This window comes from Haemaphysalis longicornis, unplaced genomic scaffold, assembly GCF_048455015.1.
Source record: "Haemaphysalis longicornis isolate Haplotype H1 unplaced genomic scaffold, Haemaphysalis longicornis Haplotype H1 scaffold_5, whole genome shotgun sequence".
NCBI classification, from domain to species: domain Eukaryota; kingdom Metazoa; phylum Arthropoda; class Arachnida; order Ixodida; family Ixodidae; genus Haemaphysalis; species Haemaphysalis longicornis.
The window spans coordinates 176183398-176242118 of NW_027526385.1; the positions used below are offsets into that span (position 1 = coordinate 176183398).

The 58721-nt window shown below is 44.6% G+C and overlaps 1 protein-coding gene across 2 annotated transcripts; it reads right to left on the reverse strand.

The window, feature by feature from the left end:
- Positions 1 to 339: 339 nt before the first annotated feature.
- LOC144138830 (glucoside xylosyltransferase 1-like) lies at positions 340 to 52246 on the reverse strand. Of its 2 annotated transcripts, none has more exons than XM_077671316.1 (8): positions 51965 to 52246; positions 29070 to 29280; positions 28165 to 28309; positions 22199 to 22330; positions 17778 to 17970; positions 14037 to 14350; positions 2241 to 2412; positions 340 to 1763 (listed from the first exon to the last, which is right to left on the reverse strand). In XM_077671316.1, the coding sequence occupies exons 2-8, from the start codon at positions 29258 to 29260 to the stop codon at positions 1750 to 1752; spliced, it is 1161 nt and encodes a 386-aa protein (XP_077527442.1). In that variant the 5' UTR covers positions 29261 to 29280; positions 51965 to 52246; the 3' UTR covers positions 340 to 1749. The 2 variants fall into 2 exon arrangements, with proteins under 2 accessions (XP_077527442.1, XP_077527440.1); XM_077671314.1 differs by having other exon boundaries at positions 28165 to 28312.
- Positions 52247 to 58721: the final 6475 nt, after the last annotated feature.

The window sequence follows — 58721 nt, forward strand, 5'->3', positions numbered from 1 at the left end:
CCACCCACCCCAGCGAGGGGTTATGTGGTAGCACAACTCAGCGAAGCTTTACGGCGGAGTAGCTAGTGTGGCACAGTTCGTGAATCGGGCACGATACACATTTGTCTCCGCTCAGCGGATCGGCTAGGCTAGAGCGTGACTGCGCAATGGATGCGGGCGTGCATTCGAAAATTTTTTGGCGTCTAACATAATCGTCTCAAAAGCGCATATGTTCCGTTTACAGTTTAGAAATTTTACAGGTAAATCGTTAAATTTATTTGGGGCAGCTTCGTTGCTGCCAGTGCCACTGAAGCGTGCAGCAGATGTGACGGCAGCGCGCCGTCGACGTCAGAGATGTCAGAGGCCCCGAAGGCCACGCCCCCGTGGGAAAGTAGACGAAACGGAATAGCGCCGCCCATGTACGGCTCGGCCACAGCTACCGTCTTCCAATTACTTCTGACGACACCTGAGCGCCCTGTCCAAGCGGACGTGGCTTGCCGCGTCCGCTTGGTTTTGGAGCTCAGGATCTTCTCTCTGTCTTCAAAAATTGTAGAGATTGTCGACTTGAACAGATCGTCCTTCCAACTAGATTGCAGTTTTTCGCTCCCCTGCACAAGATCGTTCACCACCATATCCTTAGAGAAGAACCGATGACACGTGGGTGGCACTCGCCACTTTTACGTTCATGGCACCTGTTTCACGTTGCTTCCTGTTTTCTCTTCACTTTTCTCTTGGCCGAACTGGAGATGAAGCTCCTGTGAGCATGAACGGGGACTGAAGAAATTTATTTCTAGCTAATTTTGTGGCCCCTACGAATCCCGTTCGGCCAATTTGTCTGCCCGCCAACAGGCATGACAGGATTAGCGCATGTGCCTCGCCGGTGTTGGCACAGTGCGAACGCCAACGTTCTGCAAGTTGTTTATTAATTTTATTATTTATTTATTTACAAATACTGCCCGACAGAGTTCAAAGCAGGAGAGGGAAAGGTAATACAGTTATCATACGCAACATTTCAATACATCAACAAAAGAAGGAAGAACATGAAAGGCGGAAAGCATAACAATTTTTATACAAAAGAAACGAAAGGGAAGAGTGGGGAGAAAAACGCGGAACAATTGCAATAGTTAGAAAAACAATTTCAAATATCCGCGTAAATAAGCTCAGAAGCGAGTAAATTGCTTGCAGGTGAACCGCTCCAGTCCTCAGTGGTACGAGTAAAAAAAGAAAATTCCAACAAGTTAGTACGAGCAAAATACGGTGTTAAAGAAAGTGCATGTGAATGCCGGGCCTGACGTGTTCTTAGTGGTGTGAGGTAGGGGTCAGGGTTCAGAGCAAGCTTTCTGTTTAAAAGAAGGCACAAAAATTTTAGGCAAAAGAATCTGCGTCTTGACTGCAATGTTGGGAAACCATTTGAATTCATAACATTAGTGACAGAACTACCAGGCTTACAGTTCGCCAACGTCTCCCCTATCCTATTCTCCACCTCTTCCGTAGTGTGCTCCCTCCGTCCACCTGCAGACGAAGTTGGAGAAAGGGGGGCGGGAGGAAGGGGTGCACCAAGGAATCTGCGACAACGTCCTTTTTTGTTCACATTTTCTTTCCCTCTGGTTTTCTTTTGCAGGCTGCAATCAGTTTTGTTCGAAAACGGTGAACCACACGCAGTTCATTTGACATTTTTTGTTCCTATAAAACCGATCAAGGGGCGACTACGAACGCCAGGCGCCGTCGGTGATGGTCGATCGTTCGCTGTACACAAGTTGCACCCTCGCATCAGCCCGTTATATCTGCAACAAAATGCAATTGTTCCAATGCATCCTGTGACGGTCATGCCATGTTCGTACGTTGTAACCGAGCGTTCGTTATAACCGAGACCTATATAAGTGGGCTCGACTGTACACCGGTGTATATTCAGTTTCGAGGAGCCTGTAAAGTTTATTTTTATTCTGTGACCAAAACATTTTATTAAGCTCTCCGGCAGGGCAATAAACGTGCTTATGTTATCAGTAAAACTGGGTGAAGCCAGCTCAAAATAAACGCAAGCAGGTGGTGGATTCCACCCACCTGCCACAAGAATGAACAACTTGAACACTTACAATACATGGCACAACGTATTTATGTAAATCCGAAAGACAAGATTAGTATCGAGATTGTTCATAGATACGATGACCTGGCAAGCGCTTCGTGTTCGAAAGCGAACTAAAAATATTTTGATCACAGGGCACCTTTCGTAGTCCTGTTCTGTCAAGTGGAAGTGTACAAACCTGGGGGGTGAGGTAGGTTTTTCTTCGTTTCGGCATCCACGTGGCTAGCCGTACGGCGCCACAGGTTGAGCTGCCGAGAAAACTCTAGGACGCATGGTGTTTGTATTGCGTGTGTTAAACTGACGTTCAATGGGCCGATGAAGTTTTTTACCACGCTTTCTCCAAGGTTGTACTGAAATAGGTTGAATAATGATAGTAAGTATCAGGTGTTGCAAATTAAATGGTCCCGCTACAACAAACATACCAGTTTGCGCAAAAATTTCCAACTGTTTTTTATTTGTTTCGAAATGAATAGAATACTATACATATTGTGTATGCCTAACCGTCTACTATTTTGAGAGGTCAAAGTGCAATCAAGTATATTACCTAGCTGGTAAAATGTTCATCGTTCTAGTCCATGTTATTACCTTTCAAAGCACATTTCTCTGCATGAAATACTTTAGCCGTGTCAAATGTATAGACATAATGAATCAAATACGCTTCATCTTGAGATCCGCCGACACTAAAATCCAGTTTCCCAACTCTAACTAATGAACAAACATTTCGAACAGCTTGTTTCGCGGTCATGCTGTTTATTTACGCAGGAGATCGATTGTCAACGACGCATGTAGCTGCTTAAATGAATTGGGTCCATAGAAACCAGTAACTATTTATAACGAGCACCATATTATCACACGAAAAGTACAATTGGTCGAAGTCGTAAACCACGGTATAATATCTTAAGTAGAAACTCAATATATAAAAAGATGTTAACGGGTACGATGTTCAAGTGCCGTGTTCGAAGTATTCAAAACAGGACCTTAAAACTTCAACTAGAGTTTTGCCCATGCATGTATACTTTGGGTATATGGCGATTTTTAATTGAAAGATAACCTGTAGTCTTGTAAGGGATACAGAAAGGGTAATTTGAAGTAATATTTGGCGGTATTCTTGAACAGTTACTGGAAGAACGTTTTAAGGTGCGTGTACTACGTTTTCGAACTTTCTGCTGGAGCACAGCGCAAAAATTGGTTGCTTATCTCGTTACTTTGTTTCAAATATCGTCGAAAGACGGTAATCGTCTGCCGCCTCTGTTACGTAAATTTCGGTTCTTTCCACCTCCTACATCCAATGCTCTTCCCTCCCTTTTGATGTTCCCACGGTAAACCCGAAGGATGATTGATAAAGTCAACTCAATTTTTTCTCGTTCCACAGCACGCACACCATCTAGTGGAACCTTTTGTTACTGTTGAACTTGAAACACTGCCCCGAGGTCCAGGCTCGCGCGAGCTCGTTTTCTTTTTTTAGTCAAATATCATTTTCAGCACGTATTTGTTACTTGCTGTCGCTGATGTCGAGCATACATTTATTTTCAATTAAAACAGCACGGTTAGTACCAGTTGAGCATTAAGGTTCTGCCTCAAATATGCCTAATTTGTTCTTTTTTCTCAAAACTGTTGCAAGTATGCACACTGCCACCAGATTTAGTAGTATGGGCATGTTTTTTCTGATACAAGCGTCTCGTCCAAGCATTCAACATTTGGCCGGACAGCTCAATCAAAGAAAGGAGAGGCAGAAGGACAGACAGACGAACGAACAGACAGACAGAACGACCGGCATACGAATATAACAGAACGGCAGAGATACAAACATACCTACCGACAACTCAAATTTTGCGGGTTTAAGTGGCCCAACAATGACCATCATCTTTAAATACCGCGAACAAAACTTTCGCAGTGTGAAGCACAGTTTGCTTGCAGCCCGTGTTTCCCTATATCTCTGTTTGTACCTGGTGAAATTGCTTCATTCATTGCAAAATAAAAAGCAGAGAAAATATGACTTCAACTGCGTGAGAAATTGTCATCATAGCCAGACACAGCTTAAATGAAGATTATTGTATGACATACCAACCTCATTGCAAAACTTGTTGTTTAGAGATTTCGCAGTCATTGAACATAAAAAAGCTCTTTGCTCCGAACAGAATGAATTCGCTAGGTGACCTATAAAGCATTTGTAATTATAATGACGACGTCAATCTGTCGAAGTAGAATATATGGAACATAACACGCATCCATTTAAATAGCAATAGAAAATCGCCATCATTACTTTTTAAACAGTGAAATGAGGCTGGTTTTTTTTCATAATGTGTTCTTTCTAGGATATACATTGTAGGCAAAACACGGTTTAAGTACTGCATGCGTAGGGAAATTTATTATATTCCCAACTAGCTCTCTGCTTCGTTGTTTCTTCTAATATTTGAGCGGTCAAGTGTGCTTGAGGATATACTATTCGTTTATATATAGGTTTTGGACTAACGCACCAGTAATGCCACTGAATAATGGCGATGAGAGTAACCCTGTAGTGTCACGCAAATACAAAAAAGTGCACTGAAGTTTCAACAAATTTACAGTTCTTCCATAAAGCACATTCGCTATTATTGTGCAAATCTTATCATTTCGACAGTAACACTACTTTTCAACCGTATTGTTGAACTTTGAATGAACTACCCAATGAAATAAATGTTCTGAGAATTCCCGCTAGGCTGGTGATTCTTAGGGAGACAAATTATAAATTTTCTTTAGTCTTCTTTCTGCGTTGTGTTCTCGGTTGAAATTGACACATCAGCAATTGGAGCCCTTTATGGGCTCATGTGGATCGACAACACCGGTTCAAACGCAAGTTTTACGCAATGAATATAGGCGCTTTCCCGACGCATCCAACAGCGTTGCTTCATAAGCTGTTATGTCGCCTTTGAGATTACATACAACATGTATGGTGTAAGTGCTTCAAAACAACTTCATGTCGATTTCGCCATCCTTGTCAGTTACCTCATCAAACTTAAGTGTAGAACAGATGAGCGTTGCTGGGGCTTTTCCGGAGTGTATCCAATTATTTTTGCGGGGAAATGAGTATAAAAGGGCTGTTTATAATGACTCCCCATTGGCCAATCGCAGGGCTACATGTAGCAAGCGTGCGCGTGCGTCCGCGTCTGTGTACGTGCATGTGTGCGTGCGTGTGCATGTGTGTGCGTGTGTGCGTCTATGCATGTGTGGGGGGTGCGTGTGTGTGTGTGTGTGAGTGTGTGGGTGTGTGTGGGTGGGTGTGTGTCTGTGCATGCCTCAGTGCGTACATGAGTGTGCTATTGTGTCCTCGGGCCCAAAGGCCACATGTGCGAAAGAGCTCCAAATATGTGATTAGGTCAATTAGTATTGTAAGTTTTGTGACTAGCAAAGGTCGGTTAGAATTAAAAAAACAAAATTTTATTGTATTTCTATGAGGCTAATAAATAAAACAAAATTTGGTGATGCCCCCTGATAATGGTGATGGTCAAGGAATGTGTCCGCCCCCATTATCTGAGATTGGAAACGTTCCGTAAACATCCAACACACGACAAGTATTCATTTTGCCGAAACACAACGTTACTGATAAGGGGTCAAGACGACTCAGATCCTGTCCTATGTGATCCTGTTCGGTCCGCGGTCAAGTAACGCGATGCTATGTATCAACAAAATTAAAGGCACAAGAAAGCGTTTACCTTAAAACAGATTTGTCTGCCAAGACGTGCGCTAGATAAATTTGAATATGAAGTGTAGAGTTTTACAAAATGTTTCTTTCTGAGTCATCTTTTCTCCACTCAAACAAAACGCGGAGGACCAAACGCCCTGTTTGCCATCTTCCGTAGATTGGAGCATATGTGCTCTCCAATACGCGTGAGTGTGTTGTGTGGGTGTGTCTGCTTCTGAATCTACAACATACAACTTCTATGAGCTTCTCTTTCGTTTTTTGATGGTAGTTGGCCTTTTTTATAGGTTCTTCCGACGTTCTGTATCCCACTCTTTTTATCAATCCTCACTTAATAAGCGGTCTGAGATAACAATACGATGCATAAGCTAGGGCTGGGGAGTTTGCAGGTCACCCGCACCGCTTTTTCGGTCTGCTACTTCAGTTTCTGCGAAACCGCTACGACCCGTCCGGATTCCCGACTACGGTAAGGTGTAAACCGACAACAGATGTAGACGTAACGCATTTGCTTAGAGAATTAAAATCTTGATTCCTGTATAGCTTGTTTAAAAATAGATCTCTTACACCGCTCGAAGAATCTGTCTATATGAACGCCCTCAGTCTTTTAATTTCTAATGTGTGTAACGACCTGGCCGATTCCAAGCGTTTCCACTGTGAATGTGCTTGCGCTAGAGCTCAGTGTTCTGTAATTCCAAAGTTCAGCCAGCGAGAAGCGCTCGATGGCGTAGAAGGTATTATAACCCTCTTCGTAAATTCTGTTTTATATGTTTTTGTTTAATGCTAAAACAGTGTGGCCGTGCTAAGTAGGTGGGTTCTCGCTATCCGTCAGTTTTCTCAAACTTGAGGTCACAAAATGTTGCCTAAGTTTCCGTGATCCGTGAAACAAAATTTGTACATATTCATAAAAAATGCGAATCAGATATTCAAGAGTATTTGTGGCTATTGGGTACTGCTGACTACGGAAGTGTCGTTTAGAGACCAAGCCGGTAGTTGTGGAGCCATTTTAGATGTTTTAGGAGCAACGTCCCAGTGATCCAGTTTCCCTTCATACAGCAGATATCTATGCAAGTGCACTGGCTAAGACGACACCACATCCAGGACTTGGCGTACAGACGTTGCATTTGATTGGTTTTGAAAGCACCAGTATCCTATCCCAGTGGCCAAATTAGTATAGGGGATCTAACATTCTGGAAGTTCGTTTTGGTGCTTATTGAGAGATGACAGTAGTTTACTCGAGCCGTGATCTACCGACGTAATGAATGTTTTAACACTCAATAATTATCAGTACTGTATCATTGGCCGGGAATAATTGTGTTCGTGTTCAAAGTTTTGCTGAATCCTTCTTTTAGTCTTTTGTGTTTGGTACATAAGTTAATTATTCTCCAAGTAACCCACACACATATTTTTGTTCTTTTGTTACTCGGATATCTTTTTCATTAGAGGAGCCATGAAGACAAAACACAAGTTTGGATCATTCAAATATTGCCTCGTTAGAATCATACCGACAACACCTTTAACGTAAACTTCACTGAAATAACCTGTATAATTAGAAAAAAAGGAAAGGCCGTACGACCCACTCGCTTATTCCCCGCAACAGAAACTATGATGTCAATCCAGCCAGCTCTGCGATTGGCGGAGGCCGGCAAAAGCAAACGGAAATTAAGCAGAGCTTATAAGCTTGGCGAACGGGCTATTTGCGCCCAAATTTAGGCCACATTCTTTTTAATGCAGTAAGAATGGTGGTACCGACAGTGGAAGTTACGAAAGCACACGTAAACATTGAAGTGCCGATACGTACTGCTGTTGGTATTGCGCGAACTATGCTTAGTTTAGCTGCACAGGACTGCGGGGCTTTGGGGTAGTTTTAGACGACACTTGCCGCTTGACGCAAGCAACGGTGTATTGCGTGACCATATTTGTCAAGCGAGCACTCTGTTTTACAAAACGATTATTTTTTCCCTGAACAAAAACAAGCCAGGTTCAAATACAGTCGAAAACAAACCAGAGGCATAAACTGCTTGCTACGGTATGGTGGCGCCCTCTAGGTTCGCTAACGGTAAACAGGGCTTTCCAATCGGCTGCAGAGCGGTCGGTTCCTGTGATGCCATTGCAGACCACGAAAACACGCGATTTAGCGAGAAAATCGAACTTTTAACCTAAATTGATTATTTCTCAGTGAATAAAACATCGTTTGCATCCGGACAAGCGTTGGGGCAGTATAAAACACGAAATCGTTTGAATAAAACATACTTGTATTTTGTCTTCATGGCTCCTTTAACGAACAAAGGCTCATTTAGTTGGATTCCTCATTGATCGCTGAAAACAATATTGTTTTTTAGTGCACAGCACTTAAGCGTCCGCTACTGTGGTTATAGGCGGCGTCGCCAGCCTCGTAACTAAGCAAACGAAGGGTATAGCGAAGACAGAAGGAAAACGAAGGAGGAAAGTATGGAGAGGGGGTGGGGGCGGTATGCTAGTAGGCGTGAGGCTAACCCACTGCGACGGGCTACAACCCAGAGAACAAAGACACCACAGAATATGAGCCCGCAGAACAGCGAAGGATGAAAGAATGGCGAAAGTATGATAGGGGGGCAATATGGTGAGGCCGCGCCACAGAAGCCAAGCACGTGCTGGGTGCTGCACGTGTATTGGTCCTTCGGCGTCCTCCGCGTTGCGTGGTTCATTAGAACCACGGGACAATTGCGCTGGAGGTTCAAACACGATTTGCAACATGCTCGGCGGCGGCAACGCGCGGCGAGGTAACGGCAATGTAGAAAGTAGAGTGCGCAGCTGTGCGTTCACTGATCACGCCATCACTTCCTGAGACGCATAAGCTATGCGCCGTGATCGAGAAGGCTGCAGTTCGCGCTGTGCACAAATTTCGCCTTAGGGACTAAAGTAACGTCACTTTTTTGCCGTTAGGTTGAAACTGTTCTCATTCGCCAAACCGAAAAGCCGGTTTGCGAAAGCTTGAACTAGACTATCGCATGGACAAATTATACAACACAAACCTTATATGAGCGTTATCAGGGTAGACTGTGTAAAGAAGCGGTAAAAATCAGAAGCGGTAAAACAGAAGCGGTAAAACAGAAGCGGTAAAAATCGGCTCTAAAAACAGAAAAACAGAAGCGGTAAAAATCGGCTCTAACAAATCGAAAATCTGGCTCGCACAAAAACACTTGACGCAAACATGCATTTTTTAAGCTTCGAATTCACCATAAACAAGCTAGCTTTACATCTCTCCTTGTTGTATTTTAGCATCAATGGACTGGACATGAGTACGACAAATTACAACTAAACAAAGTTCACTTGGCAAAGCAGGCCTGCCTCCTCATTTATTTGATGAAGGACGTGATCATCGCCTGGTGGCGACTCACAGCATTGAGTAGGATGAACGTTTCGACAGTGTCCACGAACAAAAGGGCCTTTATACCACTGCAGTTTCAAACGACGGCTTTTTTCCTTGTAGCTTTTCAGACTCCTGGTCAAATATGCCTTCCTTATATATGATATCGCGCGCGGCTCTCACGGTTACAGTTTCGTTATAAAAATAATAAGCGTGATTGAAATTAGTCATGACCAACCAAAGTTTGTATTTCGTCCGCTATAGCCGATAATTCGCTATATCCATGTTATCTACAACGAGGTTCAACTGTATTATATAATACAGAAATTCATCTTTAACAAATGTGCAACGTAGAACACCTACCGAGGCACCATTTTATTGTATGTTCACAATGACATGATACCTACACAAAAATTTCCAAGCGTAAAATTGCACGGCTGAAATCATTTTGAATAAAGTATATTTCATGGCACGTGTACTTACTAAGTATCCGAATTCAACTCTTCCTATAAATAGGTGGTTTAGGTTTGCCTATGTTGTGATATTGACATGACAGGACAACTACTTCAGCAATTTTCGTAAGTGGTCAAGCTGGTACATCTAAGATCCAAACAACGCAAAACACGAGACAAAGTATGGAGACGACGTAAACACGCGCTCTGCACGACGTTATGTCCCCTATTGCACTGCTCCGTTTGAAAAACTTCGTTCAACAGAATGTAGGTTAGCCTAGAAATTTTCCTTGTACAAGCCCGTGTGTTAGTTGGAAAACAAGGTGCACGTGAGTGAAGCATTTATATTTCTATAGTTTTGGAAAGCATTTATTCATGTGCAGCTTGCAAGGCTTAGTATTTGGGGCAGCTGGTATTCTCTTTTTTCCATCCTGACGCACGTACCCTTTTTTGGTGCAAGTAAACAAGAGCGAGGCCAGGAAAAGAGGATACTAAAACGCCGGCTATCATTTTAGGCCTTCTTTAGGCTCCTCTTTTATACACCGACTAGGAAAAGCATTACCTTATGAGCAAAACACGCACGTTCCAGCTGAACAAGCGAAACTACAACAAAAAGCTAAAGGATGAGAATGCCAATGCCCGACAGCACACCGGCACCTTTCTTTCTGCAATTTCGCGTGCGTCTAGGAAAAGTCGAATTGTTGCCAAGTATTTTGGGTGCTTCTCATTTGGTTCTATGAAGTCAGATTCCTTGGTTTTCGAAATGCTCGAGAGGCTGATTTCGATTCTGGTAAACATATGATTCCGCAACCTACTGCAGCCCTTTCTTTTGTCCGTACAATCTTGCAATCTCTTTACTTACCTCTCAATTTATTCTATGCTTGACATCCAATTTCTGTTTTGTTTTGATATTGTTTTTGTTTTAGCATAAAAGCTTCATTTTGTATAGTTTCTTCAGTCTAACGGCACACAAACCGGGGTGCCTACGCTTCAAATACCGTCCGTTTGCTTCAATCTATTAAAACATTATGATAGTGCGGTCTTCCAAGTGTGTGTTTTCAACTTTTTTGTGTTTCTTTTCGGTGGGTTGCATCAGTTCAGTTAAGATTGGTAATCGCGGGTAGGAAAACTAATGCTTGTGAGATCTTCTACTTGTTTTGTTGTACAGGTTTTTGCATTGTAAAGCAAGACTTGTCGCCTGCCTGGCATCGCTTTTGCAATCTCCCTTTTTATTACCTCTGGGTGTCCTGGATAATGAAGAAAAATTATTTTCTCTCACCCTGTTTAAAGCCTGTATCGTGTATTTCATCGCAGAAATGACGTCTTGATGTTTGAGACATGTAACCAATGCCGATCATGCCTTCATTATCAAAGTGAACTTCAATTATTCATGAGCGTTCAATTGCTCCATACGTTCTGCCCACCATGCATCAACGTTAGTGTAACCAAAACAGATGCTACTCGAAAGAAAACATAGAAAAGAAAGATGCAGGATCAAGGTCCTAGCACGCCTAGAGTTTCCGTAAAGGCAAGCAATATGCAGATAAAATAAAATATATGACATAAACTTAGAAATGTGGGACATTGGAATAACACGTGCCTCTCAATAGCACCGCCAACTGCCATTCTTACCGCCTGCTTTCCCCTGCAGGTTTCACTATTTTGCTCTCCCATATTTGTGTCGGTTGGTCCGTTGCATTTATTTCAATAATCTGTCTTAACTTCAAGCGCCAGAAAAGACCACGTTGTAATTCTGGGATTTTTGTACTTTTATTTCTAGTGCCGTCAGCGCTTATTCGTAACCAAAACTTCACGTGCGAAGTAGAATGATTTCAGTAGGGGAAGACGGGCCACAGTGCTAGCATATTTTCCATTCGTAATATATGCATGTATGTATGTATGTATGTATGTATGTATGTATGTATGTATGTATGTATGTATGTATGTATGCATATACGTGCATGCGCGTCCGTGCATGCGTGCGGTGTGTGCCTGCGTGCGCGTGGGTGTGGGGAGAGGGTAGGAATTAGGGAATTATTTAGTAAATAGAGAAGGAAATGCCGGAAGTCTATGACGCCAACGGAACATAGCATTAAACTTTGTCTTGATACGGTTAGTGAAGTGAACATTTTAATTTTTTATACGTATAGGGAAGAAAGTGAAGAAAAATACGTGTCCACAGTGGGTACCAAACAATGCCTACCAATCCGGCTGTCTTTGCGGCTGTGTTCTCTGTTATTTTGTAGGGTATTTATATTTAACACAACTACATATCTGACGCTTGAAATTGGTAGCCAATGCTAATCTGACAACGCGAGGTGAAGGGAACCTTCTTTCGAACTACCGGGCCCCACTCCGGGCATTTGTTTTTCTTCGCTTTCTGGCCTAGATAAAAAAACTTATGGAAAATTCACTAATCCAACAAACAAAAACGTTTAGCACTCCCCTATGCCTCCCGGGGCCCTATAACGCAAGATATCATTTATTTAGCTCCCAGTGCACCTTATTATCGTTTGCAGCATTTAGGTTCAGTATTGGCTAAATACAATGTATCACTCCTAACCAAATTGTTATAGCAATCACAAATCGGAATACCGCAGAAAATAAGCCAGTGAAATCAGAGTTAAAGCGAAAACCTTCGGAGGGCGAAATTCAGATTACTAACCTATCCCTCCACCATCCCACGTTCAAGTGTCCTTTCCCCAGTCGCGGACAACTACACGAAGCCGCGAGTCGCCATCGGTGTATTCATACACCCCATTTTCCGCACTAGCCCATGTTTATCAGTTTCGACTGCCGCAATACACTCTCTGCCCAAAGAAGCTTTAACTGCACACTAAACAAGTTCCCTGACGTATTATTTGTGACCCGTGACGCCAATTCCTTGCACTAGCAAGATAAAGTCTAGAGAGCTGGCTTATCTGTATCAGGCGGGAAAACCTTAATTGTTATGCATCATTCTGACCTTTCGCACTTACCGCAATAGTGATGTCACAACTGCTTGCTATTCTGTAAAGTGTTCAAACTACTTTAGATTTCAACGCTGTCATTTTCGTTCCTTTCATGTTCATATCGCCTTTTAGTTTTCTGCCGCACAGACTGCATATGTTAAACGTGCAAATCATCGGTTACATGTAGCCATGCGACCTCGCCAGTATATCACCATAGGCAACATCTTAGGATCCGCAAGAATCGAGAAACAAGAAATTTCCATAGCAATTTTCCCAATAAAATGCGTGTACACCAGCGGGCTAGCTAAAATCATGGTGTACGCGCTCCCTACATCATTTGTGCATTGTGTATAGTGTTTAAAACTCAGCTCAGTGGAACATAAAAAAATTCGACATATCGCCCCTTTTTAAGTCTAGAACGACGTAACCAAAACTATCAGTGGTACACTTCTTCAGTTGAATTCTGCGCTATTTCTGTATGAATTAAAATTGCTGCAAAGTACATGACAAACATTTATTGACCGCAAAGAATTCTGTCTTTCACTGCTGCTTCTCACCACGAATATGAAATTTCGTGCTACAGAACTAAGCCTTCCTTGCGTGGCAGGCGTAGGAGTAACTGAGTTATTTATTTATTTATTTATTTATTTATTTATTTATTTATTTTTACTTCTTTATTTATTTGTTAATTTAATTAATAATTTATTTTTACTTCTTTATTTCTATGTTAATTTTTTTATTATTGTTATTTTTACTTCTTTATTTCTTTGTTTATTTGTTTATTTATTTATTTATTTATTTATTTATTTATTTATTTATTTATTTATTTATTTATTTATTTATTTATTTTACCATCAGGGCATGCAAGCAGTGTAGAGGGGAGAGGCTCAGAGAAAAGAGCAAAACAGATGTCAAAACCACGCAACAAGTGTTTAACAATTGCAAAAACAAAAATATTCAATAATGTTAAAAAACGTGGTAAAGCAAATGCACTAAACGCAGCCGTAAACACAATCACACTAGGAACAAAAGGAAAGCAAACTATAGACGCACATCATTCGCCGCAAAAGAATACAGAAACGGCGGATAGAGACAAGCATACAATACACTAAGAAAGAAACAATAAACACGACGCAATACGAAAAAGCACTCCTTACTAGAAAGCATAAGACAAAAAAACTTACAACAATTTTGAATTGGACAATGCTTCCCGGAAATGGTGAGGGTTAGTAATGCAAGCTAATGAAGCAGGCAGGTGGTTCCACTCACGGCACGTTTTCGGCAAAAAAGAATGGGATTAGGTGACAGTGTTTTGGTGCGGGATATGAACTTTGTGACTATGGTCAACATCTTCACAACTGATGTCCACCTTTTTTGTATTTCCTTCGCAAAGTATTAAACACAACTTCACGAAGTAGCGTGGTCGTGACTGTAGCCTAGGTTAAAAATCTGTTAATGTAAAAGGTCTCTGCAAAGATAGCTGTCACATACTTGTCATAGGATACACCTTCCTTGTAATCCTTATGCCTCTCTTTATTATGCTCACCTTTTTCATAGCTGCGTGTAATGTTGTAAATGCTGGCTCCATCGGTTCAATGAACATCTTGCGCCAGCCATGCACGGCAGCGGCTGGTCCATCCGCACACAGAGCATTACCAGAGCAGTGTTCTTCGCGGTAATTCCAACGGCAAGTAAAGGTGAATATTCGTTCCGGGTGGCGGCTAAAGAGAATGTTGAGCAAGTCCTGGTCAGCCCAAGGTATTCGGCCTTCGAACTCTTTCTTCAGTTGCACCACTCGGCGCTCGAGGCCGAATTCCCGCATGCGTGTCAGGTTCATCATCAGCAGACCTGCGTTCAAAGCTGTCGAGAAACAAAATTATTCAGTTCTGTGAGACCCATCGACGAAGTCCTCTACTTTTTCTAAAAAATATGTCAGATTTCGTTGAAAACTGAGCGAGAAAATTTAAAAACTGAGCTCACGAAAAATCTCAGATTATGTCCTGTTGTCATTACCCAGACATGCACGTAAATAATATCAGCACAGCTCAGCCCATTATTTGTACAAGCTATGAGTGTTGGGGCGAACACCTATTCGCTTCTAATCCGAAATAACAGCCATTGAAAACCTCAAACAAGGAAATTTCGCAACATTTTCTTCGCCTAAGGTTTCGTATAAAAGTACGTAAAACTCGAATTCGTCGCAACATACGCACTCCTAAATGTGAATTAGGAGCGCCAGAATAATGAAAATTCAGTTGTTTTCCGCACAGTCCTTTACACGTTAAGGCATATATATGGAATATTGTTGGTTCCAAAATTTACAATTTTATGTGCGGCATCATTTCTGATTTTCTTATTTTTGCTGATTAACTTCGCTGCGCTCACAAACAAAATGCAAAACGGAGAAAAGCACTGGAAACCTTCGTATACAGTGAGTTGAAGCACTGTAACAGGACGGCTGAGTCAAATGAACAATGAACAATGACTCAGAATAAAGGTTTGTCTCCGCATGACACGACATGGAGGAAACATGTTTTACACGAACAAAGCTTTCCCTGTGAAGAAAAAGGGCATGCGAACAAGTAAAAGCTGCGCAAACTTTTTAAGAAAGGGAAAAATGGTGGATTAAGGGAACAAACAAGATATCTAAGTCAGGTCGAGCTGAAAAATGAATTGTTTATTACTACTGCTAATACGGCGTGACAAGAACACAAAACATTTACCAATATTTGTGTTTTTCCTTTTCGCAATAAAGCCAGAAATTACACGCAAGAAACTTTCCACTTACTGTCACAAAGTAACTTCGTTTACGTGCGTACACAACTACTAAGGACGCAAAGCCATGTTAAGGAGGCGGTGTTCATGTCGCCATGAATGCGCTATGCCTGTGAGTCTGAAGGTGGTTTCATGGCTTCCTATGTAGTGGTTTTGCGTCCACTACTGACGTTGTTCGCACCAGAAAGCCTCCGCTGTGGGCCCGAAAAAGCTTATCTAGCGAAGTGACACAAACACAGACAGTGTTCGCATTTAAGGTCAATATCGCCACGAAATGTACGAGCAAAAGGAGGCTTCCACTGACAAATGAGTCCGCATCCTAAAAAGCAGAAAAAATATACAGTTGCTGCTCCTGTTGTTCCTCAGGTTGAGCTTTTGGTGTATCATAGGCCTAAACTACCAGAAAAGCCTTGTTACAATAACTTCTGTGGCCACACATCATTCGCATAGAATGTAGTTAATTCCAGTTTTCCACACAAATAATCATACTGTTTTAAGCAAATTTTAGACCAGATTTTAAGCAAATTCCTATTTTGTTCAATGCGCTCCTATTCCCCCACTTTGATATATAAGCACGAATTGGAGGTTAGCAAAGGCTTTTCTGGCGTTTTTGCGGTGCCTGTAATTGCCCATTTTGGCGTTCGTACCTAAATGCTTATAAACGCCTATTTTACAAATCGGTGCCTATATTAACACTATTTAGACTCAATTTTAGCTTTACAGTGCCGTCGGAGGTAGTTATTCATCCTACCGGGCAGTACTAACTGTTTGGAACTCTATAGGGTTCAACGCGGTTCTCTAGTTCAATTTACTCCCAGAACAGAGCCACTAGCAGCAGTAGAAGGCAACTATCATTCTCAGTGACAATAGACACAACCTTAAATCCAAAAATCTGAAGATGGCTGTAGTTTGCTATTCTTTCCATAATTTTCACAGGGTTCCTTAGACTAACTTCCGCGTGCTCTCCAAACAGATTTATTCCACCATGTGCATTCGCATCCTCGTTCCCAGAAGCATACTCAAATCCAACACTATTTTCAACACAACGGTTGAGCATCGAACACCCCTTTGTTAACCTATATCATACCTATATTAAAACGCAACGGCGATACATCAATGCGCAGGTGAATTTCTTTACGCTTTAGAATTCACACTGCCGACGGGCTCTAACACACGTTATCCTATCAAAATTCTGTTCAGCTGCTAAACAACTTTTCCAAAAATGCTTTTTCCAATTTGTGAAAGTGTATTTGTGGTGTTGACAATTCTTCCCGGCACGATTTGGATAATATCATTGTATATGAGAAAAGTACTAGAGTTGTACCTAACAGAGTTGTATGTGACAGCATGCTAATCGCCTGATAAATAGTTGTCTTTCTTGCGTATAATATTTGTCTGTGTTTTTGTTGTGTCGAAATAAATTGCGTCAGGCAGGCAAAAGTAGCTCTTTTTTGATGAGTATTTCCAGTTCTCAAGTATTTTTTTCATGCCTGCTTGGCTATATGCGATGCTCGAGCAAGCGACAGTGGCCACTGAGCATGAATGGGAACAGTGCGCCTTCCAATTAAGCCAATGAATCGCCATTACTCCAGTTGTAAGGGACAATTTAACGACCATGCTGAACTGTTGGCGCCTTTGTGTCATCATAAACAATAACATTTCTGACCTTCCTGTGGTAGATACAAGTCGCCCTATCTTCATTTGAAATTATGTGTATTATGCAACAACTTATGGTGCCATATTTATGCCGTTGGTGGCCTACATCGGTGTTTTGCGTGCCTGTTTTTGTCATCTAAAACGCGCTGTTTGAACACATAAACATCCGGCCTCTAGTGATAATATTCGACTCGCTATCTTCTGACACCTGTGTTATTGGCGCGTAACACCGAGTCTCTTAACTATAAACTACGCTTAGGTTCTTAATTTTCGCATATTTCTCGGCAGTTTGCTCAATTTGCTCAAAAATCGCCGTATCACTCTCCGAAGCCGCACATGAGCATAGACAAGCACCGTAGTACAAAGGTACGGCTTATTTTATGCCAACCACAGTTCTTTAAAAAACATTCTCATTCGGACTTCGTGGTACAAATTAGCTGCCACCTCCCATATACACATCAGATCCCTCTTCGCACGTTGGCCGAAACAGTGGTGGAGAAGTCATGCTTTCTCTCCTAATGTACATCTCTTAACTGAGCTAACTGTTCGTGAAAACAAACCACCTTCCTGAAATATCCGGAATACATTAGCCTAATCTTATACATCGTGCAATAGAAATGAACAGTTCATAGCTTAGATTTCCGGTATTGAATTAGCTTGCTTGCATAGTTAAAGTGACTGACTGACTGACTGACTGACTGCTTGAATAAATTCTTCTTGATTGATTGATTGATTGATTGATTGATTGATTGATTGATTGATTGATTGATTGATTGATTGATTGATTGATTGATTGATTGATTGATTGATTGATTGATTGATTGAATGATTGATTGATTGATTGTGTACTCCTTACCGAAAGGACGGACGAATGGGTGCTGCGCTTTGGTGAGATACCAACTGTTTGTGAAGCTCTCAGTATCTGGCGCCATCGCTGCCATCTGCCAACTGTTCATAGCAGCGAACATCCTCCAGAAGTCCTCCACGGGGTGTAGAAACACAACATCGGTGTCCACGTATATCACCGCGTCTTCTTTCGGGAGCATGCTCTGCAAGAATTCAATTTTTAAGCTCTGGAGTACTAGAAGTTTCATTTTGTTCCTAACATCTAACTGATACAAGGTGAAATATTTGAAACCCATCTGAAGCGCACAGAAAAATAAATTGAAAGTCAGCGTGTGTACTCCTTTTTCCTGAAGCATTTTGTGAATGCCTTCATTATCCTGCCGTTTTTTTTTTCAGTTTGTCAAAAGGCAAAAATGGGTTCAAGAGGAAGCAGCACAATCCCAGGCAGCACAGGACCACTTGTCCTAACTCAAGCCGATGTACTTTGGCCAGAGCTTTTCTATCCGGCTTTTTCGGGCAGACGTGTTCGGCCCGTGTCCAAATGTGGACCTTTTGGCCGTATACGGCCGTACTCTCATGGCTATCCAACGGCTAATATCTGTCGGCCAGTCGACCGGATTACGGCCATACGGCCAGATTTTTGCCGCAGCTAGGGCTCAGGCCATTCGAAAGCCACCCGTGCGCGGCCGAAGTGCGGCCACCGGAGGTCAGCCGAGATGCGGTCGTCGGACTCCAGCCGGAATCTAGGCTAATTGGAAGAACCTATTTTTATGGCTTTATCAGAATTTGATCTTGCTTTTGGAAATAAATAATTAAGAAAAACCCAAATTACTAGCAACTTTTTCTACGTGCTTCCGTGAAAGATATGCAAAGAAAGATGCTTTGGCCAAGTATTAGGTTCTGCAGTTGGAACCCCGGCCTGATAAGTTCCGGAAAGTAAATACTTACTCAACCTGTACACATCATTGATAAGAATGCGTAAGGCCGCAATTTGCGGAGGAAGATTTTTGGTATCATACATGGTCCAGGAGTGGACCACAGAGGTTGTTATTTCTTGGAGGTTTTTAACACACAACTTGTTGTCTCTGCACAATACCAAGCCTTTCTTTTCAAAACAGAAACTACAAACAGTGAAAGTAGTCCCCAACTGCCGATCTAGTTCCTTGAAAATTCATCTAGGAGGTTTGCCAATTTCCAAACCACGCATGGCCACAGGTCACATTTATACGCTTGGAATTTACTAGAAATTGACTGGTCCTTCTTCTGGGAGTGTCAGAATGCGGACTTTTTGTTTCGTCCTTTCTATATTCTTCTGTGAAGGAAGGAAGGAAGGCTTTCATTATATTGTGTGAAGCTAGTCCGCTTGTACAACACCCGACGTACTCGCATAAACGTCACCTGCCAGGTCTCTTGCTCTCCTTGGACAGAGAGAGATACATAATTTAAGGCTAAAAAAAGGAATCAGAAATCGCTACTGCCTCCTAACTGCAAAGTCATGAAATATTTGTGGCGAAAGGCACGCAGCGGGGATAGTGTGGTGGGAAAAAATGCGGAACTAGAGGAACGGCAGAGAAAAGCAGACACAAAAATGGCGTCAATGGAAGCGGCATGACATCGCTGAAGTCATGATGCCCGGCTGCTTCTTGGTGAAATGTGGTAAAGCCCGGAGGAAAGCCTGAAATGAAACGTTCGTGCCTCCAGACGGAATAAAAAGCTAATGAGACCAGAAAACCCTAAGCAATAAAATAAACGGATGCGCTGCCTTTTAAAGCAAACACTTCACAAATGTTCACAGCATAAAACGACTTTCATGCTACGCAAACCAAGCTCAGATTTTTCCTTGATGCATGCTTGCGCATCTGCGCTAAGAGTCGCGTTAAAAAGTCGACCACAGCAGCCATTACACGGGAATACACCGCAACCGCACTGGTGTTTAAATTATTCACACCCCCCATTCAGAACTTCTTTCACAATAAAAAACTAATCTTCCGGTGAGGGATGCACAATAAATAATTCTGAAGTCTCGATGCGCAAGACTAATTCGTCATTGCTGGTAAAATTATTCTTAAATAAGAGACAACAAAGATAGGCTGCTTCCAAACAAAACCAGAGTATATCTGGGGACCCAAATTTGTATCAGGACCATATCGACCACCACCATATCCTATATACCGAGTGATGTGCACCAAAAAACATCTCGCGCACAGTCCCAAAGAGGTACGACTCTTCGTCAACGGCGGCGAGTCATTGCGCGCTTGTGGAAGGGTGCTCACCTCCAACACCTGCGGAGCACACATCGCAAACTTACACCAAATGGCACTTAGTTCACGTCCATCGCGATAGAATGCGGCTATGTAGCACAGGTCATTCCAGGACGAGTACGGGACCCCCTTAGCCAAGTTCGCAAACATTTTGGATTCCACGTGTAGGACAGCAAGTAAAATGGACTATCCCACAATATCTTGTCCGACAAAACTGCCCTCAAAGACAGTAGGGAAGATACACTTCCACTACCCAATGATCGAACAAATCACTGTAAGCGCAGTTGATACTGCTGGACTGTTCTGTCTGAATAACAGAGGTCGAGGACGGCCATTAGCTGTGCTGTTCACTTGTGCTAGCCCAAGAACTGTTTATGTGCAGCCCGTCGAATACCTAACAACAAAAACTTCGTAAGTCTTTCGTAAACTTCACAACCATCTGCAGCGACAACGCACGAACTTTTGTGCTGGCTTCGAAAGAACCTCAAACGTTGCGAAAATCTATTTACAACCTAACGTACACAGTTTTTACAACGTTAGGAAAAGGGGGGAAGTTCATCTGACCAAGTTTTTGTAGGTGTGCGGCCTCTACGAAAGACACATCCAATCTATCAAGATGCGCTGAAGGAAAAAGGCAGGTGCTTAGTAATTTACACAAAGTTGATTACGCTTTTATTCGAGTCGATGCTGTTTTAAACTCTCCACCCCTGCATTACGTCTCGAATGACGTAACTGAACCTTCTCTGCTGTATCTTGCAAGCCTTCTTGTCGACAGAAGGTTTACGCTATTGCCGCCGTACGAAGCCATGGATGACCCCACGAAATCCGCGGACCAGCTGTGAATCCTTAGCAGGAAGAAAGAAGGTGATTTGACGTTTTTGATTCGCTGGTCTAAGCATCACTTGATTGAGCTCAAACGTTTTCTGTCAACCAGGTCAATGGTGACTGGGGGTCGATTCATTTAAGAAGGGAAATATGGTTCTCCTCGGAGAAGAGCGACAAAAACAGACGTAAACTCCCGGAAGGAATCAATACCTCCATCACGGATGGCATGGCGAAGTTCGCTCCTGTTCCCTACAACTCCCTTGCGGCAGAACAGTCGATCGGCCCGTTCTACTGCAGTATCCCTTACAAGCCAACTAGCGTCGCCTGTCGGTGAGCAGAATATTGAAGCTTCTTTCTTTTCACGCGTAGCAGACGACGCGCATCATCATCAGTATTACCAGCACCTACCAAGCGGTGGAATGCGCTCTGACTGCATACGCGCCAGTTCCATTAAACCCTTACTCTACTCGGACATTCGCTTCCTGCTTTTTCACGACGGCTCGGCAGCCGGGGAACATTACGGTCCGCCAAACAGCTAAAGCACGGCTTCACAAAGATCTGGCTGGTGTAGCACCTTGAACTGGTTTTAAGATTATTTTTGTAATCTTGAAACTGCAATGAAAGTTCATGTTGTTGCAGCGATTTAACCCAAGCGAATGCTTATGGTAGTGGCACACTCTTAAAACTTCCACGGTGGAGCTGTATCCCTATCACCAATACGTGAGTAGACTGGAACTGCCTGGACAAAACGCTTGTCATAGGAAATGTCCATTTATTGGAATTTCATTTCTGACAAGGGCTAAAAAGGCTCGCAAATCGTTTCAGGAGAACTCTCGTTTATGTTTCCTGCAGCGCGAGTGAAGCGTACGTGTCGTATTTTCGAGATTTCTGCCATTCATTTTTTACAACACACTGCGTCTTTTTGCGCCGTACAATATTCGTTGCTGTGCTTCTTGAAACGTGCGTCCGTAAAACTCTCATATGGTTTATGGCTGCTATGAAGTCGCTTTTAGCCATCCAGCGATATCCGTGTCAATGTCTAAACAGTTAGGTTTCACAAATTTGTTCTCAGAAAAAACGAAATGTGAATATGTTACCGAACATCTTTATCCCTTCGGGACGCAATATAAAACAGTTTCACCCCGTCAAGCAATAAATCTCAAGCAAATCCAGAATACATGAGTAGTGTTTTATGTGGAGGACGCATCGCACAGCTTAACTGCTTTTCCTAGCAGCTTTAAGTTACCGGCGGATTGTAATTTTATTAAATTAAGCTATGTAAATCGTGTGCACTAATTGTCGCTTAATAAAATTAAGCTAAGCGAACTATGTGCCGTGTACCTACCGAAAGGAAGAGTCTTTGCGTTGCACAAGGTCTGAACATGCCCCACCAGTCGGAGTACGTCTCCTCGGGGTACCAAACTGGCTGGACGTCGCATCGAACACGCCTTCTTATATGCTTGGGCCATGAAATTACCTTGCAGAAAGAATAAAGATGACATTCATAAAATATGAGTACCATTAAAATACGTTCGAAACAGGGCAACGAACCGCCATGCTAGAAACTCGCTTCGCTCGAAAGCCCACAACTTAAACTGTTTAAAGATTGGTTAAGTAAAGCGATGTCCCGAGGTTTCATTTTCACTAATGATTAGGCAAAAAAGAACATCATGTCATTATTTGTAACATCTAACACCTCCACAGGAGCAGGGATGTCCAAAATAATAAAAAGTTTATTATGCGGTTTTTACAGTTTGTTCACCACCGAATTAGCTTGGTACACAGCGAAAAAAGGTGGCTCATTATGCTGTGATGAAATAAGAATACTGGGAGTAAATATCTTCAATTTCTCATTGGGATGATATCCCTAATCAATGGCATTTATGCTTCTATTAAATACGTTAATGTTGTTCAACCCAACGCACGCATGAGCACTTCGGTGACGGCTAGAACTTGTAAATTTCACTAGGGCACTACTGTTAAGCAGAGGGGCGTAAGTCGTCGCTGAACTCGTTGCCTAACAGACAGAGTCGCTTGCAAGGGCAGCGACGACAGACGTGGCCGAATTAACGATGATGGAGAGCTTGCCACATGTCGGTCTTCCTTACACTGCGGATTGCACTGCAGGTGGTTGAGCGGTTTGGAGTGGGTATCAGTAAAAGTGTACTCTTGGGGTCGAGTACAAAAGGTTCAAGACCGCGAACGGCAGTCGCAGAGGGTCGCGGCATTTTTCCGGCGCCTAGAAGTCCCCCTCCCTCTGGGATTACTGTTGCGACTTCGGGAGGGGAAAACTGTAGTTTAGTAGTTTCCAGTGTTTGTCTTCACCTACGGCGTGCATTTCTTCGCGCAAAGAGTATATTGGTGCTCGACGGGGTATGTTAGCAGCAACGGGGTTCGGTGCGGACCATTTAGCATGATGGTCGTACTGCCTTGAGCACGTGTCGGTGGTCATTTCCATCAATGCAGCTTGGCTTTCAGAATAAATGACAATTTTTAGAGCGTTGAGGAAGAGTCCAGCGAAAGCGCCTCGCCACCCTCCAGAATCCGCAACTCCCTCCTCTCGAGTCATTTGCAGGGTTAGCTGTTGTCAAGCTAACCCTGCAATCTCGTCTCGTGTCACGAGCCTCGTAACGGCAGTCCGAGAATTTACGCAGCAACATATGGTTATAGTATATGGCGCCGAAGCATTGGAATGCGCTAAACTTAACTTGACTGGGGCAAACCTCCAGCGTGTTTATTATGGAAGGACCGAGGCAGGAAGGTACAGGAGTGAGCGTGACCGGGGGAGGAAAAAGAGGCTCTGATATGGCAGTGGCGGCACAAACCCGTTGTCTTTCGGCGACATTTGCGGCGAAGTAACCAGCTACGCCGCCATTTTTGTCGTATTGTTTACGGCAGGGGCTTAACTGTTAGAATGCCTTTCTTTATTAGGCCGGTTCGTTGTGGACTGTATCTGCGGCTTCCAGGTGCAAAAGGCCCATAAAGGTTGCCTACCAAGTATTTCCGCCGGACATCACGCGATCTCGAACGGCGCAAGTCGCTTGTAGAAATGAAATTTTAGTAGAGCGAACTTGTGCTCCGCTAACGCTGTAACAACAGTGCAGAGGTTTAAAAGGCAGTTGAACAAAGTAACGCGCACAGTCTGCATGCACTGCCACAGCGCTTGGTACTCACGCATTTATTAGGAACGCAGTCTTTTCCACAAACATCCAATTAGGTCGAGAGAACAGATGATCAAATAAGAAGAGTATAGGTGAGTAAAGAACGAATTACCCTGGTTCGCTCTCAAACGAGCTTAACCAGGCATGGTCTAATGCCAGACGGAACCAACGGTTGGCCCATTTTAGGGCGGAATAAAACATACTTGCGGACCACCCGCTACAACTAAACATCGACAGCACAATTTTTAAAGCATGCTTTGTCCCACATTCGACAAGTTCTGAATCCTGATTAAAACCAAGAAGAAAAATTACGCATGTAATTAGTACGCAATGGGACTCACGTGAGAACACTACCAATGTGCTTTTCATATGTTGACTTATGGGGAACAAATCTGTGGCCTTGCTAAGCACCTCGAAAAGAAACTTAAGATAGCTCAACGAGCTATGCATTGCCGACTGTAAAGGTAACGCTATTCCAACAGAAAGTGAACATTGAATTTGGGAGCAAGCACGGATGAGAGTCATCCTAGCTAAGTTTAAAAGGAAGAAGTGCGATTAGGTCAACGTTGATCTTTGGGCAATTTGGTTTGTCATAGTCGAATTGACCACGCAGCAAACAAGGACGAGCGAGAAGATGCGATACACAGGCGCTGGTTTGTCAGCACCTGTTTGTCTCGTCTTCCCCGTGGCCTTTGTTTGTTGCGCTCTGAATTCAAGAATAAGAAGACAGGTCACACATGCGAAGCTGAGACCTGCAACCTGCGGACAACCAGGGTATCAGAGTGGCCACCGAAGCATGCAACTGAAATTAGAGATTACAAACAACCTATCGGTAAATCAGATAAGAAAATTTGGGGGTAAACAATTGATTGAAAAGCGCTAGCTTGGAGCTCCTGGAAGTTCACAGAAGTGACGTTCGTCCTGCTGTGAACACTGTGGCATCGCTAAAGGGGGGCCAGGGCCCCGACTACCGGACCCTTGGTAAAGGAAGCGGGGTGTCACATGTGCCCCTCTAATGTGTAATGCGGACGTCTAAAACTGGAACACGACTGTAACAAAACCACAGCTTTGGCCTGTTCAATTTACATCCCCACCAGCCTATTCAGATTACCTTCCTGGTATAATGGAAGAAACCGAGGAGAATTTTGGCATGCAGGAATGTCGCGGGCGTCCAGGATGTAAGCCGAGGCGAACAAAGAACGACTCCTCCAGAGGGCGTGCCATCAGTATGACTGCGACGCTCGGAGGGGTGTAGTGAGCGAGCTTGTTTTTAATGGAGCGACAATGGGGCTAACCGAACCCCTTCATCACGTCCAGGACAACTGTTAGGGCGGCAGACGAGAAAAGTACGGGGGGAGGCATCAGGGCCAACGAGACTCATGGTCATACATCCTCGGCGGCTTTCCACGTGGCTTTTTTGTTTGTTTTTGTTTTTTCGCGCATATGAGATGATGTGTACGGGCGCGTGGTAAATGGTGAAAAAAAGCGCGAAGAAACAACGACAACACCGGGAGGAACAACTACAACGGAACGAAGCGCTGAATTCTTCCTCTGTATTGGTTATTGTTCCTCCTGGTTGTCGTTGTTCCTTCTCGCTTTGTTTCACCATGAACCCTTACCTACTCGCCCAGCTTTCTTTGTTACTTCATGGCAAATGAAGTAACACTTGAAGACTTCATGGAGACTTCATGGTAAATGAAGTCTTCATGGCCTTCTCTGGTGTGTTTGCGGTGACGCGTCGGAGACCGTGTACCCCGATCCGCTTGTCATATTTTGAGATGGCAACCAAGGTAAAAATGACTTGAAAAACAAAATGTGGGGAAGATTGAATCTAGAGGAAGTGGGGCGTAAGAATGAAATAAAATGAAAGTAAGTGTGAAACATGAAATAAAAGTTGGAGAGGAGGGGCTTACTATACAGATTGTGTCTGTGTTGGGACGGGGGCGCAAGGGGAAGGGGAGCAGCTCAGGTGTCCTGCAATAGGTGAGACAGTTAAGCCGTCGCGATGTCCCTTGATTGCACCAGAGTCCTTGAATGGTTACACTAACCAACCAATTTTCGATCGAAGCAATCACGAAGGATCTGGAATCGGTTGTTGATAGCTCGTAATTTTAAGTCGCTGACTTTCGTTCATTGTGCCCAGCAACGCAGTCAGTGAATGGCGATGGCGCGCAGATGGCGATATATGAAAGCGCCGTATCTTATGCAAGCCCCATGCAATTAAGCTAGAAAACAACGGATGAGTAGCTTGTCCAAGAAATTATGCACGAAATTATGCAACAGTTATGTAGTCACTTATTGTATTTATCTAACTGTTAATCAGGTAAATCTACGTTTTTTAGTTCATTCTCCTGTAAGTTAAAGGCAAAATAAATGAGTATCTGCGTGTTCGTGTTTTCTGCATTGCGCACATAAATGAAGCGGATAGCCTTGTGCTCATTTTTTTTTATTTTATCATGGTATTCGTGAAGGGGGGGGGGGTGGCTCTAAGTTCTCAGTAAATATTTCAAACGGAGTTGTAAATAAAGGATTATTCGAAGCTGATGACCCTAATATTTTGCTTTGAAGGATGCATTTTTAAAGGTAGCGCTCAAGTAAAAAAGGACAGGGCAACAATATTAACTGCATAACGAAAACATGAACCCCTGGTACGTCCCCCCTCTCTATAACAACCATTCGATTCGCCGAGTGTTGCCCATCTCCGTAGATGGTCGGGAAAGGGAGAGAAAGATGAAACGTTTATTGCGCTGCAAATGTACGGGTGGATCCTTCGTTCAGGACGCCATGCGTTGACCGTGGTGTCGTAGCCCGGGTTACAAGGAGTGCTTGGTCCTCCAGGCGACCGCTAGACAGCTGTATCTCCCACTGCTCAGGGGACAGGGCATTTGTAAAGGGTGGCAGTTCGGGGTTTTACTTGCAGTCCACAATGATACGCATCACAATGAACCGCCTCACAACCATGCACATGGGTAACAAGTGTATCCGAACGCCATTTTCTCTTCATATGGCGTCAGAGAAGACTTCCTTTGACATGACCAAATTATGGCTTATATAATAGGATTCCACAACTTTGCGTGTCATCTGGTCCTTGTGGGCGTAAAAACGTCGCTATCAACCAAAACCCGCCAGCAGCCACGTCCTCCACCGGCCACTCATCGGCGGGGTAATTATTAAATTTTAAAGTTATTCTGCCGCTCCCGTAGGCGCGCGTTCACACATGTACCCGATTGCCCAAGATACAGTTTACCGCAAGTCAGGGGCAGGCGCTATACAACGCCCGGGCCACACATACGATCACCGTAGGAAAGATAATTGTAGCTGCATTGCTCTCGAAAAGCAGCTTAAAGGCGTATCAGCAGTAATACCCTTACGTGCTAGCTGAACAAGTGCACCGTTATGTTAGTTAGGGTTTGGTTTTTCGGAACAGCAGAAGCGCTTGCTTTACTTACACTATGCGGAAAAACCACCACTGTTTTAAAAGATCCGCTACACTGTAAATTGATTTACAGCCTTAGAGGGAAGATTCAATGTTTTTAACAAACGCCATTACACCCTATCAAAACAGCACAAAAAAACACCGATAAGTATGCATAGTGTAATTGACACCCTTAAAGCTCAACAAACTCCCCTTTAGAGGGAGTTTTGTCCCTCATTCCGCCCTTAAAGAGATTGTTTCTCTTGTGCTTTAGTGGGGTGTAAGGGAGTTCGTTAGAGACAAAAATTACCATTAAGGGTGTGAATAATTTTAGAGTGTACAGTGCGGTTCACTGTTCAAGGAAACAAGAACGTGTGTTTCATTACGACTGCTTACGCTGACCCGCACTTCTACAGCAAGCAGCAAGATCGACCTCCAAAATTTGGTCCTCGGCACAACCGGAGGCACTCAATGGGCAGGCGCAATGCTTATAGGGTGCGTTTTACGTGCGTTTTAATTAAATTCTCGTGTTCACTTTAACAGAGGACTGCACAGGTACATGTCGAGACCTTAACGCTGAGTCAACCCAAGAGAAAAACTCCGCGTAAAAGTGCCTAGGGTAAGGAGCCTTTTCAAGGCGCCTTTCAAACGCAGTTCCACAACTCTGCATACTTTTTAGGTAGTGCTCACACTTGATACGCCAATGATTATGTGAAAATCAAACACCAGCCTCACCTCATTTTTAATTTTGGCCATGTTCGCTTTGTCCGAGATGATGATAAGGTGCAGTGGAGAGGTGGAATACGCGACAGCTGACTTGATTGCAACCATACCAAGGTCAAAGTGTTTCTGGCATATTACGAAAACCAATGTCATGCTGCTGCTAGGACAAGTAAAGTGAAGTGAAAATGAGAATGGTGCATTTTTACGCGCTTTATTTAAAACTGCACACGAAAAAATCTCACAATTATTACTTTCATTCGACTTCAACGGCTAAAATAATGCACCCAGCAATAAAAAGCTGTCAGGCTAACAGTATCTCAAGCGCTGAACCAAGAAAAAAGAGGTAAATAATTTTGGGAAATATATGTAACAAGAAAATTTAGTATTGACCTCACGGCCTTCGGGGCAAATATGTTGGTATAAACCAGGTTTCGGGACCATGGTTTATAAAAACATCTCAATCTGTGAGGTAAACCATTCAATAAGCAGTATTGTTCACATCACTGGCACCCATGTCGCGTTTAAATTTTTCCATAATTTGTTCTTAGTCCCTAAACGTGCCAATCACTGATCGTTTGTGGGTCTCCATAATATCAAAACAACAAGATAGTATTTTGAGCATTCTCAGAATATTGAAAAAAGTTCTTAAGTACCGTGAACAAGAATGGTGGTTTTAATGCTTCGGGATTGTGGTTTCAGCTGTAGCGCCATAGTAACACAAAATGTAATACGACCTCATACGTCACTGTTTATAAGCTAGCTAATATGAAGCCTGAGTATCCGCGAAAAAACATTCTTGTTTGAATAAACAAATCCAAGACGCAAAACTTCCAATATGAAAAATACTCATTTAAACATATCAAGGTGTACATGAATCCGGAGAGTGACCTGAAACAAAATATGGGCATTCAGCATACCTTTCTAAATTATGATCTGGCGCTTTTCCACCACCGGTATCCATACTCCGGACAGGATAGGATTTTTGCTTCGATATCAGACGGTAGCTTCCGTCTAGGCTGACACATGTCAGCTTGCTGAGCACCAAACAGCCCAACACCGCCAACGAGAAAACGCAAAGCAGGCACAGCGGCAGCTTTGAATTCATCATGATGCCAAACCGTATAGGGCCTGCAAAAAATTCACAAGTGTTTTATCAGTCCAAAGAAGTGCTAGGCCATATACTTCAATGAGACACGTTGGAAATTTAACGCCACTGATAATTTAGCATTCTGAATGTGCAACACTCTTCGAATAACCCTGAATTCGATATATGCAAGCATCCCAGTGCAATCATCCAGATACTTAAATGCCATGCAGCGTAATGAAACTCTTTTCCAAACTCCCAGAAAGAGTGCTCATTCATGTTTTCTTGATCTCTCTTTTCTTGCACGCATTCATGTTGTATCTCTGAATGTTGCCGCAGATATGGAAACTGCCTTGCGCTGTTAATGACTTCGTAAACTGATAGCAAATTGCTTATATTCCCTTAATTATATTTTCCTTTCACCGCTATAGTTCTTCGTTGATCGGTCAAGAACCAAACCAGCCTTTATCTTAGAAATCCCCCTGGTTTTCTGCGAATACCATTCGGTTAAGCTTAAGTGCAACTAACATTGCGTAAAAGTAGGCATTCACATGATTGCGAATCCATGTTTCCATCAAGAATGATCCCGCATTGATCTAAGCATTCACTGTCCAGTTTATAAATGGGGACACACTGGAGTTTAAGGCCTACAACTGATGTTGCGTAAGAGTTCTGCGCACTCCCACTTGACCAATTTTTTCGACTATTGTCTTCCAGAAGCAAAAGCATTAGGAGGGAGAGCGCTGTAGCAGCTACTCTTAACAGCAACACAAATGGATAAAGACAGCAGAGCCTAAGAAGAGCGTTCTTTGTGTCACTTCCCAGCGGCACTAGGGATGTAAGGCTGAAAAACTGATGAGGCATCCAAAATAAAATATTATCCCCTTTCCTACTAAACTGGGTAACACAACCTTTGAACAGTTTCAACACAGATGCTGCGTAATTGACACCAAATTCAATTTTGATTCAAAGAACGAAGCTGTGTACTTTCATCGCTACCTTTTAAAGACAGAAATCCCGGCAGGCTATTTTCGTCGCCTTCAGTGTTGCCGGTGGCCTCGCTACAAATGACGGCGTTTATAAGCATACGTGCTCGCTAAACCGTTACTGTGTTTACAAATGGTATAGATAGCAGCGATTGAAGAATAGGTTTCATTGTGGCGTGTTCCTTTAAAGCGAAACGTTTACTGTTGATATATCGGGCCGGTTGTATCTTTGGGTACCATCATAATCACCAACATCAACAGCCTAGTTAGGCTCATTGCAGGGCAAATTCCCCTCACATTAACTTCCATCAGTTTCCTTCCTGCGCCGCTCGAGTTCACTGCTGGCCACCGCACTCCCGTATTTCATCCCTCCATCGTGTTATTGGTATTCCCATTCTTCGAAACCCAGTGTAACCTTTGGTATTCAGACAATACGGAGATCAACATTTGGCTGGGCCTTGCCAAGACAAAAGACCCCCGGCCGTTTATTTGCTGCGCTTAAGTAGCAGTGATCAAAGCGGGGAAGGGGGAAAGAAAGCAAGGACGGAAAGTAAAGCAAACGGAAGGGGGGGGGAGGAGAACGAGGTGATATCACCCAGCGCGAATGCCGATAGAAGATAGTCCGGTCTGTTACACCCATCTCTTGGTATCGACTCTGTTACACTAATATTCTACCGCTGGTCGGTTCGTCTCACTACAAAGACAGCACAAGTTCATTTTTTTTCTTAAACTACAATATCATCTAGTCGAGTTTGTTCCCTGATCCAGGAAGATCGTTTTCTGTCCCTAAGTATCACTCCTGTCATTATTTATTCCATGGTCCGTTGAGCCGATCTAAGTTTGCTTTCTAGTTGCTTAGTAAGGCGCCTAGTTACAGCACCGCATGTCATCACCGCCAGTATGTACTGGTTGTAGATTTTTCTTTTGAGTGACAGAAGTAGCTTACGTTTCATTATTTGGGAGTGCTTGCCCAGGCCGCAGTGCCCCCCAACCCATACTCAGTCTGCGCCGAATTTCTCTCTCTTGCTTGGGGACACCACTAATGATCTGCCCGTGGTAGTTATATTCTTGTACTTCTTCTAGCGCTTCGTTTCCTAAACTGAACAGCGCGCTTACCACATGCTTATTCCTCATTACATTTATTCATAGATAGCTTTAGTCCCATGGCTTTTTGTTTGTTGTTCCTCAAGCTTTTTTTGCAGGTGTTCTCCAGTCTCACTCAGCAATACTATATTGTCTGCAAATCTCAAATGACTCAAGTAATCTCCGTTTATCCTTAAGCTTGTGTTTTTTCCAGTCAAGATTTCTGAATATTCCTCCAGACGTGCTGTGAACAGTTTTCGCGAGATCGTGTCTCCCTGTCTTGCTCGCCTTTCGATGGGGAATTTCCCCGCACGGGGCACCTTGAGTAATCATGGTGATGCTGAGTGCGACACCGCGTACTCCGAGCCCCCCATACTTAAGATGTCACCTACCTTGGCTAGAAGTTGAAAGGTGGAGGGTTAGAAGCCGTGAACGGTGGCCGTCGGAGCCTTGGTCAAGCTCCGGCCGATGGGTTCCCTGCCTGTCTACCAGGCAGGGAGCTCCGGGACCTCTTTGACTACCAGGGTAAGGTCAAAGGAGAAAGTACCCCCGTCTCCCTGCTTTCCAATGTATCATATGGCATTTTACAAACCCCCCCCCTAGACGTGATCGGCCCCCGAAACGGGGCCGCACCGAAGTTTCTTTTCCTCCTTTGCAATCGATCTCTCCCCCAAAGCCTGATAATTTCTCGCGGTTTTTGATCATGGAATCTGTTGACAAGGCAAAGCCCATCACTTCCCAGTCTGTGTTTCTAATCTCCAAGTTTCTTGAAAGCCTTATCGGAAAGTCGTACAAGGCTAAGAAACTCACAACGGGAGAAGTTCTGATAGAAGTAGAAAACAAACAACAATCCTCTAACCTCCTCAAGCAAACGCGCATGGTAGATGTTGACGTCAAGATAACTCCCCATCGCGGCCTCAATAGCTGCCAGGGCGTGATCTCTGATCGGGATCTAATGAATAAGACTGAAGCAGATCTGCTCGAGGGCCTCCGAGATCAGGGCGTGACAGCAGTGAGGCGAATCACCATACGCCGAAATGATGAAATAATTCCAACCAAGCACATAATCTTGACACTTGACCGCTCTAACCTTCCTGAGTCGGTCACTGCAGGTTTCTTGAGATGTCCAATCCGACCCTACGTGCCAAACCCACGCCGCTGTTTCAAGTGTCAGCGGTTTGGGCACGGCACAACGTCTTGTCGTGGTAAATTGACGTGCGCAAAATGTGCAGCACATGATCATCAAACTAAAAATTGTAAATCCGAGAACTTTACCTGTGCCAACTGCCAGGGACCACACGCTGCCTATTCTAGGAGCTGTGAAAAGTTCAAACAAGAGAAACAGATCATTGCCTTGAAAGTCAACGAAAACATCACCTTCCCAGAGGCATGGAAGAGGATCGCCTCCTTCCCTCTGGTCAGGTACGCCGAAGCAGCTCGCCGGGGGGCGGAGCGGCGTCTGGTTTCGGCGGGGACCCAGTACCGCGAATCAGACTTGGTCCCGCCCACCCCCCCCCTGGGTTGCCTATGGCAGCCCAATCTGCCTCCGCACCGCTCGCTCACCCAGCAGCTGCATCCACTGCTTCCTCTCCACCGGCCCAAAGCACACGCAAGGGCACGGAGATAGAGACGCAGGCAGTCGCAGCGACCCCCTCCCCTGCCTCCCTGCCTGCACCATCTGTGGTGCTCCCCACGCCTCGGCGCTGGCAGCGCAGGCGAAGAACACCCGAAAGGGTACCACGTCAAGGGGGCCCAGTCCGCTGGGCACCCCTTTGCCTTCAGATGACGACATGGACGTCGAGCCCTTCCGGCTTTCATCGCAGCGGAAGGAACGTGCTGCGACGTCCAGGTCAGTAGAGAAGGCCAGAAAACCCCTTCCAAGAGTCCAAGCCCCGAAAGACCCTACATAGTCACACTCCAGTAGCTCCGAACACATCATAATGGGAAGAGAAAATATTGTCCAATGGAACTGCAGAGGCCTTCTGAATAATCTTGACGACGTGTATGAGATTCTGCATGCCAATCTGCCAAGTGTAATGTGTGTTCAGGAAACACACCTGAATTCCAAGAACACAAATTTCTTGAACAGTTACTTGATATACAGAAAGGACAGGGATGGCTGCACGCACTCTTCTGGGGGTGTGGCCATAATTGCCCGGAAATCTTTAGCATGCAAGCCTGTCACCCTAAACACTGTCGTTGAGGCTGTAGCAATTCCAACAATAATATTTAATAGGTTGATAACGGTATGCTCCATATACATTCCTCCTGATGTTTCACTTTTAAGCTAGGACTTCGAGGCGCTGGTTGACCAGCTGCCCGAACCATACATCCTGACAGGCGACCTTAATGCTCACAACACTCTTTGGGGCTCTTCTCGCACGGATGCCCGAGGTCGCCTTATAGAGAAATTCCTTACATCTTTAGGAGCATGCCTTTTCAACAATAAACAGCCTACATACCATAACATAGGACACAACACATACTCATGTCTTGACTTGGCGATTGGCTCCCCAGTTCTCTTTCCTCTCCTCGAGTGGGGTGTGGGCACTGACCCATACGGTAGTGACCACTTCCCCACCTCACTCACATACATAGGTAAAGGCCCATGCAGTCCATCTTCCCATAATAGGTTCAATGAAGCACGAGCTAACTGGAATACATTTACAGAGACATCCAAACTACACCACACATCCATAGGACACCTACACGTAGAAGAAGCTACCCAACTCCTCGCGGCGCACATCCTCGACGCCGCCGAAAAGTCCATTCCCCACGCCTCTGGCGCCCCGCGCAACCAGCGGAGGCCGTGGTGGAGTGACGACTGTAGGCGGACGCGAGAGGCCCAGATCAAGGCGTGGGGTATCCTTCGTCGGTACCCCACGTGGGGAAACCTCCTCTTGTTCAAACGGGCCAAGGCATTAGGAAAACGTGTGCGCCGTGAGGCAAAACGAGAGAGTTGGCGTACATTCATAACATCAATAAACTCCTACACAGACACACGGAAAGTATGGACACATATACGCAAACTCAAAGGACAACAGACACACAGCCTGCCCCTGGTCAGTACAACAGGGAACACACTGGAAGACCAGGCTGACACACTCGCACAACACTTCCAACACGTGTCCAGTTCAGCACACTACACGAACACTTTCTTGAAACATAAAGCCTCTTGTGAAAAAAAGTCCCTATACGACAAAACCAAATCACAGACTTCTTACAACTCCCTGTTTTCACTACATGAGCTGAGGGCTGCTCTGAGCACGTGTAAACCCTCAGCTCCAGGCCCAGACAACATTACATACACAATGATACAACACCTACACGCAGACACACTTGAAGCACTCATACATCTATATAATAAAATATGGCTTTCGGGGCACATTCCACACTCTTGGAGGGAGACCATTGTAGTGGCTTTCTTTAAGGAGCGAAAGGACCCGTATTCCTCCTCAAGTTACCGTCCAATAGCCCTGACGAGCTGCCTGTGCAAGCTCTTCGAGCAGATGATCAACCGCAGGCACGTGGACTTACTCGAGTACAATGGTCTTCTTCTTTAGAGCTGCCAGGCAGGCTTTAGGGTGGGGCGATCGACAAACGATCAACTGGTTGCACTTGACTCATACATCAAGGATGCCTTCATCCATAAGCAGTACTGCTTAACTGTCTTTTTCGACCTCGAGAAGGCCTACGACACCGCTTGGCGTTATGGGATCCTTAGTGACCTCAGGTCATTCGGTGTTTCGGGTAATATGTTGAACACCCTTGTAGGTTATTTGTCGGAGAGAACGTTCAGAGTAAGAGTTGGTTGTGCACTTTCAAAGGTTCACGTCCAAGAAAATGGCGTGCCGCAAGGTGGCGTGTTGAGTTGCACTCTCTTTATCGTAAAGATGAACTCTCTTGGAAAGGCACTGCCACCAACAATCTCTTATTCTATGTACGTAGACGACATGCAAATATCTTTAAAATCATGTAATATGTCAATGTGCGAACGTCAAGTCCAGCTTGGTGTCAAGAAGCTTGCCGGCTGAGCAGACAAGAATGGGTTTAAATTAAATCCTGCAAAAAGCTCCTGCGTTGTGTTCTCCAGGAAGCGCGGGGTCCATCCGGACCCAGACATTACTCTGAATGGCGTATCGCTTCCTGTGAACAAGAAGCACAAGTTCTTAGGTGTTGTGTTTGACGAGAAACTCATATTCATTCCACACATCAAGAAACTTAAACATAAATGTCTGAAAACAATCAATATACTTAAGGTTCTCTCCCATCAATCGTATGGTTCCGACAAAGAACTCCAACTATGGCTCTATACTGCTTTGGTTGGGTCTCGTTTAGACTATGGCAGTGTGGTATATGGGTCGGCGACTAAAACAGCGTTGCGAATGCTTGACCCAGTGCTACACTTGGGGCTGCGGCTTGCGTCGGGTGCTTTTCGCACTAACCCTGTCGAGAGTCTGTATGCCGAGTGTAATAAGTGGAGCCTTGAGAACCAACGGACGTACATGGACTTACTTTATGCTTTTAAAATTTCATCGCTGAATAACCATCCTTTTTATCCTGTCTTTAACGACACATCCACATCTGTGCTTTTTGTAAATCGCCCATCTGTTCCTCGGCCCTTTTCACTTCGAGTGAGAGAGCGAGCCTCGGATCTGAGCGCTTCGTTTTTAGACGTGTACAGATCATCCTTTTCAGACATTTTACCTCCTTGGAAAGTTCGTCCTGTGTCCTCCGACCTTTCCTTTATGAAACTTGACAAAAATCGGGTACCGCGAGCTGCAATACTGCAGCACTTTCTGTCTCTGCAGTTTAAATACCCACGTGCAGAATTTTGCAGTGACGCTTCTAAAACCTCCACTATGGTCTCCTGCGCTGCTCATGGTCCGAATTTCAGTGCAGCCAGAACGATGAGCGTCCATACAATAATTTTCTCAGCAGAAGCTTATGGAATTTTATTGATTGTACGACACATACTTGAAAATCAAATTCCGAAGTCTATCACCTACACAGATTCCTTGAGTGTTGTTCGCGCACTGTCATCGCATACACCCCCCAAAAACCACATTGTTAATCTTGTATTTAACACTATCATGTCTGTGTATGCGCAGAAGCATCAGCTGCTCCTCTGCTGGGTCCCAGGACACGCTGGGATCGCTGGAAACGAGTTGGCAGATGAGAGGGCAGCTGCTGCTTCACTCAGGAACACTGCAGACATAACAACCGTACCATATACAGACCTCAAGCCACACATAAGACAACAGTTGCGTAGAACGTGGCAAACTCACTGGAGTGAACAGACAGATAACAAGTTACACGTTATAAAACCACGCTTGGGACCATACACCACTGACACACGCAACAGACACACAGAAGTCGCCTTGGGTAGGCTGCGGATAGGGCACACCCATGCGACGCACTCGTATCTGCTGACGGGATCTTGTAGACCCCAGTGTAGCAGGTGCGGAGAGGCCCTATCCGTAGTGCACATACTAATCACATGCAAGGCACTTCACACCACACGACGCAAACACTTTCCAGAAATCTACAGACAACAAATCCCACTCCACCCATCGCACTTCTTAGGCGATGAACCAATGTTTACTATCAAACGTGTTTTTAATTATCTATCAGAAGTTAAATTTCTGAATCTCATATCGTATCATGCATAATCACAACCTGGCCCTCTACACCAGCCATCCTCATTGTCTTTATTTGTTTTTACTTCTGGTGCTATTCACTTTTAGTATCGACCTTAATCTGTGGTAGCTAACCATCTTTTTTTGGCGCTCTTTGCCCCAGTTGGTCTTGCGCAATTAAAATGCAACCATCATCATTATGGATGGGGAATTTATCGCTTCGCTTGTGAAGTGTTATCCTGCCCGTACATCTCTTATGTAGGTCGTCTACAAGGCTTGTATACGTCTCTTATATTCCCCGGCCCTGTAATACTATTAGCACGGATGCTGTTTGCACTGATCTAACGCCTTCTCATAGTCTATAAATGCAATAGCAAAGGGTTTACTGTATTCAGCAGATTTTTCCATCACTTGATTTACAATGTTGAGGTGATCCATTCATGGTTAAATACCCCTTCCCAAACCTAGCCTGCTCTCGTGGTTGTTGGTAATCCAGGCTGTCTCCAATGCGGTTGACTATAACTATTGTAAACCGCTTGTGACCAACGGAGAGTAGGCTGGGGGGTTTGTAATCTTAAGGTGCTTGATATCTCCATTTTTATGAGTCAAAATTTGTTGGCATTTTTCTAGGCTGTGGGCACGTTTGGGGTGCTTAAGCATTCTGAAAATAGGGCAGCAAGTCTTTTCGTAACTATATCTCCTCCCACCTTCAAACTATCCACGTTTATGCCTTCGTCGCCTGTAGCTTTTCTTCTGCTCATGCCCTTAAGAGCATATCCTAATTCCTCTATAGTAACTAGTGGTACATCGCAAATTAAGCTCGTAGTGTCAGTTGTTTCCCCTGATCTAAAGTCGCTGACGTACCGTCTGCTATAGAATCGTTCTGCTACCCTTTATTATTTCGTACGTGTTGTGCGTAACGTTGCCTTCCTCGTCTTTGAGTCTGTACATTCTGTCTTTCCCGATGGCAAGCTTCCTCTTAGTTGCTCTTAAACTTCTTCCTGTCCCCAACGTTTCCTCAATCAACGCCATGTTGGAGGCACGAATGCCATTTTTTTACTCCTGTTAATCAATTTGGACAGTTAAGCTAACTCAGTTTGATCCACAGCACTATACGCGTCATGTTCTTACATTTGGCGATTCCATCCTTCGTTTTATGAGCCAGTTTCCAGTCTATTTCTTACATGCTGCTTCTGCCACAGTTGCTGCAGGTTCTGCGAATGCTGTTGCTAGGTAGTCGTGTAGCGTGTCTACACTATCTTCGTTTTCTTCATTTATAAGCTCGCATTTGTTTCAGGGAGTTGTTTTAAACGTCTTCGTCCTGGCCCTGACTGACTCCGTGCTGGGTTTATACTTTTCACGAGTTTCCTCCTTTTTTCTTTGGGATTCAGGCTTCCGTTACACCTAACCATCCTGTGATCGCTGCCCAGAATCTTACTTACCACCTCTGAATCGTCCACAATACAAGGGTCTTCACTTGAAATGAAGCTCATTTCGTTTTTTGTTGTACCTTCGAAACTTCGCCATGTCCATTTCGTGTTCTTTCGTTTGCAGCAAAATGTGGGAATCAGCCGCAGAATATTTCTCCCCGCAAATCCGACCAGTGTATCTCTCCCCCTGTTGCGACTGCCTATTCCAAATTTTCCCACTGAAATTTCTCCGATTTCCATCGTACCGACTGCTGGGTTAAAGTCCCTCATCCCAATCGGGAACTGTGTTGTTTTGTAAAATCAGTAAAATGTATTGTTCGGCTAGTTGGTGCATTATTAATCACAAATTTTGCACTAACCGGACATACAAAGGACGGAAGAAAAAGAATACGCATTGCTAATCCCTTCTAAAATGCTAAATCCATATCCTCGTAGAAGCTATCTACAGCTTCATCGTCATAGCTGGTTGGCACAGAGGCCTCCACTATTTTTAACTTGTAACGCTTACTTAACTTGATCACAATGACTGCGACTCCTCCGCTAATGCTGAATAATTCTTCTACGCTGCCTGCTATTTTGTAATAGATTAAAAATCCCACCCCGTGTTCTTTCGTCTCATGGAGTGCTCTGTAACACACAATATGCCCACTAGACCACTTCTAGAAAATTTTTGTTGCTAGTATTTTCTATTGATAGGTCTGCTAGATGGTCTTTATTTTGTGCATCATTCACAATTTTTATTGCTAGTTCGTTTTTAATTATGTTCTATAATAGGTGTGGTAGATTGTCTTTATACGTATTTCTAGTACGTGCGTACGTTACCTTTATACCTTGTGGGGATCACCACTGCGTCTACCGCGGAGAGCTCTACCCCAGATTTCAACTGCTGACGACCGCCTGCCCACGTCAATGCCACATCCGCGAAGATATTCCCAGGCGTTCCCCAGAGATGTTGAAGGAAGTGCGAGGATGTGCGGGAGCGTGAGGGTTTGCAAAACAGATGGGTGAAATGGGGAATGTTGCATGGCCAGTGTTCTGGCGCTCGGACACGAAAATGACTGACGTGAGTTGAAATGCAGTGGTGTTTATGTCTGCACCGAGTTATCCGACGGCAGAGTAGGTCGTTGCTGTTGGCTGATGACTGCCATGATGCGAGTAAAGCTGTTCGTTGCAAAAATGCAGTGCGCATCACTTCTTTGGCGTCCCGAACAGAGTAAACCCACAACACTTGTTGGTTTACTCTCTTTTTATTTTTTACAAATATTGTACCTTTATTATTACTTCGTTGTGAGCTGCTGAGACGCTCCTATAGTCGTCCGGTAAAACGAAAACACAGGCATCGCGAGACGTCGTGGCGAAGCTGGGTGCACAAAAGGCAGTGATGAGCGCTAGATGGGCGCCGGCACAGCTAATAAGCCCTGTGCCGATCGAACCGTTCTGTGTTAGTGAAAAAAAATAAAAAAAATAGGTACCGTGGGAGGAAAGTGTCGAAACATGCCAGCTAGGGTGTAAGAATTGGGTTTCAGTGCATGTTGTGAAAGTTCAAATCCAGAATTTTATTATTTTTGTTTACACGGTCAGTTTCGTTCCTGTTAGCAGGGTGCCCGCGCCAAATCTGTAGATGATGATGCCATGCAGCGACGAAAGCACTGCAGTGTCTTCACTCGTGAAGCAGTGACCTTCCCCGAGGCACAGTGCTGCGAAATATATGTCCTCGTTTTTCATGTTTTTTTTTTCCTAACTGGCGAGAGAAATGTTGCCCACAGCGGCTAGTATTTATTTGTTTTTTGACGAATTTTCTTGAACTGAATCGATTCCGTGTAGTGCGCCGCGTGCTGTACTCGTCCGCGCCCCGACCGGCGCGATAACAGTGACAGCAGCGTATCACCTCGCGTCGGCGCAGAGCTCTTCGATGGTGTCGGCGTACTCGTGCTCTCGAAAAGTCGACCGGCCGATCGTGCAGTGGGCCGCACAGCTAGCTGCCGTACTCGTTCACGCCCCGACCGGCAGCGACAACAGCGTATCGTCTCGCGCCGGCCGTTCTGCTCGTAGAGACGCCCGGTCGCGAACTTGCAGCGCGCCGCGCCGCCGCCGTAGTAGTTCGCGCGCCGACGCACCGAGCGGCCGCGACAACAGTGTGGTCTCGCGTCGGCCGTTCTATGTATTGCGCACTCGTAGAGGCGCCCGGCCGCGAGCTTGCAGTGCGCCGCACAAATCCTCCCTGTTCTGTGGTCGCACAGCCGCCATAGTCGTTCGCGCGCCGCCGCACGGAGCGGCCGCGACAACAGCGCGTCGGCCGTTCTACGTATGCGCATTCGTAGAGACGCCCGGCCGCGAACTTGCAGTGCGCCGCACGGCTGCCGTAGACGTTGGCGCGCCGCCGCACCGACCAGCCACGCCAACAGCGTATCGCCTCACGCAGGCCGTACACGCGTTTCGCGTGCTCGTCGAGTCGACCGAGAGCCTGCTGCCGCCGTCGCGACCACGAAATCGGCCGCTGTGCTACTGCCGTATTCGCTCCAGACCGGCACCGGCACTTTTCGAATTTGCTCTTTATGTATCCGCAACGCAGAGTTTCTTCAGCTTCTCACATTACAGAAACGCGTGAAAGCAATTATTCATGCAAGAGGCACGAATTACGCTGCTCACTCGCGTGAGGCCGCACGAAAAAGGGCTACTGAGGAGAGGCGACGGCCGCACGAGTCTTGACTGGCACGTCACATCCGGAAGTCCGCCGCAGTGGCGACAAGTTGCGGCGACACTCCACTAGGTGCTGCGTCGGCTGAAGTGGCGTGCTTTCGAACGGTTTTAATAAAAAAAACTCCGCGTTTGTGGAGTTTAAAATTCGGTCACAAGGGACTTTAGAGGTGCATACCACACATTGAAGTAGAATTTAGGGCAGGTAAATGTTCGTTGCAGTTGGCCATTAAGCGTTAAGTGTACTCCTAGGTATTTGTATGACGTTGCCTTTGTCAAGTCAGTGGTATTGATAGAAAATGTGTGGTTAAAATCATTTCGCTTCCGAGAGAAAGAAATTATTTTACACATAGATAAGTTAAGGGTCATCTGCCGAATGTTTCACCAATTATAAATTATGTTTAGGTCATTTCTAAGGTGATATGATCATGAGGAGTGCTTATGGGACAACATATAAGGGAATCATCTGCAAAAAGACGCATGGAAGACAAGGTATTAGTAGGTAAGTCAATAATGTAAATTAGAAAGAGTAAAGGGCCAAGAACACTACCTTGAGGAACCCGCAATGTGACGTCAGTGAAGGGGGAGCTCAAGCAATTGACTACTGTAAATTACTGGCCTAAGAATAAGAAGTTACGGAGCCACAACAGTGTAACGGAATCTAATTGAAGCAGCGAAAGTTTAGAGGTGAGGCGGCAGTGGGCGACGCGGTCAAAAGCCTGCAGTTGGTTTGTAGATTGTTATCCATGTTTTGGTGCAAGTCAGTCGTATATTCCAAAAGTTGAGCGTGGCATAACAAGCCTTTTCTAAACCCATGTTGATTAGTGAAAAAGAAATTGTTAGAATATAGGCGATTGTAAAACTTGCAACAAATACAAGTCAGTGAAACGGGGCAATATTTATCAGGGGAAGTTTTATCGCAACTTTTCAACACGGGAACCACATTTGCAGTTTTCCAGTCGCTGGGTAGCTGTCCGGATGATAAAGATTGGCGAAAGGTGAGAAAAAGAATCTGACTTGAAATAGATATCATATTTTTTAACACATTAGAATCAATACCATCTATGCCAGCGGAAGTTGAAGTTTTGAGGCTAGTAAATAGTGATGCGATTCCCTGAACTGTGATGTCGATGGGTTCCATAAATAACCAGTCAAAATCTTCGAGTTTCTGGATGTTATAATGGCCTTCCCGCTTGAAAAATGCAAAATACGTATTAAATGCTGACGTACACACATCCATTCTAAGAGGCATCTGATTTACCCCAAGTAACGAAGTGTCATTATCGACTTTACGAGGTGTAATTGTGTCCCAAAACTTTCTCGGATTAGATGTGAGAAGTGAAGGCAAGTCGCAATGAAAATTTTTGAGCTTAGAAGCGGTAATACCAGACGTGTAGTTATTCAGACACTCTTTATATTTCGCCCATGAGCTCGGATAAAAGCAGGCTTTGCGTTCAAAAGAAGCGTTTCTTTTTGTTCCTCAAACGTTTAAGATGATTATTAAACCACAGGTTATTTTAATCGTTACTTATTGCGATTAGAGGAACATATATATCAATCGGCGCTGACATTTCATTCCTGACCAGAATCCAGTTTTTATCGACACATCGGCTAGAGAACAAAGGTCAAAAAGTTTTGTTAAAGAACACATTTACTTCAGTGTTCATATTCAAACAGTTAGCTTTATTGTAATCTTGAATTTTTTTGTTGTGCAACCATTGAATGTTGATGGGACATAAATGGGTAGTTGTAGTACTTTGTAGCCGCTAAAGCCGTTAATAGATGAAATGTTTTCAAGGTTTTCTGGGGAGCTAGTTAAAAGATCGTGTAAAGTATTAAAACCCCTAGTAAGTTCAAAAATATCATGGAACAAATTAAATTCTAACATAAGGCTGATAAATTCAAGTGACGTATGGCAAGACAACGATAGATTAGGCCAGTCAATTAGGGGCTAATTGAAGTTGCTTAACAGGAAAATATTGGAAAACTAACACCGCAGGGTAGCAATAGCGATACTGTTGCGAAGTTGTTTTATGAACGATTTGGAAAAGTCCGAAGGACGGTAGCACACACCCATCAGTATTTCACCAGGGGGGGTTAAGCATGCAGCCCAGGTGATTTCGAGTCCACTGTTATTATCGATACGGAATGAAGGTATTGTTTTTCTAAACGCCAATAGCCATCCGCCCTCTCTTGTGTCTGGGCGGTCGTGTCAATGGACATTCTAAGTGTCGGTATCGAAAATTTCACATGAATTTATTTCAGGTTCTAACTATGTTTCAGTAAGCGCGAGAACAACTGTCACTATTACCTATTAGCGAGAGAATTTGTGGCGTTTCGCCATTAGGCGTCGAATATTAGTGTAGGATTGCGTTAGTTATAGTGCTACTTCAGATCTCTGCGGCTGATTTCGAGCAAGTGGGTATGCACATTTCTTTAGTTATATTGGCGATTGCGCCCCGGCGTTGGAAGCAGGGTCCAATACAAAGGTTTTCTTATCCATGCGCAGTTTGTCGACTGCCAACGGGAAAGGATTTTTTTTTTGCGATTTGGCGAACTCGACCAGCCTTTTCCTCGCTTGCCGCGTAGCTAATGAAAAATCTTCACCAATGGCTGGTGCGCAAATCCTAGAATACGTTGTTTATCTTTGGAGCAAGTTAGCTTAGCCATTATGGGCTTCTGTCACTCGGGAGAAAATTTACCCACTCTGTGAACACGTTTGAATTGAGCAGGAGTGATTGTAATGTTTAGTTTATCTGAGCAGAATTTAATAATCTTTGCCCCAGAGCTGTTCCAGTCCTCTTCGTCTTCGTCTTCAACACCAAAAAACAACCGACTAGATTGTCCTAGCCTACTTGCAGCATCTTTGCACCTATAGATGTTATAATATGAAGTTAGTTTGTTATGTAGAAAAAGCATTGTCAGAAGAGCTGGGTGCGGTAGGGTTCAACGAAGTGAGGCTTGATTTAAGGGTAGCTACCCTATCAGTTAGTTCTGTTATTTGGGTATCGGTTTTTTTTTGCTTTTCGTTCACACCTTTTAGTTCTATCAGCATTGTTTCTTTCCCTGCTTCAATGCGGCGAACTGTGTTTAAAAGAGAATGAAGCGTGGCAGTACATACGGCATCGCCTCCTGTATTTTTACAATGCCAAATGCATCGCGCTCTTCCCAATGCGAGTGAGTGGTACACCTGCATTGCCCACATGTGGCAAGTTGGGGCCGCGAGCTGAACCGGTATCACGAAACCTTAACTGAATTTGAGAGTGGCTTGAGCCTGGTTGCCAAGGCAACCGATGTTTTAGGTTAGCAAAGTAATGGCGCTCGCGCCAGCACTAGAAAATTCAGAGACGCGGCGGAGCATGTTTTGCCAACGTTGCCACTCTCCATCACGCGTCGTCCCAAGCTGAACTGGCCACATGACTGAAGCGCTGGTAAGGCTACCGATCGGGGGAGAGTGGCCGGAGTAGAAGGAGAGGGCTTGGATGGCTGGTCCGGGCTGATGCGTTTGGCATTGTAAAAATACAGGAGGCGATGCTTGCGGCCACATCAGGCACCGGGTTAGTCTCAACATCATCACCTGAGAGCATAAGCAGTAGATCGAGTAAAGCAACACATACACGCCGTCAGAAGAGAAACACTCGCTTGACTGCATCACGCACATTTTCTCGAAGAGTAGCCGTCCACATGAGCAGTGAACAAAATAAGTTATTTGCACACAGAGCGAATGTCCGTCCTCATGAAAAACGCTATCCAGACAAACATGATATTTGTTTTACAGCGAAGCTGTTAGCCTCTATTTGGTCGAAAAAATTCCGCCACCTTCCCACGAGGGGAACCCTGGGGTGATGCAATGCATCTCACGGGGTTCCATTCTCGTCTCCGTTATGTTGGTTACCCAAATGTGGTTGAAGTGTAGTGAACCTTGAATGATGCTCAATCACACGTAGAGTTCTAAGTACGTAAAGACCGTCTTTATCTGAAGATTCAACGGAGTCGTCGTCGTCAAGCGGAGCACGAGCAAAGTCAAGCGGAGTCGAGCAACTGTGTCAAGCGAAAGCGCGCGCTTAACTAAACGGGCGCCGAGCACTCACCGCTTTATATGCGCGCTTGAAGAAGAGGAGACAGCGGAGGAAAGTTGCGCATGCGCACACATGCGCGCACAAGCGCACCGGAGCATATGCGAACGTAGGCGAAGCGCGCCAGCTGTTGTTATGATAATGAGCCGGAGAGAACGCATAACGCACAGCTGCCGGAGAGAAGAACAGAGGAGAGTTTACGCATGCGTAATGAGGATTGCGGACTACGCCGGTCAACGCGGGACAGGCCGAGTGGAAGAGATGCCTTGCATCGAAAATTTTGCGTTGTAAACAAAAACAAAACCCACGCACGGCCCAGCAGTTTCCACCTAAGACGCCGAGCGCACGCGTCAGGCTAATCAGGCTCACAGTATAGAGTTCAGAAATCGTTCAAAGAAACCGCAAAACAAGCACCGAAACCGTTTTATGGATGATAAGGCGCCTGTGAACAATGGGTGCCCCCCTTCCCTCCCATTCGTTTCTGGCAAATAATATGTTTGCAGGCTAGGCCAGGCTAGCGTCACTAAATAGAGCAATTCTTTCCCAACACGCCCAACGCGTAAGTCAAGCTAGGCGGAACCCTGCATTTGCCGCTGGAGAAGCCGAGCGCAAGCGACAAGCCCACCGAGACGGCGACAAACGTATCATACCCTCCGTCATCAGCATTTGCAGTGATTTACAAAAGCTTCGCTGGACATCCACTTTCGCCGAGCGGGATGGCGAGCACTTTTTTCCGAAAGTGCTACTGATGGGGCGCTTAGACGCGAGGTTCGCCTATTGTGTACAGCACAATAGCAGCGAGCACAATAGCAGCGAGCGACTCAGGCACGCTCAGGCACAACCCGCCATTGAGCATTCCATGTGAATTTTGCAGGAAGACGATCCCCGGAACAGTCGCTGCGCCGAAAAGAAGCACTGCTATCGCTGGATTCTGCCCGGCTACCTCTGCGCCTGCGTGGAGTGGAGGCCTGCAGCCAGCGCAGTCTACCACAGCGGATATAAAAGGACTGGCATCGGGGATCGCTCGTCATAGCAGCGAGCGACTCAGGCACGCTGAGGCAGAACCCGCCACTGAGCATTCCATGTGAATTTTGCAGGTACGGCTATAATCCATTCATTAAAATATTTCTGAGTCACTCGCCGCTATAAGGTGTCGCCATGACCGATAAAGCACCCTCTACAGTTAAAGAACTTGCAAAAATGCTACAAGATCTGACTACTAAATTTGGAAAACTTGACACGGATGTGCAGGAGGTTAAGAAGTCGATCACGTTTGTTAGTGACAGCTTTGACACATTCAAGACAACTTTGGAGAGCGTCTGCACTGACGTCCAAAGTCTCCGTAAAGATCATGAATCCCTCAAAACGGAAAATAACGAACTCAAGAAAGAGCTGGCGGCTGCGAAAGCAGACATCATTGAGCTCATGCAGTACAGTAGACAAAATAATGTAGAAATTAAAGGGATGCCATTTGATCCTAAAGAGGGGCTGGAGGACACAGTTCAGACGCTTGGCACCAAACTGAACATTGAGCTCCACAATTCTGAGATTGACGTCGTTCATAGGGGGCCGTCGAAAGACAAAGAGAAGCCGAACATTATTGTCCGGTTCGTCTCCCGATCTTCGCGCAGCAAGGTGCTAGAGGCTGCCAGGAAGAAAAGGCTCACAGCGATCAATTTGGTTTCACCGAAGACACACCCATATACGTTAACGAACATCTCTGTGTGGAAAAAAAGTGCTGCTCGGGAAAGCCATACACTTGCGCAAAGAACGCGGGTGGAAATTTTCATGGGTCAAAGAAGGAAAAATACTTGTGCGCAAGACTGAGAATTCCCCAGTAATTCACATCGCCCGAGAAACCGATCTCGCAAAAATAGTTTAAGTCAGAAGCACCACTCATACCACCCAACATGCTGTCAGTCAGCCGTCTGAACAGTTGTTACGATTCGACCTACAATTTCAGTCTTTTACATTGCAACATACGCAGTATTAATAAGAACATAAACAGCCTTCAGTTAATGCTAGGCGCTCTAATTTTCAAATACGACGTCATAGCTTTAACAGAAACATGGCTCAAGCCTGGTGAATCTGTCAACATGCCTGGATATAAAGTCGTTTGTCGCAGTCGTCCGACGAAAACTACAGGAGGAGGGGTGCTGCTATTCATAAGGGATAATTCCAATTTCAAATTATGTGCGTCCCTAAATAGCTTGCTACCATCAGAACATGACATGCTTTTTTGTTGAACTTAGTAATGGAACGACTGTGGGTGTTGTCTACCGTTCACCAAGCTCTAAAATCAATTCTTTTGTTGACAAACTCCAGAATGTTCTACATAATATTTCAACGAGCAAAAGAAAGGCAGTGCTGTGTGGGGCATGAACATCGACCTATTTGGAAAATGTAGCATAGCGTATAAAACAATGTTCGAATCCTACGGTTTCACTAACACCATTAAACTTGCAACTCGTGTGAGTGACAAATCTAGCACACTTATAGACCACATTTTGTGCAACGTCGACACATCAAGTAGCTTTTCAGGCGTTATCGAGACCGATATGACCGACCATTACCCCATCTTCATATTTGCCCCTTCGGACCACGAGCGAGCAAAGTCACCTTATCTGCCGATGACAAGAGTCGATGATCAGTCCCTGCGCGATAGCTTGTGCGCAACAAGCAGTGATATTATAAATGGAACTGACGTTAACCATATGTATGAATGCCTCTTAAATGCAGTAACCAAATGCATGAAAACAACGCATTTCCGCCAAAGAAAAAACTATGAACAACCGATGCATCCTTGGGTATCAGCCAGTGCACTCGCACTTTTACGCACAAAAGACTACTGGTATCGAAAACATAGAGAGAATAAAGGCAACATCTATTACCGAAATCAGTATAAAATCCACAGAAACAAAGTAGTAGCTGCCTTACGCCGCAGTAAAAAGCAGTATTATACCCGCATGATTTTATGCAATCAAAAAAATCCAAGAAAGCTTTGGGAGGTAATTAACTCGGTCATCAAGCAAAAATCAAACACGCGTAACCTTCCTGATATTGCTCTTCAAGGTTCATCCCCGATAAACCTTGCCAACTGCTTCAACGAATATTTTAGGAACATTGGCTGCAATCTGGCCTTGCGACTACCTCCTCTAACCAATCTTACACTGCCAGCTCCAACTGCTAACTCGTTTGCTTTCATTGACATCACTGCGGCCGAGATAAGCTCAACAATGTATTCATTTTGTACGGGCAAAGCAGCGGGATATGATAAGGTAACGGTGAAAATGTTAAAATCAAATGCTGAGGTGCTTAGTACATACCTAGAGAAAATATTTAACGCAGCCTTTTATGCTGGGGTATACCCTCACCGGTTAAAAAAAGCTAAAGTGACCCCTGTACATAAAAGTGGCGACTACAACGTTTTAGAAAACTACTCTGTTATTAACACGTTGTACGAAAAACTTATAGCTAAACGAGTCTTAGCATTCCTAATGAAATACGACATCATAGCACCTCACCAGCATGCCTTCCGTCCCAGTAAATCCACTACCACGGCTGTAGCAATGGTTACAAATATAATAAACACCTCTTTGAATAACGGTAACCATGTCATCGGGTTATTTCTGGACGTAAAAAAAGCCTTCGATAGGGTTGACCACAGTATACTTCTTCAAAAGCTAAATTCTTATGGTTTTCGAGGTCCTTCAATTACCTTTTTCCAAAGCTATCTGCACGAGCGTACGCAGGGAGTGCATATAGAAAATAGAATGAGTGAATTTCTACCGTTTACGCACGGAATACCCCAGGGATCCGTTTTGGGGCCAATTTTATTCGCATTATACGCCAACGATCTACCTAACTCCTTAGATGAAGGGCAAACCATAATTTACGCTGACGACACTGCGGTCCTACTACCTGGGTCGGATATTCAGAAATTAGAACAAACCGCCAATAGACAACTTGTAAACATTGAACAATGGTTTTCCCACAACAGATTAACGCTTAATGTAAACAAAACTAACTACGTCGTGTTTTCGTCCTCAGCTAAACGAATCAGCAAAATCATAACACTTAAGATAGGCGGAAAAGAAATTACGAAAGTACAAACTTGTAAATATCTCGGCGTCCCCCTAGATGCATCTTTGCACTATAAGGAACACATAAAAATAGTTTGCAGCAAATTGAGCTGTGCTTGTTTCACCCACTATCAGGCACGCTATCATTTTCCTCTATCGACGTTAAAAGCCATTTATTTCGGTACTTTTCACTGCCACTTGACCTACTGCGTGGAAACATGGGGCAATACTTTTCACTCGTATCTTGAACCGGTTGTCATATTGCAAAAACGTGCGCTACGAATTATGACGTTTTCCACATGCACGGCTCATTCGGCACCACTCTTCAAACAGCTTGAAAAATTGCCTTTTTTACTTGCACGTGATTTCAAAATAGCTTGTGTTACCCGGAATATCATATCAAACAATAACCCCCTACCATCATCAATATTTGTAACACCAGGCAGAAATACTAGAACTCAATCGGATCACAATTTCAACATTCCCCCGGTACATAACTGTTATGGGAAACGTACACTGCAATATGTCGGAACTAAATTTTGGAATACCATTCCAGTTCGTGTTAAACAAAGTCAGAATTTTTCCAGTACACTCAAAAAGTACGTGCAATGTAAGGAGCTTACATCGCTTATTTAATCACCGAAACTTTACTTTATAATCAGCTGTGTACGCAAGAAATCATTTATTTTTCGGAACGTTTTTTCAATTATATGTTTTCTGGTATAATTTCTGTGTTTAATATCTAATGAACTCTGTACGCGAGTATTGTTTCATTGTGTTTACGAGATATTTTCTTTGTGTCATCCTATAAACCGTATATTTTGCATATGCTATAGTTTGCTTTTTTTGTATTATTTCGTTTCTACATGTAGTGTAACTGAGTGCTTGAAATGTTATAAATTTATCAACTGCATGGGCCCGGCACTAGCATTACTGCTAAGGGCCCAGATGATCTCTTCAGTCTTCTGTAAACCCATGTTTGAAGAAATAAAAATGAATGAATGAATGAACATGCTCCACAGATTTCGCGTGTGAGTTTTAGCAAGATTCTAAGTTTTCTGCTGGGCATATAGCAGTGATTTTGGCTCAGGTACTTTGCGATCGTGATTTAGGTTCTGGGCGTGTTGGTTAACTACATTCTGCTGGCAGTTAATATTTCGAAAAAATGTTGGAAAATGTGTTGCAGGGTTCCTTTGAAGGAGCACGGCAACACACTGAATACTGTCACGGGCAACATGCTTTCTCAACGTGTCCAGGCTTGCTGTGCGCACCGCAGCTCGAAAGATGCAAAATCTCGAGAAGATACAAACGCCAGCTACACTCGAGATCTGTGAAGCATTTACTTAGCACAATAAAGGAACCTCGGGTATAAACCCCGTCAGTAGCACTCTTAGAAAAAAGAGAAGTAGCATACTTCTCAGCGAGCGCCTTTTGTTGATCCCAACATCCCCTCTCTGTGCAAAAAACTTACAGGAGACTCTTGATAATGAAAACACGGATATTTCAACCTTCCGGTTAATTGAAACAGACTGAAACATTTTAATTGGTCAGCACTATTTTGAATGTATTTTGAAGCCGCTTATTTCATACTGCTTAATTGCGTCAATACTGTTACATCGTACTTTTTGTTTGATCTTGCCTGAAAATATCGGCTGCATTTGCGGCTTTTAAAGCTGCACACTTGCATCCTTTTAGCATAAATAGCTGGGATCCGAAGGTTATTGACCAGTGAAAAAAAACTACCTTTAAACTGCCTGCCCTTGCTGGAAAAAAAAAACTTTGTTTGGAAGTCTCATGCAGTGAGAAAGCGGACATCGATTCGTGATTTGTTTTTAAAGCGTGGACAGCCCTTCCGTGTTGTGTGTGAATGTTGCATTAATAAATAAATGCGAATTTGTGTATCCCAACACCAGTTCGTATGTTGCCCCGAATCATATTTTTAAGAACTTCTGATAATTAAAATTTATTCTAATTCAAACAAAAGCCTGAGGCCCCCAGGTTTGGATTATATCTGTCTACTGCATTTTGCTACCTTATCATGCGCACGGCAACTCCTCGAGACCATTTCTGCCTAAATATTTCATTCTTTCTAAACATATAAACAGTCGTTAGTCAGCGCTCGCTTGTACACACCTTTCTTTTCTGTGTCCCATGTTACCCGCTGTTTTTTTTTTAGAATTTTATAGAAATCTACCCGTACATCCCCCGACCAAGCTATCGGCAAATGGCACCTACTTCGTGCGTGTCTAATTTATGTCGCTACGGTTCCTGTTCTTTGTCATTTCTGGTACCTACAAAGAAGTGAGCCCAGAGCGGTTCGATTTTTTATAAACCCGCCAGAAAACGTTTGGCCTAGTAAACGCGAAACCAAAGCACCCGCTAAGTCTTCAAGCCGCATTTCCAAACAGGTCTCATATATCTAACAATATTGAATTGATGTGTGCCATCAAGCCAGTTGTGATGAACTTATCAGTGAATCCCATTCGCCTCCTGTTTCGATTACCAGGGCTTCCGAAATAAGTTATTCGGACAATAAACACGACAAAAAAGGGTCTCTCTAATTCCTTACGAAATGGTGGTTCCGCTAATAGAAATTCTCAAAAGGTAACAAGCCAATAAAATGCATGTGCATGCTGTCGGCCACCCGACTCTATTCAAAAACAAACTACGGAATAATCTCCAGCGCGTAAACAGGAACAAAAATATGCCCAACGACTGTTGCTGTGAAAACTCACCTATCGAAGTCTTCGGGTAGGAATCCGTGATACTGACGAAGGTAATTCCCTTCAGGCGTACCCCTCAGAGCAAGGGTGCAAATGTTGAGAACGTCAGTGAAAATTTCTTCCCCATGGGTACCGATTTCCGGGTGTTGCAAGCATTACGGCTCCACAGGCCCTGTGCCCCGTGCAAAAAAACACCCCTGACGCGATAGCCAAAAGCAGAGGCGGATCCCTCTATGGTGGCTACCAGACGACGTGCTGATGTTGGCCGCAGCTTCGTGTGCAGCTGCATATACACTGAAAACGCCATGTCAGATGCGACAGCAGGGAGCACGGCGATGCACCTTTCCCTTTCAACCTCCTCCTCCATGAAGACACCTTGTACTGTCCAACCTCAACTGCCTCTTTCCGAGTACCGGATACAAGCGAGAGAAGGATGTTTCACCAAATATATCCACGGAAACTGTATATAAAATAATACAGAACAAGCCGGAAGCAATGCATTTTATGTGCCACCATTAAACAAATACGGATGATTGTAATGTTATTTTTTTCAGCTCCCCTGAGTCCTTCAAAATCCCAACAAAACACCAATTGTTTCGCGCGAGCAATAAAACAAAAACTTCCCCATTCGTAAAGGTACCGTGGCCTACACGAGAATTTCTGGCTCACAGGAGCCGTGTTCACCGGAATATCTGCGTATACGTGGCAACAGTGTCGCGCTGCTAGCTGAACGTTTCGCTCAGGGTCTCGCGTGAATCTACGCCGTAGTTTAATTAATACTGGCCAGCCTGACTTTAACTGGGTACGCACACAATGGCATGAAACGAAGCACAGGCGTTGACACTACCAGCTGAATTTTATTACGCCTTCCCTTGTACATTTATACCCTCTAGCCACGTGGTCCCGGACCAACACTGCGCAGAAAAAGTTTTTCTTTATCGGTTAGCGAAACCGACGCAGTACTGATACAATCGTCGGCGCCCTCTTCAATTTCCACAGCTTCGATGATCTCACGCGCCGGCCTATCGTTGTTTTTATGGATGGTAATGACACCATTGAAGTCAGCTTCACACTTGGGGCAATCTCGGAGGTGCGTGGCCAAATCTCCTGACGGGACACTTTTTTTGACGCCTTGTCCTCTTCTCGAACTCGGTCGTTGACACAAAGGCCGGTCTGGCCAATGTAGCTTTTCCCGCACGATAACGGTATCCTGTACACAACACCCTGCACACATTCTACGTAATTGGTACGGTGGTTGGTTGCGCATTGGCTCGCTATCAATGGCTGGTTGACGCGGCAGCACATGGCATACCCTTTGTTTGGGGCTGAGCACACAACCATCACCCCTCCTCTGGCCGCTATCTTCTTAATGTTGTGTGTTACTCCATGCAGATAGGGCACAACCGCAAACTTGGTCCTTTCGATGGCCTCTCTCAGACTTTCGGGGACTTTTCCTTTTTTGTTTTTAAGCAGTGGCTCGCAGATCGACACGAGGACCGCATTTGGGTACCCTGCACTGCGCAGCCTCGACATTCGTGCCCTTTGTTAGGACTCGGCATCCCACCACAGTCACCAATGCTGGGAATCAGCCATACCGACGCCGTCACCACTGTTGGGACTAGCCATCCGAGCGCACTCACCGGTGTAGCGGCACTGCCTTGCTCCGTCCGGTATCGACGTGGCGCAGAGCTGAGAGATGAAGTTCTCGAGCCGACGAAGCGTTGAAGCAAGATTTATATACAGTATGTACAAGGGTAACAACCGTGTTACATGGCTCGCCCAAAGGCGACAGCACCTCCCTACTCGGTGCCCCCGAAAAGTGCCTTCGAAAAATCCCGACGATAATTATGTGCCTCCGGGCGGTTAAGGCTGAAAGTTGGGCTTGTTAGCGTTGACGTAGAACCATTTTACCAGCGAAAAACGTACAGGAACCTAAAAAGAAGTAGCGAGTGTCCCGTCTACTTCTTTCTAGGTCCCTGTCCGTTTTTCGCAGGTAAAATGGTTCAAACCCTCTGGGCGTGTTTTTATACCCACAGAAGCCCGTTGTAGCCGCGAGTGGTATGAACGGCTCCAATCAGGACTCTCCCTGGCCTAAGTTTGAAATCCGACGAATGGAGGTGAAGCTCATGCGTCAGCCGAGCCGCCCCGACGGGGAAAGGGAAGGCAACGCCATCGCCATCTCAGCGAAGCCACCTCCCAGGCAAGTAGCAGCCTATCGGTGGTCGGTCGTTCACGCGATGCATGATACGGCCGAGCCGCCGCGACGCAAAAGGCAGAGGCGACTCTGCAGCGGTGCAAGTTTGGGTCTGACGGCCATGGGCGGTTTTGTCTGGTTCGGACGAGGCGTGAATCACCCCCTGTTGGCGCGTCGCCCCGTGCAACGAATTTGGGCCGGGCGCTCTGCCACAACAACTGCCGTTTCTCTGTCTTCTTTTGTAGCTGCCCGGGTTTTCTGCGCCAGCAAGGGTTACTGTCTGAAACGTACTGTAGGGGAACGCCGAAGTACTTTCCAGGCGTCGGTACCCACTCGATATGTTGAAGTAACACTGGTACTATACTCCACTCTTCATGCCAGAGTCCTAGGCATTTGTCACAGTGCATCGCAAATCCTCTCACATAACAAAACCATTTCACTGTGGTAACGACTTAAGCCGCGCTTTGTTGACCTACGCAGAAGGCGGTAATCCAATCAGCGCATGCCAAAACTCGAACCTCAGCTGCAGTGGAAATCCTTTGACAGTTTTATTTCTTATTGCAGTTAAAGCTCAAGGATTCAATGTAAATACAGAACAGGAGAGGTGACAGAGGACGCCCCTGCCTCATTGACTACTGCCCTTCTATACGCCTCCCCAACACCTCGATTGTTTACAATTGTTGTAGTTGTGCATTCCGTGTAGGTCATGCGAACACCTTTTAGAATAACAGACTCGATGTAATATGCTGTAGACTTCCATAGGCCCATCATGCAGCACGCGATCGAATGCTTTAGCGAGGTGCAATTGTAGCATCTTTCTGTGCCGCTTTTCATCACATCGCAGTTCTTGAGTACTCTCTGAGCCTCGTGTATGTTCGTGACAAATCATCTTCCCTGAAAACGGCATGTTTGATGCGGCCAAACAATGATGCCAATAACAGTATGCGACCTTTTAGCCAGTATTTTCGTTATTATTTTGTAGTCTTGTAGTCGACGTTGGCTAAGCTTACTGGGCGGTGTGACATGACCTGACGGAAATTGGCAATGTCTTGTGTTTTAGGAACTCATATAGAGTGCACAGCCGAAAAACACGACGGACCACCCCAAACATAACAGTTTCTTTGTATACCACAGTCAACACATGTGACTTCTGAAGTTTAAGGTACTAGTACAAAGTCGCACTCAGGCCATGAGGACCTGGTGATTCTCCCAGGTTTGTTTTCAATCTCCCCTTTCACTTCTCCCACCGAGATAGTGGAGAGCCTGCGCTTGTGCTGTCTTCATGTGTTCCTGTCCCCACTAATTTGCACGCAGTTTGTTTTTGGAGATGCATTATCACCAACTTGCCGAACTTTCCAACATTTTGCAGTAACTTTCTGTAATTTAATTGCCCCGAGCGTATTCTTTTTCTATACCCAGTGCTTTCTTGGAGGGCGTAGAGCCTGTGTTGCATTCGGGCAGGCGTACCCGAGCCGAGCTCCGTCATCTCCGTCATGCGTGTGGTAGCGTGGTCAAGCAAGCGGCCAGAAAATTATGCTGCCGTAAAGATGACGGCAAGAAGCGGAAGGAAAACTTAACTTTACTCCATGGCGAGAGATGAGCCGAAGCAAGAAAGAAAACAATGCCCTTCAGGGTGAGGTAACAGTGCAGGACTCGAGTAGAGTGAAGCATTGATTTACTGCTCCGACAGGAATAAATTTCAGCGCTTCAGGGCTCTTATTTATATCCAAAGCGCCAACGGTGAAACAAGCGTTCCCCCTGGTTTTTCCACACGGTGTGACATGGTGCAGACACACACAACGCACTTTCAAGAGTTCGTGAAGGGTCGGTAGTAGTGGCGCACACTGAGTCCGAGAGAGGAGGAGAGAGGGTTTCTCCGCTGTGGCTTCTGGGTCGCTCGGACGTGTCTCTACAAGTCGCGTTCACAGCCACCGAAGTTTTAATCACGCCGACAGCGAGGCGCCAGCGATCCGGCCTTTCCGAGGCGTGTAGCGGCTTGTTGGGATCTGTTGGTTGTCGCTGCAAGCCTGAGTTACCGATACAGAGACGCCCACTCGAAAAGCACACGTAGTGGAGGCTCCACCACAGAGCAGCAGAGCGCTGCACGAAGCTTAAAGCACAGCGGAGCAACGCTTTAAAAAAAGAAACCGATGGAAAAGAAGAGCAAGCTGAGAAGCTAATGGAATAAGAAAATAAAAGAGGCTATTGACCAGCAAATAAAGGCGTCGAGAGAACATAGAAAAGCAAAAAGAACTGGTACGGAACAGGAGGCACTAAAGGAGAAATGAGATATCTATCGGGGAAGAACTAGAAGTGCAGAAAATGGTCAAAGCAATGATCAATCAGAAGCCGAGCATTGAATGGAAGAAATACGGAAGGACAAAACCGCATCTAAGAAGTTTTGGAACCATGTAAAAATACTAAGCTCAAAAAACGACATCCAGCAAAAATTCTTGATTGATGAGGAAGGCAAACATTTAGAAGGAGAGCACGCGTTGGCGCATATTCACCGAGTAATTAGTGAGAAGTTTAGGGCAATAGTGGCAGGGAAGTATACACCGATAACATCAATGCCACAGAAGATTGCGGAGAGAGAAATAAGTTTGAGCAACCTAGATTTGAAAAAAAGCAGACCAAAAGGTTTCCCCACACACAGAAGTGGGCCCGGACGGAATACCAATGCAACTGATAAACCTGCTTAGACCTAAGTAAGGAATCGTTTATGAGGGCAATAGATAAGGTGATACAAACCAAACAAATTCTAGATGAAATACTAGATGAATAGTACGATGAATTCAATATATAAAGGCAGAGGCGACAAAGCCAGTATTGATTCATAAAGACCACTCACAGTAACGTCAGTGGAGTATAGATCGGTAATGCAGGCGATAAAATCAGAAATTCAAATATAGATGGCAAAAAATGAAATACTTTGGGAACTGCAGAATGGATTTAGACAAGCCATGCGATTGGATGGTAATTTGTTCGTGATATTATGGATTACGTTCTTGGACATTAAAGGGCCATATGACATTGTAAACAGAGAACTGCTGTGGATAATGCTGAAAGTCCAGGGATTAAATGAGGAGTTAATACAGTACCTTATAGCAATATATAAAGACAATAGAGTAGACCTTATATGGGAAAAACAGAAATGCGCCCAGCAGGTCAACATCCATCGGGAACTAAAACAGGCATGTCCTTTGAGCCCAATACTGTTCATGCTTTACATGGCAGGGTTAGAAAGAAACTGTAAGAAAGTTAAGTAGGGTTTAGCCTAACCCATATACTGCAAGGCGAAGTGGTACAACAGCGTATTCCGCGAATGTTATACGCAGACGACATTGTTCTTTTAGCTGATGACCAGACCGATATGCAACGGCTAATACATATCAGCGGCCAGGAAGCCACCGACCTCATGTTACATTTTAGTGCATAAAAATCAGGTATAATGGTTTTCAATGACGCTACCACTGATGAAGTGTCTATCCAGCAAGGCCAATTACCCACAGTGAAGGAATATAAATATTTGGGATCGTGGATAAACGAATGGGATAACTACATAAGAACTCACGCGGAGCAACTTAAGGGTAAGGGAAAGCGAAATGCAACAAATACTGATGCATAGAGCTCTGGGGGGGGGGGGGGGTATAACAAATATGAACTAGTGAGAGGAATGTGAAAAGGAGTAATGTTTCAAGCTCTCACAGTTGTAAATGCTGTACTCTGCTTAAACTCAGACATTCTAACTGGCCTGGAAGTAAACAAGAGATCGGTAGGACGTTCTTACGCGCGCATGGAAAAACAACTAACGAAGCAGTACAGGGAGATAAGGGCTGGGCGCCGTTTGAAGTTCCAGAAGCACAGAGTAAAATATGTTTTCAGATGATGTTGAGAGCAATGGATCAACGAAGGTGGGCAGCTAAGGTTTTTTGGTAACTATATTTGAAAAGCATGGACACGCAGTGGTAAAGACTAGAAGGCTAACGATGAAATACGGAAAGAACGGTGGAGAATCCAAAACAGCCGAGGTAACCAAAAAAGAGACAAGGCAGAATAAAACGAATAACTGGAGAGAAAATTGAAGCTAAAACGTCGTTAGACATGTACAGGTGTGAGAAATTAAGCAGCTGAAAGGAAAATTTCGACGATAACTCTCAGAGCAGTGCTTTGCTTTTTGAGGCTAGAGCAGGTTACTTGCGAACTAAGAGCATTGTGGGGAAGTATGCACAAAATGATGGGGTATGCGTGGTCTGCGGATACGATGCACAACCTATGCGGCAAATAGTCTTAGAATGTGATGGTATCCATCCAAATCTACATGAGGGAAATATTCGGCTTCAAGAAACCCTAGAATTTAAGGGTAGCACAGAGGAAGTGAATTTCAAAGCTGTCGAGGGGACGAAAAGAAGATAATAATGCTGGTGGACGAAAACAAAGAGACGAATATTGCCTAGGGCAGTTACCACCTGTAACAGGAAAAAAAAGTACTTTGTGACTAAAACGCTTTTGTGCCTGCCCTAAGCAGCGCTAGTATTAAGCCAAGAGTAGAAAACATAGGTATATTAGTCCTTT

Excerpts from the sequence above, each read along its gene's own strand:
- LOC144138830 (XM_077671314.1), bottom strand. The coding sequence starts at position 29,260 with ATGATGAATTCAAAGCTGCCGCTGTGCCTGCTTTGCGTTTTCTCGTTG. Across the intron at positions 22,331-28,164 it reads TGGCCAAAATTAAAAATGAG|GTAATTTCATGGCCCAAGCA; the intron begins GTGAGGCTGGTG and ends TCTTTCTGCAAG. Across the intron at positions 2,413-14,036 it reads TACACGCAGCTATGAAAAAG|TACAACCTTGGAGAAAGCGT; the intron begins GTGAGCATAATA and ends AACCTATTTCAG.